The sequence below is a fragment of the Amblyomma americanum genome, unplaced genomic scaffold (assembly GCF_052857255.1).
Source record: "Amblyomma americanum isolate KBUSLIRL-KWMA unplaced genomic scaffold, ASM5285725v1 scaffold_26, whole genome shotgun sequence".
In the NCBI taxonomy this organism is placed as follows: domain Eukaryota; kingdom Metazoa; phylum Arthropoda; class Arachnida; order Ixodida; family Ixodidae; genus Amblyomma; species Amblyomma americanum.
Window position 1 is genome coordinate 569414 of NW_027526498.1, and position 72089 is coordinate 641502.

The following is a 72089-nucleotide window of genomic DNA, read 5'->3' on the forward strand; positions in this document are numbered from 1 at the left end:
CGGATCAATATTGAAGTAAGTTTTGTTTTAAAACCGATAGTGCACTTTTATCACACCAGGAAGACAGAAAAAAGACAACCTGAATGTTGGAAGCAAAGAAAGCCGATGCTTGGCGGCGCCACAGGCGGCCAGGAGAGATTCGACTTGTTATGGCGCTTCGCCTCTATGATCTTTGTGTTCCTCACGGTTTTGGTTTTGAGGCGTCTCAATTTACAAGCGCCGAACAGCAGAGGAACTCCCAAGTGTCGCTTCAAGTGCTAGTTATCCTTTGAAGGAGCGTGTTAAGGCTGGTCAGATTATTGCCGCGGTCGATGAAAAACCATGATGCCACGATGGTCGGTGATCGTACAAGGCAGTGCGCAGTACAAAGAGCACTTGTGTCTTCGCACGCTCGCCCAGCGAAACATTCCTGGCTCTGCCAGTCAACTTCAATCTACTTAACGAAAATTCTTTGTTAGAGACGGGAGACAGGGTACAAGGCAGTTAAGAAAAATATGCTGATGGCCTAGCTCTGTTAGGCCAGCATATATGTAGCGAAAGCGTGGAGACTTCTGCATCGGAAGAGTGCACTCACTAGATGCGTCTTTATCAATGGTTAAATATTGAGCCGTCGTGGCGGAGTGGTAGAGTCCGCCTCAAACTACAATGGCCCTGGTTTGATTCCGAGCCTCGGCACAGGTTTTTTTTATTCAGTGAGTGGGCGGGGGCTTTCAGTGGCGCGCATAGATGCCGCCACCGAATACGTTGGTTAGCGGATAAGCGCAGGCTCTGTTAAAGATGCAGTTAGGAGAACTCTTTCAAATTATTTTTGTTAGCAAAATCTGAGAGTTCGGCATTTCAAGGATTTGTTGCCGCCTGTCCGGGAGTGAAAGATGCATTTATTTCACAGGAATTTGGATTCAAAGTTGAAAAAGTTTTTCTCGCCACTCCGATTCAAACTCGGGTACTTTATGACATCACGGCGCACTCTTATGACGTTACAGGACGCAGTGACGTGAAACGTGACGTAAGCGCAGACGTGATTTCTCGCGGCTAGCGGTGTGGTCTAGCAGCCGAAATGAAAGCTACTGCCGCCGCACGTTGAAGGCATCTATCGGGGGTCACTACCGTCGCTTCGTTGACGTTTGCACCTGCGTCTTGCCTCCGTTATGATCGATCCCGTTCCCGAACCTGACGACGAAGTTCTCGCAAAAACTCCGGCCTGCATTTCAGCGACCTCAGCCCCACAGAGTGTGTGATGCTTTTGAGGGAGCACGGTTAGGTTAGGTGCCGGCGGGTTGTTTCCCCCTTCTGCCATGAGCAGCCGTTGCATATTAAATATCATAACCCCAGTGCGGGGAGTCACAAGGGGCCAGGTCAAGGTCGGTGAGTAGCGCTCATTGGAGGCTGGCCGGGTCTTAGGGGCGAATGGATTGCGATTCCTTGAACAGCGCGGTTGCACGGTGCAGCAGGCGGCATCGAGGTCTCCCACGGTTGCAAGGGCCAGGTTATTTTATTTTTTGCCAAAAAAACGAATGGGTACTCAAGGGCGCTTGCGTTTAAAGTTGGTGGCTTGAAAGTAAAGCCCACGCTTCAACGTCTTCCGCGCGTTTCCAGCGGTACGGGGTCTACTGGATCGGGCTCTCTCGCCCACTTGTATGTACCTTCAGATGTGAACTGTGAATGGATTAAATTAGCCGAGAGCTCGAACAGAACAGCTGCGTCGAACTGCCGAAGCTATTGAATGATGTCACAACACATACCTCGCTGCAGAGCTGAATCGGTCTGGCCGGGCCGGCGGTGGCTGGCTCACCCTTGGCAAAATAGAGACATGCTTAAAGTCTCCGCCAGTGCGGTCAGAGTGCGCCGAAACCGCCGAACGCGTCGGCGGTCAAGCACATTTGGAGCATAGAGGGTCTCGGTTTGGGCGACGTGACGTCGCCATGCAGTGCGCGCGCGCATTACTCCGGAGTGTAAATGCACCTTAATACTCTTGTCACACGGGCATTGTAACCGCGGTTACGCTTAACTGCGGTTAGACGACTTAACCGCGGTTAAAGAAAACCGTCAAACCACCCCTGCCATACAGAAATTAGTCCCACCACTCGACGACTTGACCATGATCACGTGTTTCCCACTTCGACATAACTAAAATTACAACATTTGCAGTATTTGTTTCTGAAAAATTGCTTAATAGCAATTTGCGGCATTTTTATTTGCTTGACTATGCGTGTGTAGCAGCTGCAGGTAACTTCAGTGCGCATGAACATCAATATGACGCCGTTTACTAAGCGCAGTTTTTAACACTGGGTCTAGTCGGCTTTGTAGACATTATAGTAGCCAACTACGGCCGGCTCTCCCGCGTTTCCGCTCACGACCCTCGCAGTAGCTGCGTGGTTTGTACGAGTTCATTTTAGCGTGCATCGTTGCTTGTGCCCACAGGATTCGAGCAGCAGACGCTATTATCCAGACGCAACGGGATCGCAGCGCCTACGATGGCTGCGAGCGAACCGGCTTCCGAAAATCGACAGCGTGAAGATGAATTCTGGCTAATGTTTACGACGCAACAGGCTGCCCTTCAGCGCCAGCGTGTTCAGCTTATAGCGCTCCTAGCCGAAATTGAGCGGACGGAGGAGGAGCGACGATGTGCCGAGATGAGGTGCCGCCAGCTCGAGACTGCTATTGTGCAATTATGTCCACGCGAGCGGAGGTTGTGGGCGTACCCGAGAGGGAACTCTTGGTACGAGACGACGGTGCCTCACCTTCCAGACAGCGAATTCAGGGCGCATTTCCGGGTGAATCGCAGTACATTTAGGTACATTGTGACCGCATGCGAGAGCATGAGAAGACAAGACACAAACATGCGAAAGGCTGTACCGCTGCACAAACGTGTTGCAATCGGCCTTTACCGTCTTGCCACGTCGGGCGAAGACAGAAGCGTCAGCAACGCTTTCGGTGTGGGCAGGTCCACAGTAAACGAAATTTTCTGGGAATTCTGCCATGCTGTAGTGCTGCTATTGGAACCGAAGTTTGTGATGTTCCCGAGAGCTCACGAGTTGGCCGAGCACATGTGCCAGTTTGCTGCAGTGACTGGATTTCCGCAAGGCGTAGGCGCCCTAGATGGATGCCACATCGAGGTGTGCCCACCTAAAAAAAACGCAGTCGACTACTTCAACTACAAAGGATGGTATAGTGTCATTCTTTTGGCAGTGGCCGATCACAAGTACAGATTGCTGTACGTCAATGCTGGTGCGCCAGGTAGGAATCACGACGCTGGTGTATTTCAAGTCTCAAGGCTCCCGCAACTGTTGAGCAGCGAGCTGTTCAGCAGAGAAGTAAAAATTCTTGATGGCGTGCCAGTTGGGCCTGTCCTGCTCGCCGACCAAGCGTTTCCTCTCCAGACACACATGATGAAGCCTTACTTGCAACCGGGTGCACTAGGATCTCCGACACAGTCATTTAACTATCACCTTTCATCTGCAAGGCGCGTTGTGGAAAATGTGTTCGGAAGATTGAAGGCCCGGTTCCGCATGCTGTTGAAGGGACTAGAGTGCGACATACACAACGTGACCACTGCCATTCGTACTGCCTGCGTACTGCACAATATATGTGAGCAGATGTCCGATCGCTGTGATGTGGCTTGGCTCGATGCAGCTCAGGCTGAAGAGCAGCGGCGCCCTCAGCCAGTATGCACCAGCAGCCGATGTGATGCACCAGGGGTGGCAGTTCGGGATGCCTTAGCAAAACACATTGCTGCTTCAAATTGAAATATGCCATTAGTGTTGTGTGTTGCGATAGAAGACTGGATTTTATGCATGAAATTAATGTGGAGTACGCTCAGTGGTGCACTGTTGCACAAAACAAGCATGATACAACATCACAAGATGATGATAATGTGCACATTTGTTTTTATTTCTTTTTTTCAGCCAAGAAGTCCCCCATCATGTCAACCATTTTGTTCTGAATGTTGTTGGACTCCTGCAGGAGCTCCACTACTTTCTTTTGCAGTTTTCTATTTTTCTTGGCTGCCTTTAAAGATCTTTTTGACTCTTCACTATGAAAGTGTAGCAGTTGCTGCACTGCAGATGTCGATTGTCTCTTTCTGGCCTTGTCTGCACCTGTGATGGCGGGCCGGGCACTGGCTGGGGAAATGCTGCTTGGCCCAGGGTCAGCAGAGCTGCTCAGTGCTCTATTGCTAACATCAGCAGCAGTGGTACTCAACCTGCTGGTCGCCTCATTTCCTATGAAAGGCTCACTTGCAGTTACATCATTTTCAGCAAATGCGACTCTTCCCCATGACACGAGCTCCGCATACTCAGGCATTTCAGCCACCACTGGCACCTGCACAAGACAACCACATAACATATAGCATTGTTCCTAGGATGCAATTCTTGCTATGCTGTGCAATACTTACTGGAGGCAAGAATGAACTTTATCGTGCTCTCTTGCACCCATAACTGGTGTTGAGTGTACAAACTCACTGCATTACAAATGAAAAAATATTGACACTGCACGTGAGCACAAAATGCTTATGCAGAATGAGTGTGTTAATAGCCTTCTTAAGTTCCAGCCACATCTAATAAAGAATTGGCACTGAAATCTATTGCCTGCATTTCTGTTATGTTATGCTCAACAATACATATGTTGTACCCTGTAATGGCGTTGGCCGGCCAATGGTGTTGAAAATAATATAAAATTTCTTGGAAACACAGAGGCCGATGCAGCGGCTAGGCAAAGACATTAATACTGTCGCATCTGGCCTTCCATTCTTGAGGTGTGACATAACTTGTCCTTTTTTTTTTCAAGTATACTATGCTTTGTGCCTATCAATCATTGAAAGGCACAAGGGCATTTGCAGGCATGATGTCTTTCCCACAGCAAACATTCTCTCTCCACTATCCATAAGTACATATCTATGCCCATTTTGCTGACAGCTGTAAAATATTGGTTTCAATTCAGTAAAAGCTGCATGCAATGGGCGAATGGAAAGGAATGTCAAGAGTAGCTTGGCCCTCATTAAGCATAAAATGAAAAATAATCCTTCATTTGCACTTTTCACTGCATTTCAATTCTGTTCTGCGGTGAAAACAAGAAATGCATAGCTGGATCAGCAGTGTTTCCTTTATGTTGCTGTACATGTTAAGACAACTAAAATACAGGGACCAAAATGGGTTCCGAGCCTTTCCACCCTCCATATCTATGCAAATGAGTTTCCATATTACCAGGCTCCTAATACATTGAAGACGTTTGGTACCCAATAAAACACTATATCTCAAGTTGTTCATATTAGTGGCTATCATATTAATGGGACACGACAGTGTCTTATATCACAGCTCCGGCTGATCTCTTGCTTTACCAGGCAAAGAACTTTCGTAGTTGGCAAGGCGCGGAAAACACGATTAGGATAATTTTTCTTCCGCATTGTACCTGTTTGCCATCTCGAGCACATCAAGCCATGTGTTTACACATGTCGATTTCAAGAATAAACATAGCTTAAAGTTTACGCTGTGTGTGTGTCCTGTCTGCGTCAGTCTTCCTCACTGTTCAAAGAAGCATAAGCCATCAACTAAACTAGCCCGCACGTCTACCCATGTCAACGACTATGTGTTTACAATAAAAACTCGCTGACATTAGCATGTAAACAGCTCATACAATCTTAAACCCACAATCTAGTTTTGTAATCTGAATTTGTTACAACAGTGTGCGAAATTACCCTTTAGCATGCTATTTGAGGAAATGTAAATCACAGCCTACCTCAACATTTTCTTCGATCAACATCTCATCATTCATTGGGAGCGATCCCAGAAACTGGTGGAGGTGCCAATAGAACGGCCAGTCTTGTCCGCCTGAGCCGGTGGTGGTGCCAGTGCGCTTGATCTTCCTGGAATAAGAATTACCACTACTGCACATATGCAAATAAAAAAAAATCCAAAACTGCCATTTCACTGAAAAAGAAAACCTTCAGTAAATGAATGTATCTGCCGTATAAAATCAAACCAATGCTCAGCTGGCATGTGGAATTTCAGTGATACTGTGAACGTAGCGAAAAGATGCGACGATAGTGGCAATGACAGCGCACTGTTGGTGACGCAACAGCAGCGTAATTACATTAGCACGGCGGGTGTCAAGTTGGAACAGGTACACACCAGTCATGTGTCTTAAACGAAAAGAAACACGGATCGCAATTTTTCGTGCATCAAGCGGAGCCTAGGCCTCACTTTTTTTTTTGTTGTTGTTGTGGTGAACCACACAAAGCTCGCACTAAGCTAGAGCCCCCTCACGGCTGCATGCCGCTACGCAGCGTTCAAACCACAGACCAGCACTCGAAAGCAGCATGCATAGAGATTGCAACTTTACTTACCGATACTTCTTATGCAGGTTATCTATTTTTTGGCGGACCTGCTTGGAGGTATACGGCCCCTCGCCGTGAAGCCCAGCGCTCAGCTCCGCTGAAATCGACGCGTAAATACGCGCGTTTCTCGAGCAAGCACGCAGAGCAGGCAAGTTTTCTTCCCAGAGCCGTATCAATGTCATCGTCGCATGGTGCGACCACGACACTCTCTTCATATCGGCCCGAGACTCTTGACTCGAAACGCATGACACTGGCATGGGCGCCGCCATGTTTACGGTTTGAACAACGAAACCGAGGTTGCCAAGCTCGGTTTGTGCTAACTGCGGTTAGCGGGCTAACCGTGGTCGGTTCTGCCGTGTGAACAGCAGCAACTACAGTTTGCGGTAACCACGGTTTCGATAACCGCGGTTAGGAGTGCCCGTGTGACAAGGGTTTAACAGAGCCTGCGCTTAACCGCTAACCAACGTATTCAGTGGCGGCACCTATGGTAGCCACTGAAACCCCCCGCCCACGCACTGAATAAAAAAAGAAACGTGTTCCGAGGCTCGGAATCGAACCAGGGCTTTTGTAGTTTGAGGCGGAGACTCTACCACTCCGCCACGACGGCGCAAGATTTGGCCATGAATAAAGACGCATCTAGTGAATGCACTCTTCCGATTGCCGGGCACGGCCACTGGCCTCCCCTTTTTTAGACCCGCGCCTCAGGGAACTCATTCCGGATGCACCAATAATTCAGGGTCCACAGGCGTTCCGTATGCCTGTATTCTACGCAACAGCAATGGCATTCCATGGGCACGCTCATTCCGTCCGCCCCGACATAGACGTGGAAGCAAACGGAGTAATGGAGTCCTTTGACGCATTGCTTCTATATCTGGTGCCTCCAGAACGCAGACGGCGGAAGGCGACCTCTTCGTGGCAACGTTCTTAGACAGTTCCAGTTTCGCAGCTCCGTATACTGGCCGCTTACTAGCGTGCCTTTCGCGGACGTCGCTGGAACTAACGGCGCTGCAGTCGCGCTTTTCTACACATCTCGCGCATCGTCGGCTAAACCCACGTAAAGACGGGCGGCGCCGCGCCAATACCTGCAGTTAAATTTTTTCCGGCGGTTATAGCACGGAACACGAATCAAAATCTGCGACAAACCTCTGCCAGTCCGCAAGTATTGATCTGCGTTCTGAACACCCTATCATACACCGTGCGGCCGAATGTGTGCAGCGAAAGAATCTTCTGTTTCATGTGTTTCTTAGGTTCGAATAATTGAACTTCATATGAACACGGAAAGACAAACTTGTTTAAATATTTTATTGTACAATTCATTTACGGCGCTTTGTTGGTTGAGCTGCGCCATTTTTAAAAACAACTAATAAATCAGACTCTTGAGGAGAAATTTATTTTAAACGTCAAACGCTTCCATTGAAAGAGAAAAAAAAACACGTCTTGCTGCAAAATGCGTTCCATTTATGGGCGCTTAAAGCAGTTTTGCTCTCTATCTCTCTTACTGCACTTGAGCAGTTGCCAACATTTCAGAGTTCATTTTCCTGGAAAAAAGAGTGCATCCTCTTGATAACGCAAAACTTGATCACTTTAGCAGTGACTTCTCTGCAGTGAATATTACAACCGACTCCAGGCACAGAGGACTCTTCAAGCATGTCTAGCACCTCCCAGAACAGGTCAACAACTACAACGCGTTTCTCAAGGAATTTGTGAACAATGCTCTCCATCTTCTTTATCACTGTGTATAGTCTTAGCGACAGCTCGCGAAGGCATCCTCTTGAACGACCTCAGGTCAGTCAAGTGCACCTTGGCAACATATAACTTGGACGGGCGTGTTCTGGAGCAGCCGTCAGCGTGACCTGGGAATCCTTACAATGAATTGCCTTAGTTATCTTTTTATGCATATATCCTGCTAATTAATAGACAGCCCTTTCTTCTAGTCCGGATCTTTCATATCCATGGTCGCCCAGGTCATCACTTTCACCCGAAAGATAGCTGATACCAAGAAGCTTCACAGTTTTTCTTCCACAGCGTTCCTAAGCTCCGCAGCAGCCTTTGCCTTTTCTCCGAGCCTGTCATGAAGCGACACGAGGACACTTTCAGCGGCTCCAGAACAGTACGCTTTAACTACATTCTTCACAGGAGCGAACAGGGACAAAAGCCTATAGATCTGGCTGAACTGTATGATCGTGGGATGGTCATCATCGGCGTGAAAAGAGCCAACAATGCCAAATAATTTCTGAAAAAAAAACATGATAGCAAGGCAGGCGAGTTGTTGATACATATTTAAAAATAACAGTGTGAAAAATGGGCACTAGAGGGTAGAAAAACAAAGGACAAGCGCTCTGAATATAGACGAACAGGCAACAAGCAAACAAAAAAAAACACAAAGCATGTGCACTATGTAGGGTCAGGATAGGCAACCTCACTGTCACGCAGAAGCAGGGGTGGTTTGCAGATGCACTATCTTGGTTTCTTTCTCATTTTGTAGGCTGCTACGATTTCCCTGGTTAATTGATCGGGGTATTTATACAATATGTCACTATAGCACAAGGAATGAAAACATGATTGACTCTCTCGGCAATGATCAACCAAATTCGTGGAGCGGTTAGACTCTAAAGAGTTTAGATGTTCTCTAGTCCCCGTTTTCCGCGCTGTTATTTTTAAATATGAAAAAAGAAGAAAGCAGGCGAAAAGTTTGTTAGTAATTGCACCAGCTTACAACTAATTGTTTTTCTTTAGAATACGCTGCCCCTTATACACTGCTACTTCAAGAAAATTGCGCTCTGCAGAACAGGCTGCCGCTTAGGCGGTGAACATTAAAACTCCTATGGACGAATTACCGAGGTTCAGAACGTCCGCAGAATGTCGAAGGGAGTTCCAGTGCCCATTGCGCTATACTGGGCTACTTCAAGAAAATTGAGCTATTTTCACCATTTCATCACTGTGCACTCGTATGTGTTACCTCCAAGGGATCTTGGTTCAGCTTGGCCGTCAGCAAATAAGGCGCACCTGCTTTGTGCAGCTAAACGATTATGTCTAAATCCGACAGCAAGGTTACTTGTAGACAATTCTGTCGTTTGCTTTGAAGCAAATACGAGAATGTTTCCTTATTGGTGGTTGTGCTCTGTTTCATCAAGTAGGTGGAGGAAGCCATTGATGACCTGCCCGAAGAATACAGTGATTATTACTGAGTCAAGCCCTTGTGAAGAAAAAGTGTATATCACGACGAAAAACAACACAGAGCCCTAAGACTAACATCACATTAAGGAAAAGTACCTGAATCTTCGGCGAGTTCACTCGGATCCATTCCGCAGGGTTTTTTGTATTCAGTGCAATTATAAGATCACTCATTCTTCTCGTGAAGGCCTCTGCTTCCTTCGTGTGGACGAGTCCTTCAAAACCCTCTGCAATATAGACCTGCAGGCCAATGGCACTGCTCCGACTGAAGAGCTGCCGGGAAAGTATATGTTTGATGACACCACTCCCAACACTGAACGCGTTGAGATTTATAAATTTTTGTATATGTTTCTCTTGTAGCTAATCTGAACAGCAATCAAAATGGCCGATTGAGCGAGTTGGTGGGACATGATTCGAAATCACCAGCGCCGAAACAGACAAGGACATGAGAAGAAAAAACACTGACGACCGGACGCGCGCTGACTATCCTCTTCTTCAAACAAAAGGAAACCACCCTCTACTGACAGGTGGCCGCAGCCACAATGTTGACCAGTGTGATGGAAGAATTGTGCTAGGGTGGGCGACATAGAAAAGAGACCAATGTAGAAGAAATACGTTCAATCAAAATTGAAAACTGGGCGAGCCGGTGGGACATGATTTGAAATAACCAGTACGGTCGTTACCTTCATCTATTAATTCACATAAACTTTTAAGCAAGCCTGCTCAAGAGTTGGAATCGCAAAACCCAAGCAGCACAGGTGATCGGCCCAGTATTGCAACAGGATGGTCCCATCCTGGTTCTTGTAGGGCCCGCTTTGCCAATAGGGTTCCAATGTTGGGCCATTTACTTCTGCTGCTTGGAAAGCAGCGATTATACCGCAGCTTTTGCATGCCTTACGTGACCTAAAATCATGTGCTTGTAAGGCTGTTGAAACGAAACCGAAACGATCATTTCCAGCACCATATCGCTGACCACCGAAATGACAGTCGCTGCATACTTGTGCAGTTGGATAACTGCACCCAACACAAGTTGCGCACAATGTTTCCAGGTGCAGTTCCTTTCGTGGGATAGGTCGCTATAGACTGCACCGAGCTTTCAGGCACAGGCACAAACATAAGAAACCGTCAATCTTATATGTCGACTTACTGAAGTTGCACGCCTAGCGCTGTTTTATTTCCACTAATATAAGAGTGCTAAATTCCTGGCCGCCCATTCTCCCACCTAACTGATTTTGTATTGCTTCCAAAGAAATGGGCTTGAACCAAAACTTGCAAGGTAGGCATTTAAGGGCTTTAGTTAGATGACTCATAGTGGGCAGAGGCATCATCTGCATATCATAAATAAGCCTGTATAAGCTTGTGGGCTGGCTATCCTCAGCATTAATTAGTTTAACAGCAACTCAGCATTGTTGCGCGAATGCCACATGCTGACTTTGATTTTTATCTGCCTTAATGATCTCATGAACGCCAGGTGCTGCAAAGGTGGGAGATAAACCAATAATCTTTCAATTCCTTTATCTTTAACCTTGGAGAGCGCTGCTTTCAGTGCCACGACCTTGCTGTGTTTTTTCTCCCGCATGGCAGTTGCTCGACAAGCTTTTCTCTTCAAATTCTGCAGCTTTTGGCCATTCTTATAGGTGCTGTCGTTTTCTTCCTAGCGCGCACCTGTCTTCGCAAATGCAAGCAACGCGCACAAATTAGCTGCTTAGAAAAAGCATAACAGTGTTTGTGATGAGCAGCAATGTTTGCATTTACCCCTGCACAGATATTTAAGCCATCTGTTTCCATCATAACGTTTTCAAGGTCAGTGACAGGAGCTGCAACTTTGAACAGCTGCTTGTGCAGCTTGTTGTAGCCGTTTACGAAGCAGCTACCATCTTCTTCGACGACAGCAGCCTTGGGAATCACTAGACGGCTTACTGCAGCTAGCTTTGTGCAGTAGAAAACTGCCCACACCTTCCCAGTTATTTCGTCCTTTACAATTTCATGTTGCCAGTCCGTAGACGGTAGAGTCGCAGTCACCAGATCACCAATCGTCAGTGCAGTCGACGTAGTACTGGTTTCCGCCGAGCGGGAAAGAGGCATATCAGCTCATTCGGGATGACTGCCTCTACGCAAGGCTCGCCTGAGGAGGACGTACTGTCGCTGCAAGGATCTTCACACTTATCTGTCTGCATGACAGCACGTGTTTTTGGTGGGTCCGCATAAGTACACCAGGGTACATTTTCCATCAATGTTATTGCTCGCTTTTGAGCCAGTTGGACTTTGACTTTGGCCTGTATTTCATAATTTTTGGCTTTGAGAGTCGGTCTGAAAGGCCAGGAAAAATTCGAGGGACGGCACCGGGCACTAGAGCCCAGTTCCCACGGGGAATACGGACCTCTCGCCCGTTCACAATATCCGTGTACTCCTTGATAATATCATCATGCTCAGAATGACGCTCCCATACCTTAGACGTGTGAGAACGCCGCCTTTCCTCGCGAAGCAACATCTGCTCCCACCTTTTAAATTCGATTTCATCGCGAGCAGATTTGGAAAAATGATGACCGGCAGCATAGTTTCTTCTGCCACTTTTGCAGCTGAACGCAAAGCAGGATGGTATGTTTACCTCTCGCTTGAAGAAACTAAGTGCACATATTTCCCCACAAACACGTTTTCACAACACTAGCAGGACCACCACACGAAAAGCCACCTTGAAAATCTGACTTACCTGTCGTAACTGCAGTGAGCGAAACTCCCGGGACAGCAGACGATGTAGGAAAGCTCTACTGCAGCGGCACTGGTTCCCGCGACCACCACTTCAGCCACCTCCCGAGCGGAGCTGCGAAACTGAAACTGTTTAAGAACGTTGCTTCCAGATTATCACTAACAGCGGCCTACCTTCCGGATCATTTTCGTGACTTCATATGGCGCTTGTGAAGGAGTTTTGCCCACGCTAGAGTGCGTGCAACGATGGGGTGTTGTACGGACAGCGCAGTGTCCTAACTGCCCTCTTCAAGACAAGAATCTAACCGCCACGTGATACAGGAATGTGTTGTAGCCCGTGCTTCTTTATGGAGGGTGGTACAGCAGTATTTCCAGGTGTGGGAGGGCGGAGATTTTCAGCGAGCATTCGTTATCCTCGCGGCTGCTTTGAGCGTCTGGTGGTAGTTGCTGGTACTTTTGTGCTCTAGCGCAGTTTGTGTGAGGCTGTTACGTCACAGCGCCGTAGCCGTGCTCTTTCGCACGGGCGCCGTAGTGGGGAGCTTTTAAGCTTCCTTACGGAAGAGTTGTTATTCTCTTGGGGATTTAGAGTTCCTTCCCCAGTGGCCCTGCCTTTTGGCGACCGTTTCGGACGGGCTCGTAAGGGTTGTTTTTAGGTCGGCCTCGTTCGTGTAGCAAGGACGTAATTCTCGTGTATTGTCGGTTATTACGATAGCATAATACATGCCAACAGCGCAACCATTCACACACAATATCTATATAAAGAGCGTTTCGTCTGTCTTTACATAATTTTTAAAAATGGGCTCTTCGAATTAGAATAGCGTTTTTTTCGGCATTACACTGTCAGCGGTGAAGTACATCAGAATACGGCTAAGGCACGCTAACTAGCAGGCTGGTTAACTAATAATGAAAAGTTAAATTTTTAACTTACCGTAAGGCTCCTTAATTACTGAGAAGCTTGTATATTCTCTTAATTAATGTACATGCCAGTTTTTAGAAATTCGAAAACGCTGTTACCTTCGGTGCTGTGGTCGTAAAATTTTGGTGTTTTCCACGAGTTACGCACACTGGAGACAATAGCTGCAAGAGCATGTCTATAAGCGCATGCATTTTGCAAACCTTTTATTTTTTTACAATTTAGCATGTGGTTCTTGATGTTATAGAAATTAAAATGATTACACATCTGTTTGTCGAGTTGATCTCTTTGAAAGTACAGGTGCGCCATACAGCTTGACAAAAACTAGCTCGCACACACGTGACTAAACGAATTTGCTGTACAGTACATAAACGCTCAACCCGTTCCATAAACAACACGCAACAATTCACTAGCGGATTTAGATTTCAAGCTACGCATGGAATTCTAGTGCATGTGACAGCCGTTTGTAATACACCGCTATATCATATAGGGCACTTTATAGTATCAAGTTAATTTTATTTTTTATTATTTACAGTGCCGTCCAGCCCTACAAGGGGTATGAAATAAGGAGGGAAAACACAGCACACACAGCACACACTCAAAGAGAACACAGCACACAAAACGTCGGGCCTATACAGATGCCAAAGTAGCACAAAATGCATCAACGTTATTTATAGACGCTACATCTCTTGGCATCTGATTTCAAAGTTTAATGGTTAGAAGCAAAGGCAAAATTTGAACAAGATAATCATAAATGTGGTAAATATATTTTGAATGAGTGCTCGGTGGTTTGAGATATATGCGAAGAAGATCATAGCTATTCTAGTCGGAAAGCGGTAGGGCTGTGATACAGTTTTAAAACGTATACAGAAGCAAAGAATTGCGTCTTCTTTGCTGCAGTGCTTAAAGATTCAAAGAGTTTCGGAGCTGTGTATTACGGTCGCGAATGCAGCTGCTTGTTACAAAACGAATCGCATGGTTCAGTAATGATCCGAGTGACTGTGTTAAATAAGCCTGATGCGGATTCCAAATACTAGAGACATATTGCAGCTCCGGTCGGGGTCAGTTTCAGATGCGGCCATGTAGAGTGTTTTTCGAATCAGTCCAAGAGTTTTACTCGCCTTGCTGATAGTGTATTCAATGTGCTGATCCCATTCTAAGTTAGCTGTCATTATGACTTCGAGGCATTTAAACTGATTTGCCCCCTAAATCGAAGCACTGTTGAAAGCTTAAGAAAATCATAGCGACGTGTAGTGAATGTTATTACCTTGGTTATGTTGAGATTAATCTGCGTTAACCACATGTCACACCATGATGATAATGAATCGAGATATTGGTTTAAAAGAATAGATTCGTTAGCCTCTTTAATCTCACGATAAATGACAGAGCCATCCGCATAATGACGAATTTGAGAAGAGGTATTGTAGTGTATATCATTTGTGTACAACAGGAATACTAGCAGACCTAACACAGATCCCTGACGAACGCCATATTTTCCTGCAGTAAGGGATGAAACAACTTTGCCTACTGTGACAGCCGGCAATCTATCTATTATAAAATTCTATATACATTTAAATTGCTTCATTGAGATTTAATGTCCGAAGTTTAGCCAGTAGGCGGTGATGAGGAACGTGGTCGAATGCTCTCGAAAAATCAATAACCACGGCATCAACCTGACCTAATGAGTGAATATCCCGAGCGAATATTAGTGATGAGTTCAAAAGGCTGCGTTTCACAGGAGTCCCGCCGCTCAAAAGCCGTGCTGACTAGAAAAAAGCAGGCTGTTATATACCAAGCGCTGCATGAAGTGACTGTACAGAACGTCCTAAAGGATCTTACATGAAATAGACGTTAAGTATATTTGTCTGTAATGACAGCAGTCACCACGATTGCCAGATTTGTAAATAGGGATCACGTGTGCGAATGGCCAGTCATACGGTAGAGTGCCCTAATCTATAAATTGCTTAAATAGCTTAGAAAAAAAAACGGAAGAATGTGGGGCAGTAAGTTTTAGTAATTTTGTTGATATACAGCCGGGACCCGGACTTTATTTGTTGTGAAGACGGTGAATTGGGTTTTAAACTCCCTCTGGAGACAGAACCAGATCCTTAATTCCAGCTCACTGAGTATGAGGAGAGATACGTGAATTGGGAATGTTCCCTTCAGTGGTAAATACGCTGGCAAATGACATACTGAGTTGGTTAGCAGTCTCGAGTGGAGAGAGCAGATGGTCTCCGTCCCGTACAATAGGCTTATTTTTACACTTGCAGTGGTTGACGATTTTCCACACATGTTTAGAAATAGTATTTAGAACATCTGGGAATGTGGTGTTGAAGAATGTTTGCTTAGAGGTCTTTATTTCAGCTTCACAAATACGCGCTCTCTTTCTGTACCTTGTCCAGGGATCAGCCTTGTTTGTATGTATTGATGAGCGATAAGCGCGTTTTTTTTCCTATTAAGCTTTTAAGATGTGGGGTAAATCAGGAATTTTCAAGGTGGGGAAAACACTCACATTTAGGATGAACATATCTCTTGCGCGCAAATTATGTCCTTAAATAGTGACCTTTTATACTCGGCAGAACGGGTTCCAAAGTAACCTTTTAGCAGTGAAAAGGAATAATCAAGGAGCCTAGTTATTGGTGAGATATTTGCCTTAGAATGATTGAAAATTTTTTTATGTTGTGTTAATTTCCTGTGAAATCTGGCGCTAAATTGGTGACTAAATTGGATTAACCTGAGGTCACTTATTTCTTCCAAAACATTGAGAGAAATTGCGTCAGGATCTGTAACGCATACAAGATCAATAATGGCAATGTCGTGTACAGGCACTTTTAAGATCTGGTGTAGTGAAAACAAATGCAGAGTATGGAGAAAATTGTGACATTCCTGTCTGGACGGGCCAGAATTTAGAATGGTACTAGTGGTCTAATCAATTCCTGGCTGGTTGAAGTCTCCTGTTAAAATCATAGGGACGCGGGGGAACCTGCTTCCAATGGCTTCCGATTTGGTGGTCAGGAATGAAATGAAGTTAGAATCAGGGACAGGTGGACGATAGCAAACACCGATTAAAACGGCAGAACGTGGTGATATGGAGTGTGCCACGATCCAGCAGGTGTCAATGAAAGAAGGCAGCACAGGCACACTTTCATAGTGAATCGGTTTCCGAACAACCATGATGACACCACCACGACGCGCAAAACTACTGTATTTTTGTGTATATGCTGGATTCAGTATGAATCGTGAAAACACTGTAAGGTACTTTACTTCTGAGTCATCTTTTAGTGCCCATTCAAATATCAGTCGCACATATTGTCATAGAAGAAATCATATCCTCCTGCTTAGAGAAAATACCACTATAGTTAGCTACCACAAATGAAACATGGATAACATTTTCGGCCGTTTTAATGGGTTTTGAAGGCATCACATCGTCATGTCATTGTAAACCACAGGGATGATTAGATTCAGATGGCGTGATTCCTGAGGGGACCACTGTGCCGCAGCCGAATTTACAGAGTTATGTTTGTCTGCGAACTGAACGTTTGTCAAGTGTAGTTGTACTTTTTGGCCCTGGTCATGGAACTGTTTACCAAAATCCCACAATCGCCCTTTTTTCCATGCGCCTTAGACTACAAATCTGCCTCGAACCACATCATCTCATCTTTATGGTGTTTCAATTTGGACGAGCTAGAGAATACTTCCTGTTTGCTCTTGTAGTTCAGAAACCGAATGACGATTTGCATGTTTTAAGCACTTTTCGGACAACCAAGATGACGCGGTGGTTGAATGCTTCCTACTTGGACATCCGGTTTGCTTGAAAGAAATGTCGAACTATTTTCTTTAGTGTCGTTCCAAGTCCCTGTTTCCACCTCTGGAACTCCTTTCACAAGTAGTTTGTTGCGCCTAGATCTGTTCTTTAGGTCGTCCAAGGCTCCTGATAGCTGGTTAATTTTTGTTTGCAGTGTGTTAATGCTCGAAGATGATTCAGTAACAGTGACTTTTAACCTGTCCACATCATTAACGGCACTTTCTAGAGTGGATAGACGTTTAACAAGGTCGTCGGTTTGTTTCGCAGTGCAATTCAGCTGGAGCTTGGTATCCTTTTGGCATTCTAAATTTCTTGCGTCTGAAGCTTCTAGTTTGGCAAGAATAGCATCAAGTATATTGTTACCTTCAGCACCGCGACTGGACTCAACGCCGCCACAATACAAAAGCACACTAAGGGCAAGGAGAGCAGTTAGAATTATACATGCTCAAGGAACAGGGGAATGCAAAAGATGAATGAGTCGCTTAGGATTTGTTGCAGAGCACTGCTAAAGCAAGAACAAGCAAGTTATGCTGCAAAAGGTAAACTTGCTGTGTTTCAAAAAGGCATACACACTAAGCGAGAGTCTGGGAACAGTATCAATATATTGGTCTTGCGGTGCGCTGGTACAGCGCATGAGCAGCAATATACTCGCACTGTCTTACCGATGAAATGTGAAGCTTTTGGTGCCAGTCTTGATAATGATAATCAATTCTGTGCTCTCAACTTTGGAGCAAAACCATGGTGCAGACGAGGAGTCCAACGTTTTAGCCGTTGTTTTATGCCTGTTGTGCAGGTTCACCTTCCTGGGTGATGGAGTGATTCTCTAATAAAAGTGGATCCACCTGCTTGAATAGCCCCAGAAGTGACATCTAAAGCAGTGAAGGGCATCAACAGCCTCTAGAACAAAAGCTCCCTTCAACAAAAGGGGAGCCTTGCATTATTTGAGAAAGGTGCACAGCTGTTGATAAACCCGAAAGCACTTGCAGTGTGTTGTTTTCTTTTATGTAATCTGATTATATTCCCTTTGTCGTTTGCAAAATTCAGCCTTTTTGAGCAGACCATCATATACCATGTATTAAAGGGAAGCCCGCCGCTCATTTTTGCAGGTAGGCTTTTGGACATAATAAAATTGCTATTCCAGCATAGTAATATCAGTGTTGGCACATATCAGCGAATAGACGAATAACGGTAACTAGTTAGCTAGTTAACAAGATTCTAGTAAATAACTAGTTAACTGATAGCAAATAGTGATGTGTACGTCGCTGTAATGCCGACATGAGCGATACCATCAGCACTGTGGCTGAGCAGATTTAAGCAGATGCACATATCGTTAGAAAATTGGGCACCGGCAATGGGCAAACAAAAACACCTGCATATGCCACACGACCACCTCTGCTCTGCATAAGCTGCGGCAGCGAGCAGTGATGAGCTTTGTGGTGCAGGCAGATGCAGGTGTTTGCGTGGCACGTGCAATGTGGAGTGGCGTGCAGGGTGTCGTTGTGTGGAAGTAGTTAGCAGCGGCATGCATCGTGACGTGGTTTGGATGATGAATGTGGCGTGTTCGCCATTTAATGAGATGCATAGATGGGTGTCACTTTGCGCCATCATCGGTGCATAATTTCTGAATTGCACATGAAAGTGGAAAAAACTATTTGAGCCCCAGCTAAGAGGGCAATCACATTTTTGAGTCTTAAAGGCTGATTTGGCGTCTAGTAATGACAAGCTGTAAATTTCGAACTGCTGGCATGTACCCATCTGTCACAGGTAAAAGGAAACTATTAGAATTTAGTTCACCATCTTATTACAGTCATATTCTTTTACAATAGTATTAATAAAGACTATCTAATCATTGATGTCAATCGATTTTGATGATGTGGTTTGTCTGAGATTAATTCTTTGTCACGCAGCCAGAGAGGGATTTAATCATGGCACTTTGATAATATACATGAATTAACCTCAGGGTTGTGGCAATTGGTCGAAACTGTTCGCTGGAGGGCCACCTTCGATGGGGCATCTAGCGCTTCATTCGCGAGTTTTTCAACTATAGTTAGCATGATGCACCTATTTTTGACGTCCACCAACACAGATATTAGAGTGCTGCAAAAGACATCGTCTACCCCGTATAGCCTTCTTTTAGAAATTAGCAGCAGGCCTTCTTGAAACACCTTGTACATGGCTAGGGCAACTTTAAACAGTTGCGAAAGAAAGGAGTAAGTACTCATTATCAATCACCTAAACGCAGCCATGCAACCGCAATATAAATTGATATAAAGGTACTCTTTATGTGGCCTATTACACAGAGCCTCTAAAAATAAATTTCTAACTTTTACATTCCTTCTAAATAGAACAGCAGATGCCACGTGGTGAATTCTGAATAGTAAAATGTTTTGGTGTTCTTATTTAGTTGAGCAGAAATTTAAGGAAACTATTGTAGGAAGAACCAAGAATGACTATTTCATCGTTAAGTTTGTCTAGTAAATGCTGATATTGGATGCACTTTTCACTCAGAATATTAAATTCATTGCAAATGAAGTTATGACTGAGTACTGGTTGATTTCCAGGTGTCTTAGGGCTTCGCACAGGCAGTTATGTCTGTGGTATTTTGAAGAATGGCAGGAAAACATGACGTGGTACTTGGTGGATATTTAAATTGTGTTGAAGAATTCAACAACATTGATATGAAGCGCAGCTCATCAGCATCTTCTGAGTGGCTGGTGTGGGCCTGCGTTTGAAGCTCTTGAGACAGAATAAAAATGTAATTGTGCAAAGCTGTGTTTTCTAGTGCATGGGGATGGGGCTTTACTCGTTCCTTCTGAACAAGGCTGCCAGGAACCCCGGAATAGGGAGCCCCCCAATAATTTTCCAAAGGGGACAGCCCCCCCCCCCCCTTCCCGCCACGCCAGTCTCCAATTGCACTCAATATGCTAATATTGAGTGTTGCCCCGTGTGCTGGCGAGCCGCTAGCAGTGTACCAATATGCCACTGCGTCAGCATGCAGTTTTAACCAGTGTGCTGTGTGCAGTAGTTTCAAGTGTATACCATTATGCACTGGTTTAAAGTGTACCTATATACAGTATTGCACAGTACCAAACCGGCCCGCATATCAGGTATGGCACTGGCATACATTGTCCCAGTGGCACTGTGTTTTCTAATAGGGTAATGCCCATTTATTTCGAAAAACCGCTTTCATTCGAATTACACACAAGAAAAGACCTTTTCAGTTGATGTATGGCACTAACAACGTATCACTATTAGAAGTAACAGAGTATAAATATTTGGGCCTCTGGATAACTAGAGACCTTTCGTGGACAGAACATGTATATACTGTTGTAGTATATTCCTTGCGTAAGCTATTTTTCTTCAAGCGCTCAATAAAGCCATCCACGCCTAGCGTTCGCCATTTAGAGCAGAATTCTCTCGTCCGCCCATTGTTGGAATATGCTGTAATTATCTGGGATCCTTTCACCTTAACCAACAATAAGAAAGTATAACAAACACAGCATAAGGTAGTTAGGTTTCTTTACAAATCATACGGCCGTACATTTGTCAGCGATTTCTTCAGAGTGGATTACCTCCGGTGACTGCACGCCATCGTATCTATTGGTTAAAGTTCCTGTTTCAGCTAGTGAATGGTCATTATAAAGTTAATACTTCTTAATTTTTTACTTACTCATCAGGTTATAACACGAGACTGAAAAACGTTTTCACAATATCCCCTTTAAACGCGCGAAATAAGTGTTTTATATATTCTTCTTTTTTCTGAAAACAATTACAGACTGGAATAACCTAAATAATGAGATTGTTATCAAGAATGCTTTGCTGATGTTTGAAAAATTCCTGCAAATGTTATGAATATCAGTGTTTCTGTACTTGTATATTTTATAAATACCCACGGCCTTGTACCAGAAGGTAGTATGCATAAATAAATAAACAAATAAATAAATAAATACATAAAAGGAATAGTTATGAACGCCGGATGGCATGAATTATTCAAAAGCCACCAACTACAGCGTCTCTCATAGCCCGTGTGCAGCAGCGGAACGTAAAACTTGACACACCATGCCGAGAAGCGATGCGAGCAACACTTCCTCAATTAAAAATTACCTGCGCTCTCGTCCGGCTGGCCTCCCCGTTGAGGAAGGAAACGGTGGCAGGTGCCATCCGGGCAGCATGTTGAGGAACAGCATGCTACCCTCGTCCATTCCCGATAGGAGGCCAGGCCGGCAAGTGGGACTGCTGCTTCTAACGCTGCCAGTTCACTGGTTACCGCCTCAGCCGCGGCTCATGCCGGTGCGAAAGGCGGAACGAGTAACCAGGAAGGCAGAGCAACGCGGGCACCTCGTTTTCGCCAGGAAGATGCTCCTCGTGACTGCGACCGCAGTATAACAGGTAAGAAGTTCATGGGGAACTACAAATTAATATTTGTCAGAATTATATATCCGCGAAGATAACAACGTCTAAGATATATTGGTCCTGAATTCAGGAAAGTTCCTTCAATGTAAAACGCAATAGGTGTAGCACCCTTCTTTTGAGCTGTTGCTGTTTGCGCAGCTGCAAGAATGATGTCATTAATCTGTAGGAACAAATTTTCGTGTAAAGTCGGATGGAAGAGAGAGGAATGTAGGAAAACCACTGTTGCATCAGGACTGTTCAGTTTTCGCCCTGAATATAAAAACGGCGATAAAATGAAGATGGGAAGAAAGGTAGGAGACGGGCCCTGGCTGCCGATGGAATTCTACAATTTCTGGTAAAACGAAGATATACAGTATGCAAAAAGTGCTCTAGACGAAAACAAAAATGCAATAATCATAAATATGAGAGGTTACAAGGCGACAGTGTGAGGGGAACCGGACAAGCGTCACGTATACACACGCAGTTGCATGCCGCCGAGAAGATGAACCTGGCTGATATGAAGCCTGACTTATGGCTGACATTAGTAAGCAGCAGTGGGATACGCCTTCGTTATTTCCCTGGCTCTATAGCGGTTCTCACTTCGATGTAAAAAAAGAAACGCTACTAATATCTGTCCAAGCCTGATAACAGACCGGCCAACATTTGAGCATAACTGAGAGTAAACAGGAATACCAGGAAAAGGTGCTTGTGTTCACCCAGTCTTGCGTTATTATATCGACTTGAAGAAGGCGACGTATTGTCCAGTGCAGATTAAGGAAGATCTGCAAGAGAGATCAGAAGTGAGGGAACAAACCGGCATGTCTGCTCGAGTATTTTCAAAGTCGAATATAGGCGACTAGCTTGCGACGGCGTGAAAAACAAAGCACCTGCAGCATATCTTTTTTTGATACTGAGCTTTTGCCTCACCATTGATCATATTTACCGGTGGTGGCTGGTCAGTTGAGAAAAACCTTTGCTGAAACATTCCTCACTACATTCGAAACCAGTTAAGAATGTCACTGCTGCTATGTTTCCATAATGTCAGCCACGCATAACCCTCTTTTTCGCACGATTGCTCATATGATGCAAGTAAGGTTGCTAGGGTATAACCTTCAGGACTTGCTGTAAGCGCAAGAGTGTTTTCCCGTGAGAAGCTATAAACCCCGACACCACCGAATGAAAATGCAATCTTTTTGGACAGAAGGCAGACATGTACCATACGGCATTGGCTTTCCAAAAAATCGAGTCTTGATATTACAACTCAGATTATCGAAAGAGCAAGGCCAGCAGCCTTTGCCAATTTTGTTCCGGACCAATGTCACCAATCTTGTCTTACCGACGCTCTAACTGTACTTCATTAAATGTTTTCGTCTTGAAGCTTTTGAGCAAACCGCAGTCGGCGGAATTTATGTGTTGAGATAGCTTTTGAGAAAGTAGGTAAACATGTGGTCATTCCGCATTTTCATTGGCTGCCGCGCATGTTAAAGGACTCAGCGAAGAGAGGCAGTTTTGATGCACATTTGTGGCCGCTTCTAAATGGAGCCCCTGTTCCGGCGACTGAAGACGCCAGGAGTAATAAGCCCGGTCGAGTCTCCGTCAGTTTTCAATCAGGCAGACGTCCAAATAAGTTCCATGCAAATGTGCAGTCGTTTGCAGGATCTCCGTTAGCAACGATTCACCGTAGAGATCACAGACAGGGCATTGTGTTGTTTCGAGGACCAAAGAAAACATAAGCCTCTTTTTCATAATTCTGGGTAATATTCTCGACTGCTTTTTAAATGACACTGGAATATTATTTTTATGGCGTAGAAAGAGTCTTAGAAGGATTTTACAAAATTATAACATATTTGAGAGCATACCAGCTTTTGAAATAAAGCCATTGTAACACCTATATTGGTCCGCCGCTGTTTTGGTGAGATTGGTAGCTGCTGAGATTAGGGGCCGCCGCTGAGATTGGTGGCTTTGGTCTTCGTCTGCAGATCTGAAGGTCACGGGTAGCGATACTGGCCGCGAGGCCGTAATTCGAAGGAGACGAAATACAAACCAGTCCGCGTGATGTGAGACGACAGGGCTTGTTATAGGACCCTAGGTGGTTAAAGTCATCCGGAGTTATTCCGGGACCACAATTTTTCATTTTTTTACCAACAATAAAGTTTGTTTTCAGGACAGCACAAACTGGTGCTTTTCCGCCAGTGCGCCCACTGCATCTTGGAAATGTAGTTTCTTTTGCTTCTAATTTTTTACAGTTTTTTTGTCTTCAAGCACCGTTTACATTTTTCGTGAATATGTTTCCTTTTATTCTCAAATTGAAAACACTCCGTTATCAGCATTTCTTTCGAAGATTTCTTCGTTGTTCATTTTTGTGCTCTCTTTTGCTTCAAGGTGAATTGTTATAGACTAGTCCAAACGCCGGTGTTGTACCACATAAGCTTGCATCCACAAACGCTCCAGAATTGTAGCAGCTATATCAAGATAGAAAAGTATCATTGAGGTGCGTTCCTTGGCGCTCATTATAACAACGTCAGATTCATTACTCTGGAATTTACCCGAAGCGCTGTAGCGCTAGCTAGCACAACGTACAATTTTTCCTGGCTAAATTTGTTCCAGGACCGGGAAAGTTTGATCTCTAGCTGCACTGCTGCATGGCTTACAAGCGAATACCTCAATTATTTCGTGAGCAAGAGATGCACAGCGGAAAGGTTTCATGAAGTTGGAGTTCCTTGTCTTACGCTGCTTTTTAAAGCGAAAGCTTTACAACTCCCCTCCGTAGCTTCTTTGCCGTATGCGCGAGTTTAACCTTCAACCGAGGGGAAGCAAAGTGACAACTACGACGTCACTCAATCACCGCCGCTGAAACGGAGCGCTTGCTTCTGCTTCTATGGGCCATTCATTGGCGCTGGCGTTGACAGTGATCAAGACTTCGGTGATATTGAGCAAAGTGAGGGCTCATAACTGGGTCTCTGCATCAGTAGATTCCGCAGTCGCGCTTAGAGGTACGTGGCAGTGGTGAAACATGTAGGCTGCATGCATTAGCGTTGAAAACGTCGTGGAAAACAAGCGGCATTGTAGAAATAAGCCACAGAGTTCGATGGGTGACCAAAATTTGCGATAAACCTTTAATTTAATTGCCACCTGCCAGGGTGGTAGGTTGGGCTCGCTGCCTATCCAGAGTGCGGAATCAGCTCAACGTTGCCGACACCAAGCCGCGTCTACTTGCATGACACATCACAGCTTTGGCTCTCTAACCATGTTCAGCAGTGGTTAGACCGCAGCAAATATTCCTCTTCTCCTTTTTAGATGGCTCTAAGGTCAACTGACCTTACTTTAATATCAAAGCTGCCATTTGATATTTTATAACATTCGCATCAAAAGCTCAAAAACAATGAAAACATTCACGATACCAGTGTGGCGCCGTTATTACGATATAATAACATAGTTCGTCATGAAGCTCAGCGTACGACAAGACGCGACACAAAGATCAAAAAGAGAGGACGAAAATGTGTGCGCCCAAGAACTTATATGACTAGAGCGACAACTAAATGATAGCCGTTACTACATGCCTATTATATTTATGCAGAAGTTCGTTTTATTTCCTATGCTCTTATCTGTCCCATTTTATCGACATGCCCATCACTTCTGGACAAAAGCATTTTTGAGCGGGAAAACGTTTATGAAAGCATTTTTATATAATGTAAGATTTCAATAGAACAATCAATATATCCACAGATCACGCGACGGCAGTCTTGCATTTTATTCTATTAACTTTTTTGCTATCCTCTATGTCGTTCCCAACTGGTTTTCATGGAAACCTTAACTGTTCGATGCGATCAATGGAGATTTTGTTCCTTATGAGAAGTCTGGGCGATTACTTTCACTATTTCCAAAGAAGTATCTTACAATCTTATACTTTTAATATTTTTTGCCCGGAAAGCTTTGACATTTCCAAGTACAAGACATGCTGGTCGGGGCATCTTGACCCACATCCTTTACTTCACTATTCTTCTTGTCTTCACCATCCTGGCTTGTCATGTGTTGATTTGCGCTTTTATTGTTTATGCTATTACATTAAAAACAACTAAAATGATTATTTTCAGAAATCCATTCCATGGCTGTGCGTTTCGCCTGCAAAACAAAATCGCTAGTTCATTTAACAGAATATGAGGCAAAAAAGTGAGTAAAATCAAACAAATACGATTGGGAGCTGCATGGAACGGTAAGCCGACGGCCTCGACTTACAACGCTTTTGAAATCAAGGATAGATCTTGCGATGCCCCACTTCTAACTCGCATAAAGGCGAAATGCTAAGGATGAGAGGGGTCGTTCAGGCTAGTTTGCGATCGTTCATGTTTCCTGCACACCGCAAGGCACAGGAAAACGATAGACTCAAAACGGTAGGGAAAGATGCCTAGCGCCATCCCTGTCACCCGTCCTTGTACTTTTATGCATCTCGTCGCCTATGTTTTGCCCCGTGCCGTCAACGTGCACTAAGAAGTGCTATTGAAAGCAACATTTCATATATACGGCCCATCTAGACATCTGCGAAAGGGATTCTAGGTTATGAAGACATGCCGCTAATGAGATGATTGATTAACTCTAGTTATCTAGCAAAGAACTCAAATGTTCAGCTTAATCCTCTTCGCACACCCAACTGAAACTGCAAAAACGTGGGTTTTAGATACTCCAGCTACGCTATAATATTCACGTTAAAAAGAATCCCTTGAGTTGATCACTCAGCATGACGTTCCAACGCGATTGAACAACACAAAGGACAAGCGCAGAACGACAAAATGGCCGCTGTGTTGTCGTGCTGTAGTCCTTTGTAAACTGTTGGGCTCGAACATCATGCCGAAATTCTGCTGCTGCACGCATACAATGATTTCACTAAGTCATCCACTTTTCGGACGGTGCTCGCCGCCCCGATAACCGCTTCCCCTACGACACGCTTTAGATGCCCATCCTGACTATGGAACTTACTGCGCCATTCTTTTCCTAGTAACGATTTAATATTACTGCTATTTGTGAATCAGGCTCAGCGTCGAGTTTACACAATTTAGTCGCCATCGTTATGTGGCCCACCCCTCATGCAGCCGCTGGCGAGGTGGCAGGTAAGGAAGACGAACGAAGGCCGCATGCTGGCGAAGTAAACGACTTAGCGGAGCCTGAGAGGTGCCGGACTCCGCGCATATTTTCAGCCGTATGCTGGCCAGCCCCTCCGCAGGCAGCAGACTTTTGAACACCACTGTACACGAACACACAAGAATAGAAGCGCTGGTTTGAACGCATGCAGATAATTCGCAGTACTCGACAGAAAGCACGGCCACATAGTAGAGAGAGTAAATATATGTCGTACTGTTCAGCAGCTTTTCAGTATAATTTATTTATTTATTTATTTATTTATTTATTTATTTATTCAAATACCCTAAAGGCCCTCTTGGAAGAGGGTATTACATAGGGGGGGGGGGCGCACACGAAACACACTAATACGCAAACACCAATATTGGTAGTGGATTAAAGTTCGAATGAAGATAAGAATAAAGTGTGAAAATTGAAACACTGGGGGTTCAAGGACAACACAAAAAGAAAAAAAACTGCAATACAATGTCGAGCAAGATGCAAAGGTATTAATATAGCTAACACCAAAAACGCACAGAGACATCAAATTCAGATATGAGTCCACAGCATTTGATGAAATTGACCGGTGTTAACTTCAGTGGCAATATCTGATGGTTGGTTATTCCAGTAAACTATGGTTTTGGGGATGAATGATTGTGCGTAATGGGCCGAGTGACATGCTGGGCGTTTGAATTTGCAGGGGTGATCACGGCGAGGAAATATGACAGGAGGTGACTGAAAGAAGTCGTCGCGCAAACGATCATGATGATAAAGTTTGTGAAAGAGAGATAGGCGGGCGTGTTTCCGTCGTAGTGATAGCGGATGCAGATCAGCACGAATTTTTAAAAATGTAACACTTGATACGGAGAATAATCTGAAAAAATGAAGCGAGCAGCACGGCTTTGCAGGGATTCAATGTTACGTATAATGTAGTTCTGGCTTGGGTCCCAGATGGCACATGCATATTCAATTTTCGGCCTGATTAACGTGGTGTACCCGAGTTTTTTTTAGGTGTGAAGGCGCTTGCTTTAGTCTGTGTTTCATGATTCCGAAAGTACGATTAGCAGATGCAAGAGTAACGTTGATGTGATGATGCCATGTTAGATCCGATTGCAAGTTGATTCCTAAGTATTTGTACGTGGTAGTAAGTTCGACAACATTGTTACGTATAAAGTATGAAATTGGAATACGGGAAGAGGAGTGTGTAAATGACATGCACTTAGTTTTAGTATGATTTAGGGTCATTTGCCAGTCTGAACACCATCTGTTTATGGCATTGAGGTCTGACTGCCATGCTTGATGGTCAGTGTCAGTAGAAATGGTACGGTAAATTACGCAATCATCGGCGAACAGTCTTACTCTGGACGACATGCAGTTAGGCAAGTCATTAATATAAATTAGAAAAAGCCAAGGGCAGAGCACGCTCTCTCGTGGAACGCCGGACGTGACAGGAATAAAATGGGAGTTGTAGTGATTAATATTTGTGAATTGAGTTCGAAATGACAAGAAATCCTTTATCCATGCAATGACTTGTGCGTCAATGTTAAAATATTTTAGTTTCAGTAGTAGCCTGTGGTGAGGAACGCGGTCAAAAGCTTTGGAAAAATCTAAGAATATCGCGTCGACTTGGTTGCCAGCGTCAATACATGAAAGCAAGTCATTAGTAAACCCTGCAAGTTGCCCATCGCATGAAAATCCCTTGCGAAAGCCGTGCTGGTATTTGAAGATTATGTTATGTTCTTCTAAGTATTTAATGATTTGAGAATGTATGACATGTTCCAGTAGTTTGCAAACGGTGCTAGTTAACGAAATAGGCCGGTAGTTAAGCGGTGATGAGCGATCGCCAAATTTAAAAATTGGTATGACCTAGGCTGTACGCCAGTCATTAGGAATTTGGCCGGATGACAATGACTGTGAAAAAGAGCGCACAAGATTCCCGAAATACTTTGCGATGTACTTTTAAGCAACTTGTGGTTGAACCCAACGTGGTCAGATGCAGATGATACCTTACGATTATTAAGTAGTGATATGATACCGGACTCGGTAATATTTATCTGCGGCATGATGATATCGGAAAGTGTACCTATGTTTGGGCATGAAGTGACGTCCGCGCGGGTGAACACAGACGAGAATGCATTGTTTAATATTGGTGCACACTTTGACTCGGGAACAGTGGCACCTGTGGAATCGGTAAGCACAACGTAAGGGTGATTGCTTGGATTTATTACTTGCCAAAATTTACGAGGATTGTTATTCAGCATAGATGACAGGTCGTGGTTGAAAAAGTGACAACGACTGGATTTAAGTAACTCTTGGTATTCTTTATCGCACTGTTTGTATTTAAGCCACGATGGAGCAAGACTGGACTTCTGGGCTTGCGTGTACAATCGCTTTTTTTTTGTTCTTTAGACGCCGAAGTTGCTTGTTGAACCATGGCGTAGAGCTCCTACTCCTATTTGTTATGGACGGTATATACTTGCTAACAACGTCAGTAAACATATTTTTGAACGCGACCAAGTTTTCTTCAACTGTACGGGACAAGAAGTCATTAAGAAACTGGTCTGCAAAAAGAGATAATTGTGCATTCATTCCATCAAAGTTAGCTCTGCTATAGCATTTAATTTTTTTTTCAATGATCTTCCTACTGTTATGCCGACAAACAACGTTCCCAGTAATGACGTCATGATCGGAGAGCCCATCTAGGTGACTAATGTTGGCGCAAATGTCAGGGATATTAGTAAGGATTAGGTCAAGAATACTGGAGCATGCGGCAGTGCGCCGTGTGGGTTGCATGATAAGTTGGGATAATGAAAAATCTAAACATGACTGAAGAAATGCATTCGATTCTCTTTCACTCTCCGTGACAGATAGAGTTGCCCAATTGATGCGTGGATAATTAAAATCCCTAAGTATTAATAACACACAATTTGGAAATCGGTTACACACTTCACTCAAAATGCGATAGAAATCTTCAACAAAAGCACTCCCATATTAGGGGGGCGATAAAAAACACCTATAAGTATGTCAGTACTGCTACCGTTAAACAACACCCATACATTCAAGAAACATAGAAATTATGATGGGTACACAGGCCGCCATTGGAATCTGAACCTGGCAACGTTTAACGCTAGAACTTTAGCTAGTGAGGCTAGCCTAGCAGTGCTGTTCGAGGAACTCGCGGGAATTAAATGGGATGTGATAGGGCTTAGCGAAGTTAGGAGGACAGGTGAGGCGTATACAGTACTAAAGGACGGACACATACTGTGCTATCGCGGGTTAGAGGGTAGACGAGAACTAGGTGTGGGTTTCCTCATTAATAAGGATATAGCTGGCAACGTAGAGGAGCTCTACAGTATTAACGAGAGGGTAGCAGCTATAGTAATTAGGCTGAATAGGTGGTACAAGCTGAAAGTGGTGCAGGCCTACGCACCCACATCCAGCCATGATGACCAGACCGTTGAAAGCTTCTATGAGGACGTTGAATCAGCAATGAATAGAGTAAAATCGCAGTACACTGTACTGATGGGCGACTTCAATGCGAAGGTGGGCAAGAAGCAGGCTGACGACCACGCGGTAGGTGACTATGGGATAGGCTCTAGAAATAGCAGGGGAGAGTTATTAGTCGAATTCGCGGATAGAAATAATTTACGGATCATGAATACCTTCTTCCGCAAACGAGAAAACAGGAAGTGGACCTGGAAGAGCCCCAATGGTGAGATTAAAAATGAAATAGACTTCATACTATGCGCTAAACCTGGCATCATTCAGGATGTGGCCGTCCTCGGAAGGGTGCGTTGCAGCGACCATAGAATGGTAAGGTCTAGAATTAGCCTAGACTTGAAGAGGGAACGGAAGAAGCTAGTGAACAAGAAGACCATTAACGAGTTAGCCGTAAGAGGGAAAGCACAGGAGTTTAGGATAGCGCTGCAAAACAGATACTCGGCTTTAACTGAGGAAGATGATCTTGATGTTCATTCAATGCACGATAACCTGACATCAATAATTACGGAGTGCGCAGTAGAAGTAGGCGGTAGGACAGTTCGAAAAGATACCGGGAAGCTATCTCAGGTGACGAAAGATCTGATTAAGAAGCGCCAAAACATGAAGGCATCTAACACTACCGATAGAATAGAAATAACGGAGATATCAAAGTTAATAAATAAGCGCAAGGTAGCCGACATAAGGAAGTTTAATACGGAGAGAATCGAGCATGCTCTAAAGAACGGAGGTAGCCTAAAAACAGTGAAGAGGAAACTAGGCATAGGTAAAAACCAGATGTATGCATTAAGAGACAAGCAGGGCAATGTCATCAGCAATATGGATAAGATAGTTAACGTAGCCGAAGAGTTCTACACAGACCTGTACAGTAGCCAATGTAATCAGAACGCTAATGAGAAAGACAGCAGTGCACAGCAATGCGTCATCCCGCCAGTAACGAAAGATGAAGTAAAGAAAGCCTTAGAAGCAATGAAAAGGGGAAAAGCAGCTGGGGAGGATCAGGTAACAGCAGATCTGTTGAAGGATGGAGGGGACATCGTGCTAGAAAAACTAGCCACCCTGTATACGCAATGCCTTATGACCTCGACTGTACCAGAAGCTTGGAAGAATGCAAACATTATCTTAATTCATAAGAAGGGAGACGCCAAGGACTTGAAAAATTACAGGCCGATCAGCTTACTATCCGTTGCCTACAAAGTATTTACTAAGGTAATCGCTAATAGAGTCAGGGCAACGTTAGACTTTAATCAACCAAATGATCAGGCAGGCTTTCGTAAAGGATATTCTACAATAGATCATATTCACACCATCAATCAGGTGATAGAGAAATGCGCAGAATATAACCAACCTCTATATATAGCTTTCATTGATTACGAGAAAGCATTCGACTCAGTGGAAACCTCAGCAGTCATACAGGCATTGCGTAATCAGGGGGTAGAAGAGCCTTATGTCAAAATACTGGAAGATATATATAGCAACTGCACAGCTACTATAATCCTCCATAAAATCAGCAATAAAATTCCAATAAGGAAGGGCGTCAGGCAAGGAGACACGATCTCGCCAATGCTGTTCACCGCATGTTTGCAGGAGGTATTTCGAGGCCTGAATTGGGAACAGTTGGGAATAAGAATAAATGGAGAATACCTAAATAATCTGAGATTTGCTGATGACATTGCCTTGCTGAGTCACTCAGGAGGTGAACTGCAAATCATGATCAACGAGTTAGACAGGCAGAGCAGATCGATGGGTCTAAAAATTAACATGCAGAAAACCAAGGTAATGTTCAACAGCCTAGCAAGGGAACAACAGTTCACAATTGGCAACGAAAGCATAGAAAATGTGCCGGAATACGTCTACTTAGGGCAGGTAGTGACAGCTGATCCGGATCATGAGAGGGAGATAACTAGAAGGATAAGAATGGGGTGGAGTGCATATGGCAAATTCTCGCAGATCATGAGTGGCAGTTTACCAATTTCCCTCAAGAGGAAAGTGTACAACAGCATAATCTTACCGGTACTCACCTACGGGGCAGAAACGTGGAGGCTAACGAAAAGAGTTCAGCTTAAGTTAAGGACAACGCAGCGAGCCATGGAAAGAAAAATGATAGGTGTAACGTTAAGAGATCGGAAGCGGGCAGAGTGGGTGAGGGAACAAACACGGGTTAATGACATCCTAGTCGAAATCAAGAGAAAGAAATGGGCTTGGGCAGGGCATGTAATGCGAAGGCAAGATAACCGCTGGTCTTTAAGGGTAACGGAGTGGGTTCCAAGAGAAAGTAAGCGTAGCAGGGGGCGGCAGAAGGTTAGATGGGCGGATGAGATTAAGAAGTTTGCAGGCAAAGGGTGGATGCAGCTGGCAAAGGATAGGGTTAATTGGAGAGACATGGGAGAGGCCTTTGCCCTGCAGTGGGTGTAGTAGGGCTGATGATGATGATGATGATGACACATGATAATTCTTTTTTTATTGCAAATAGAACACCACCGCCTCTCCTATTTGACCTGTCGCAGCGAAATATGTTAAACGTCGCCTCGGTATCAAAAATGCTGTCGTCGGGAACATTGTCCGTAAGCCACGTTTCCGTGAACGCGATTAAAGATGCAGAGCATCAATCGATAAGCGAGGAAATGGGAACAGCTTTAGAGAGGATACTTCTGGTATTTGTATAAAGGAAAGTTAATGCGGTATTATGGCAAGGCTTATGAACTGACGGCAAAGAAGGGTTGATTACTTGAGCTGAGGCAGGAGAATGATTGGGTCATTCGTCAGCACTTCCGTGGGCGCCGTCCTCTACCTCTGGCGCATCATTTCCAGATGTTTGTAAACGGACTGCGCAGTTGGCATCCGTGTCCCAGATGTAAGCGTCATCATTTAGAATGAGCTTGGTGAAAGCAAGGCGGGGACGATCACCCTCCTTTTTTATTGACTTCGAGACTGCCAAAGCTTTCGGCGCTTATCGCGCACGGCAACAGAATAGTCCCGTGCTATCCTGAAATCTGTATCCTTCAGCTTGCTGCCATTGCTGAGCAAAGTCTCGATTTCTTTTTCATTGTAGACTTTAGCTATTATTGGCCGATTTTTCTCGGCTGAGAACCGACCCAGGCGGTGGGCCCTGGCAATAGACTGTACTGAAACCCCGAGTTTATTTTTACAAAATTCTCGAACTATAGCCCCGGTACTGTCCCACGTTTCTGATTGGTCGGTGTCTGCAATGCCAAAAAACAGTGCATTCGATCGTCGTGAACGGTTTTCAAGGTCATCAATTTTCTCTTGGAGATCACCGATCAGTCATCCTTCATTACGCTTTAGATCCGACTGCACACAACATGTTTTTTTCACGTAAAGAAAAGAGGAAACAAAGTTGTGAATTACTGGCAGTTTTAAATGCATGGTTGGGAATATGAAAACTGATACGGGTTGGCAATGCCATTTTTACAGTTCCATGTAGGCTCGCAATTAAGTGCCTCTGTTGTGCTGGCATAAACGACACAGTGACTACACAGGAATTTCTCGGCCGGAGCAGCTGCCTTTCATCACAAGGAAGACGTTCGATCTGATTGCGTTACTACTAGGCTTAAAATAAGCGTTCGACGAATTTCAGTTCGAAGCACCAGTTGGTAACAGGCTAATTATTGTGCACCTATCATGAATAATAATTAACAGCAAACCACCGCATTTGAATATTACCGCCTTAAACCTTCTCTAGCTCACCAACACTTTTTTTTTCTGCCTATTCCGATGCCTATGAAATGTGACACGAAGGCCAGGCTATTCCTGTACATGATTAGCCGGACAGAGCACATAAATAGAACCTTTTTTCTTGAAGCTCAGCAGAGCAGTAAAGGAGAGTAATTATACGGGGGAAGAACGCTAAATGCCATGTCTAGTATAGTACTTTGTGACCGTGTCAAGGACACTGGACGCTGTGGGATTGCAGTGCTGCTAAAAAAAGGCTTTAGTCTACTTTCTGGCGCTCCAAAGCACAGGTAGAGGATAGTGCTACCCTGCAAAAGACCTGAATAGAATCGGATCCTCACCTGCTCACAGCAGATGCCGACGATGAGGACTTTCTTGTGCTGCATAAGCGATGCCCTGAACTGGCGCCAGGTCCGGATCTCTGCGGTGCATGGAAGCCGCTTACCAGTGTCCTGGATCCAAGAATAGTGCCGACTAAGCCGACCTGGTGTGCAAGTCTCGCAAGCGGCCCACGGGGAGTGTCTCAGCCGAGCACAGCCAGCCTGCTACGGGGACGGGTTGTTGTTGTTACCCTCACACAATGACACTCATCCAGGGACGGGTAAATGAAGGTTCTAGATAAGCCTCACTGCACCGCGCGAGCTTCGCTATCGTGGCGCGCGGCTTAATGCGGTCTTTTTCGTGTTTCATTCAAGCTAACTTGAGCAAAATTAAAGCAACAGGGCCAGACAGCAGTTTTTCAAGCGTTCTCTGATCGCCTAAAAAAAATGTCGATTCTCGTTCTGTGCCTACACCCAACAAACTTTAATAGGCGATGACCAAAGTTTCAGTTCAGCTGTTTATTTGCCGAGACCACTGAGAGCACGTTTCAGCCAGCCTTCTTTTACACATATTTATAAAAAAAAGTATGAGAATTTTATGCGGTATGCCGACGCTTTGGATTCATACTGCTCAACAACAATGGATGTTTACCATAACCACTTTGCAGATTACTGTAACAAGTCCCCTGCTGTTAGTGTTTACACCAGAGAATATTACCGGCTGATGAGCACGAGGCGCTTCGATTAACAGCGCTGTTTTTCTATCGACAGCGTGTAATGTGGGCTGTTCGCAACGTTTTCCACTCAAAATAATCGAAGCAAGGTAAATGAGAAGTGATTCCGTCAATCTATATCATTTTTAGGTTCTGCGAGTAGTTCAAGTACCCTAAATTAGGCTCCTGAAAGCTTATAATATATTGGGTAGAGGCTAATCTTGAACCAGTGCGGACTTCATGCGAACAAATGCCATAAAATGCAAGCAAAATGAAGGAGTTTCTGCCTTTTACGGTGCTCTTTTGGCGACTACACGGCAACAGCCTCAATTCCAGAGCCACACTTAGCACAGAAGAAAGACAAAAGCCTGAGCCACAAATTCGACATATCAACCTTCGAAGGCTGCATCGAAACGTGACTGCTAGGAGTCCTCGTGACACCCAGTGTGCCACGCCGCTCTTTGTGCTGCATTTCACATACAGGATATTCATCGTATTCCAAAGGCTGACTTTTCGCACTACGCTTTGCGTCGAATAGCTCCGACAGTTGCCCCACATCCCCCTCCATAAGAGAAATGTCCTGCTATGTAATCTGTCGACAAAGGTAGGATTTGGTCCAGTTGGTACGACATACTTGTGGGCAAAAAAAAAACGCGACTTCAAACTGAACGAAGACAGGAACTGCACAGGAGGAGCGGTCCACTCGTCCTGAGCAGTTCTTGTGTTCGTCCTGTTAGAGGTCGTGTTTTTTCCTCCTAAGTAGATATGCTATATGCGCCAGGTGAGCCATCCAGCTTTCAAACTGCTAGCCGGCTAAGTCCGACAGAATTTTTCGCTTTCATTAGTTGAAGCAAGCCATACAGTATAAATGTAACTGCTTAAAGGGGCCCAGAAAGGGGCTCTCAAAAAGGTTGCGATATGTCTGGAATGTTAAAAGACGTCGCTTCATAATTATCCACCGGCGGGAATTATTTTAATGCGTTTTGTGTAAGCTGAGTTTCATGGAGACAAAACTTGGACTTCCGCGTCCCCCCCCCACTCTTCGCGCGTTTCCATCTCTTCTCGCACGCCAAAACGGCGGCGCTCCTCCGCCGGCCCAACCTAATCGGCGGCTCCCCTACCTTCGCCGGCTACGGCGCGCGCGGAGTGGTGCGGTAGCGCATGACGTCTGAAAGAGCTTGGCGCTGTGAACCAATGATAACCCCCGGCTGCTGACGTAGCTTGCACGATGTGACGTCGTATACCGGGTTTTCGCGAGAAAGCCCGGCAACGCGCGTCACCGCGAGGTGCAAAAGCGGCAATTTTCAAACTGTATTGTACATTTCCCGCTCACCTTTGAGGTCTCGTACCATGCATGGACGCTCGCTGGCCTGTACTCTATATACCACAAGCATTTTAAAGCCAAGCTCAAACACCCCTCTCTGTGATCCTTTAAGGGGTATTTCCAGCCAACGCGAAACATCGCGACTGGAATCGGCCTGGGTTGTGCTGACACATTCAGTAGCAAATATATGGTTACATATTTATGCAGTTTAATTAAGAGAGCTTCTTGAGTTCAATCTTCCAGTATTAAATAGAATGCTTGCCTGAAAATTTCTGTGATGCCATCGCACCACCGGATGGAACATTATGATGGTATCACAGAGCATACACTCTCCGCTCCAATTCTTTTCTGGTGCTATGCTGGTAAGCAGCGGCTAAAATACGCTTCTTCAATGTAGATAGCGGGAACTAGCACAGATCACGCCAGTAGGCCTTGCGGCCTTTTCAACTGCTAGCCGAAAAAGAGGTCTCTTTCCTTGATAATTCCTAATCTTGTCTTTTATTTCAAGGCAGGGGTGGGTATCTGTTCGGTAAGGTTAAGTCCAGTGATAACGGTTTTTTGGTTCCCTCTTGCAGTGCGTCTGCGCAAGTGCTCTCGACTTGTTATCACATGAGAGAGTTGTATTATATGATCATTTTTTCTAACAAAAATTTTTTCCGAGTCAGCGCTCGTCTGAGTTCCCTTTCTGTTTCATTGTGCGTCTCTGTTTGCGCTGTACCTTCCAGTATGAACCGATACCAACTTGCCCAACTGTCCATCCTTCTTCAGTGCATTTCTATTGCATGGAACACTTTTCATTGTTTTAACTTCGACCTTGCTAATCCAGCTAGCATAGCAACGCTTTACGTGGTGTCCGTGTGCTGAGCATGAGTGCTTGCATGACACATTAAGGGGGGCCGATGGTCACGGATCTTCAAGCCTTCTGCGAGCCTTTGCAGCCTACAGCAGAGCATTCCCGTAGGTTCTGTCACATTCTGCGGTCTAAGCTGTGGAGACAAGCTTGGTACTTCATTGTGTGCTTGTGGGTGGCATGTAAACGGTTTGGCAGCGAGCGTCAGCAAAACAAGTTGTACAAGGAATGGTTCAGCACCTCGGAGAAAAGGACAGAGTTCTTGTGAAAATCCTCTCTTCCGCACCTTCCCAGGAAGAAGTCGGTGGTGGCGGCCGGGAGAGTGCAGCTTTTGGGAGACGCTCAACTACCCCTCCCCCAACATCGCAAGCCACTTGAGAAGGTACCTAAGTACTCTCTAGAGCCTGTACTATCGGTGGTTGAAAGGTTGGCCTCGTCGAAAAACATCTGCTGGGAAGTCAACAAGGCAGTACGCCAAGCGTGAATGGTCTTGAGGCGCCTCCGAAAGTACCAAGTGGAAGTAAAGAATAACGATCCCTAGTAGATTTTTTCGAGTCCAACAATTAAATGTTTGTCTTTCTTGGGGTAGGGCATGGCGTATACTGTTTTGTTTATCAGAAAAGCATGAACCATTAAGCAGAGATCTTTCGCTTTGACTCTCTGTCGCTTGTTAGCTATTCGCCTTATGAGCATGGTTGTCATGTTAATTGTCGACTTAAATCGGTTTATTGTGTCTGTGTTCTTTCTATTGTGGTGTATTATAAGTTCCAGGGCCCTGATTTTATCAACCCTGGCTACCGGTCTCGCATTTACTTGTACGAGAATGTCTTCTGCGTTGGTATCGCGCTTGCTCGCCCCACGGACAACCAGAAGTTCGGACTTGCTTGGCGAGCATTTTAAGCATGCCCATTCGCGCATTCCTGGACAATATCGATCGCCTGTTGAAGATTTTGTTCTATTTTCCCATCGTTGTCTGTGTGCGTCCATAGGGGGGGAAATCCGACTGTGCGGCCTGCCCGTGGCCCCCCCTGCCACCGGATACGGGCCGGTGTAGTTTCGGCTACTAGGCTTTGTTCCGGTGCAACGCACAGCGGTGGGGATGGGCTGGCCGGGGCCCGTCCTCTGGGGATGCAAAACCCCATGGGAGTGGCAGCGACTCCCAAGCGACTGAGTGGGCCAGTCGCGCACGTGAGGTCCGATGCCTGAGCGGAGGCAGGCCTGGTTTCATTATCAGGTTGGACTCACGGAATTGGACTCAAAAACTGCTCGAAAATCAAAAAGCCTCTGCACGCGGGGGCGTGCGTGGCTACCGGCTGGCGCGTCGGTTTCTGGCCACGGAGAGGCCAGGTCCGCGCGGGGGTTTCCAGCAGAAGGGCTCCTAGGAAGCGCGGGGGACCTTAGTAGGACCGATGCAAAAACCGTCGATGTTGCGGAGTACCGGTGGAGTAGGCCCGGGTTATCTCACCCTCGGCCAGGCTCTTGGTTTGTGGCCCGGCCAGCCCGGCCCTGAACACTCCCTCCTCAGTAGGTGTGGAGCAAGCCAGGGGAGGAAATAAGTGCATGGTTGGTTGGTTGGAAGCACAGGTGGGTCCCCACGGAGGGGTGGGTCATGGCGCCGAGGGCTGCGTGCCGATAGGCTGACGGCCCAAGTCTCTATTGGCCGGATCACACCACACATACTTCCGGTGTCTGAAAAGCCGCGAAAAACACTCGACGGTAAGTAGCTGGGAGCGCAATGCAAGTCCGAACCGGACCCCTGAAAGTCGTGGAGGAGCCTGAGGCAGCTGCCCCGGGTTAGGATTCCCAGTCTCCGAGTCGGAGCTGTTGCGTCGTTGGGTGGTCGGGCATCCCGTGAGTGGAGCCGCACCATTGGAGAACATCGACGCTCTCCCTGTCCTGGCCAGACAGGAGTCGAGCGATGATAAAATGAGGGTCAACATCTCGCTGTCCCCATTCCCATCACATTACCCATAACCCTTCCCTCAGTCCCATTCCCACAACCTATGTCCTACCCCCTCCGCTACGTCCTAGGGGAGATCAGGGGAGTCTCCCCGGGCCCGCTCCCCCGGCTGTGGGTCGCTTAGTAGCATTACCCCATTTTTTTTTTTATTTTCCCACCTTCGGGTGGCAAAAGCCCAACATTGCCTTCGGGCCTTTTCATTTATATTACGATTGGGTTAAAGCCTGTGATACTTTAGTGGTACAGGCAGGAGCTCATTGCTTTACGTTTTTTTTTTTGGCAGCTCCACCATACTCTTTGTGTGCGTCCATATTGTTATGTCGTCCGCATATAGCGCATGGTTTATCCCTCCGACGCACATCAATAGTGGCGGTAGGTTCTTCAAAGCCAGGTTGAATAAGAAAGGAGACAGAACTGAGCCCTGCGTTGTGCGCTTGTCTCCCAGCATAGAAGTTTCGGACTTGATGTCTCCTAGATTTATTTCTGATGTTCTTTTGGTTAGAAAGTCCCCAGCGTAATCGTAGGTCAGCTTTTAAGGGGAAGTTGCCGCCAAATTAGTATTTCCTCATGTTTGACGTTATCAAAGGCTTTATGTAGGTGGACGCTCTGTATAGTGTTAGCACCCCCTTAGTTGGTCGGGTCTATGATGTCTGCTTTCAGCTGGAGCATGACGTCCTGCGTGTAGAATTTGCTCCTAAAGCCTAGCATCGTTTCATAAAATACCTCCTTTCCTCTGCGTGTTCCTGGAGTCTGTTCATTATTACATGCTCCATCAGCTTCCCCAGGCAATACCTTAGTAATATCGGCCTGAGATTGCCCAATTCGAGTTTATTCTCGGGCTTTGGAATAAAGATCACTGTGGCATGCTTCCATTTCAAAGGTAGGCTCCCTCGTTTCCATATTTCATTTAAGACGTCTGTGACTGCCTTGACCGAGATTAGATCTAGTTTCCTTAGCATTTTGTTGGTTACCCCATCTGCCTCCGCCGCCGACGTGGTTCTTAGTTTACTCATTGCTCTCCATACGTCCGCTATCGAGATGTCCTCATCTAGCCCTGCGCTCTCTGCTCCTCAGTTAGCTGGAGGTGAACCCATTTTGTCTGTGTTTGTTTTGTTTAGGTATCTCCTCTTCAGTTCCCCTATTAGGTCCGCGGCCGCTCCCTGGTATTTGTGAACCAATCGTTTCAGCTGCCCTTGCCCCACCGAATTAGTTTGTTCTGGGTCTAGCAAGAGGCGAAGAAGATGCGGCGTGTTCTTCTACCCCCGCTTCCAATTCATTTCATCGATTGGATTGGATTGCAAAACAATTATTGCGTCGAGAGCAGGTTGCATGAGACGCACACTAGATGGCCGCTAGCCCATGGCTGGCGGCGACCTTATTGGCCCGCTCAATTGCCCGCACTTGAATCTTAGTGTCCGTGCTGACCAGCACTGCCTCCCAACGCTCGGGAGAAGGGAGCTGTATCAACTCCGCCAGAGGCGGATCATTTGCACAGTTCCACAGAATGTGGTCGTATATGCGGCCCTTTCAACACATTTATGGTAGTTTGTGTCGTACTGACCAGTGCATGTGAGGGCACGCACTGCCGGATTCAGAAGCGAGCGTGTTTACATCGGCGCCAGGGAACTTCCGGCGCTTTTCCTAACGATTTGTGGGGAGGGGGATATGCTGGGTTAACAAGCTGGGAAACGAGGTGCGCCTCACACAGCTCCGAGAGTGTGGTGCGAAACCCAAGGACCAGCAACCTTTCCGTGGACGTACTATGCGGCAACCAAAGGGCCGCCTTGTAGGCCTGCCAGATTTCAGCTTCAACCATGCTCCTTTCCGCGAGCTGTAGCTGCAGGTGGAAGGGAGTAGACAACCCTGCTTAGCTCGAAAGCCTGCCCAAGTCGAAATAAATCTTTCTCTTTCATGCCTCGACTTTTCCTGGAGATTCGCATGCGTAACCGCATAGTCTGATTGAACGTGGCCTTATTGCCTCTTGATTGTTTCGGTGTGTTTGCGATTGTTCTGTATGTACATGCCCAGTGTGCCTATGGTTTGGATCTCCTTGACCGGAAGTCCTTGCACAAATACAATCAGAGGGGTCGGCGGGGTTAGGTTTGCGTTTCTACTGCGTGGGTTGGCCCTAAGAACCAGCAGTTTAGATTTCATGTGCGAGAATTCTAGTCCCGCTCCGGACGCGTAAGTTTCAATTATATCAACGGCCTGCTGCAGGGTATCCTCTGTTTGGCCGTCATTCGCAGTGGTTACCCACATGGTGATGTCGTCCGCGTGTAAGGTGTGCTGCAGCCCCGACAAGGCGGCGAGTTTGGGGGGTAGAGTAATGGTTGCAAGTTAAACATTAAGGGCGAGAGCCCCAAACCTTGTGGCGTGCCTCGGTTTCGCAGATTCCCAGAGGACTGGGCTCAGATTTGAGGCCACCTAACTCAAGCTCTGCGGTCTGCTCGAATAGGAATGATTGGACGTAACTGAATGTTCGTTCTCCCGGGTCTATTTTAGAGAGGTTCGTGAGGATGGCCTCATGCGATGCGTTGTCGAAGGCCTTGTAAAGGTCTAGGCCGAACACTGCGTTCGTCTCGGTCCCGCGTGGAGGGTCCAGAACGTCCTTCGTAACTGGAACAATGCGTCCTGCGTGGACAGGCTAGCTTTCAAGCCAATCATTGCGGGAGGAAGTAGGTTGCAGTCTTCCGCGTAATTTTGTACTCGTCTAAAGATGATGTGCTCCATGTGTTCCCGATGCAAGACATGAGGAAGATGGTCCACAGATTCTCGATCGAGAGTTTTTTTCCCGGTTTGGGAATGAAGGTCACCCGTGCATTCTTCCATTCCTGGGAGATCTCGCCTTCCCTCTAGTAGGGGTTCATTAGGTCTGTCAGAGTCGCGTCAGACTTGGGGTCTAGGTTTCTGAGCGTCTTGTTCGACACTCCGTCCGGTCCCGCCACGGAGGTAGTACGGAGCTGACCCAGAGCAAACAACAACTCGGCATCAACTATGTCTGCGTACAGGGTCTCATTGATGAGGCCCTCATAGGAGGGCAAGGGGGTCTGTATGTACGTGCTCAGATAGCGTTTTTGCTGTTCAGCGAGTAGCTCGGCGTGTGTACCCTGATACTGGTGAATAAGTCTCGTGAGTTGGTCGCGTTGTGTGGATTTTGTGTGTGGGTTGGGTCGAGCAGGTGGCGGAGCAAGAGACATAGCTTTTTGCATCCCATTTTCCCGTTCATATTATGAAAAATTTGACTCATTTTATAGAATATTTTGTCAATGAATTCTTCATTTATCTAAGCGCAGAAAATGTGAGGAAGGAAAAAAGCTAAAGTTGCGGAGGAGGGTGAATACACAGCCTACTATATGTGCCTCGCGCTACCTTCGCCATCTTCGCGCGGAGAGCGCGCTCGCCTTCACAAACCCACTCTTTGCGAGACAATTTCTGCGCCTTTCCTCATCTTCTTCCTCCTTTCTTGAAATGGAAACAACTTTCCATGTTTCCTCAGCGGGCGCTTGAAGCGAGCGGACGTGTTTTTTAGCTCTCCTTTCCTTCGGGCGCTCGGCTATGGCTTCGCGGCGCTGTGGGGCCTCCCCATGGAGGCCACAGGCATCGAGATCAAGCTACAGCCTGCGTTCGGCGGTGACGATGAGCAACGCAGAGCAGGCCGCTCACGCTCACGGAGACAAGCGCCATCCAGGGCAATGTCGTCCAGCACCAATCGGCGGATGAAGGCTGAGATCATTGATCTGTGTGTGAGGTGCCTGACGGCGGCGCTCATCACCACCTCGGAGAACCTCGAGTCTGTCATTGGGGCCTTGGACGTGTCGCCGACGCACCCACGCGTTCTAGCCTTGAGGGACGCCATGGCGCTTGCTCACCAGACGCAGGACACCATGGCGGCTCCCTCCCCGCCATTTCGAGCCACCCCTGCGCCTCCCGCCGCCATGGCTACTCCTGGAACCAGCTGTGATGCCCTCTCCCCCTGATTATGCTCCTGCGGGCTCAACGCAGACACCTGCAACCGAGGAGAACTGTTGCATCGCGATGGACGAGTCTGCCCTCTGGAAACGGCGCCGCTCAATGGGTTCCGAGGAGGAGAGGGACACGGAAACCATCAGGAACATCGCGGTGGCCAAGAGGGAAGCTCCAACCCCCCCCCCCCCCCCCCTCACTGTCGCCGTTCCCTCTTCCTCCACGCTCGAAAGAGAAGGGCCTGCCCAGCACGAACCCCATGGAGACCACCTCCAGCCTGCTGCTGATGCTGCTGCTGTTGCTGCTGAGGCGACGGCACCCGGAAGAAAACCAGGCGCGACCTCGCCAAATCTCGCCGCACGAGACCAGGCTGCGGCTGGGGCGTCGTCTGCTAGCAGCGAGCGCGCCCAACTCCGCGGCGCCGCAGCAATATGCCACAGACAGCGGCGATGCTGAAGCTGGGGCCAGCCTGGTCCCGTGGAAGCACCATCACTACCAAAACGCAGCGGCGTTAGAAAGCTGCCTTGGAGCGAGCCGCGGCTGCCGTGGAGATCCCGTCTACCCTGGTGTGGACGTTGCTGTTTCGACCGTCGAACCGGGGCACCGCCTTCACCAGGGAACAGGGCTGGGAGCTGGCCGAGGAGATCGGGCCCCGTCCGGGCGTCCTCGCCGTCCGGGCAAACACGCGGCGGAATGTGATGGCAGTGGACGCGGGGAGCAGCGATGCTCACCAGGCCCTGCTAGCCAGAGCGGTCATCCGCGGCATGCCGATCTGCACTAAGGAGCCCCTTCCTCGGAAACAAAGCTCTGGCCTGGTCTTCGATGTGGACGGGTGCAGGACGGCAGAGGACGGCGGCGTCAACGGTGCCGATGGTCTCCGCGTCGCTGTTGAGCAGCACACTCGCTCTCCACTTTGCGGCGCCGACACCACCGGCGTTCATCACCATATTCAAGCGCAGGCTCGCCGTCCGCCCCTGCCGTCCCCGGCCCCTGCAGTGGACCAAGTGCGCCAGCCTGGCGCATGCCACTGAGGTGCGCCGAGCTCCTGCCTGATGCGCGCGTTGCGGCGGGCCGCAGGAGCCAGGTGCCTGCGCAAGCAATCCCCGCTGCATTAACTGCGGAGGATGGCACGCGGCCATGGACCCAGCGTGCCCGCACTGGCAGCGATAGCGTCACGTAGTCAATTTAATGGCCACATCCATGGCACCGGTGTCCAGGAGGGTTGTCCGAGCCTTCGTCCAGGCTGAAACTCTTCCTGCCCAGCCACATCAGCAGGCGCCGCGCGCGCTTTTCTATGCGCAGGTCGTCAGGGCAGCACCCCAGCAGCAGCAGCAACCGAAGCAACGGCCGCGCCGGCAGAGGCAGCGGCGATCCGGTCGCCCGGCGTCCCGTGCAGCGCGGCCTGAGTCTGCGGCTGCTTCTCATGGCAAGCCGCCTGACGCTCGGGATGCAGAGGTCGCGCGCCTAAAGCTGGCGTTGCGTGGCATCAGCGCGCTTTTCCCGCAGGGCACCGATGGATACCGGGCTTGCTTAGAAGCAGCAGGTGCTCGCGCACAGCCATCATGATGGCTAGCTGCCGGGATCCCTCCCGCATAGCATCCATCCTGCAGTGGAACGTGCGCTTTTTTGGGGAGCGGTACTCCGAAATGCGACTTCGCATCCAACAGGATTCGCGGAAGTTATCGCGCTGCAGGAGATGTACGTACGTTAACATGACGGGAAGCCCCAGACGCGGCTACCTAGCTACATTGGCTACAACTCAGCCACCAAGTGCGAGGAACCCACCTGTGCCGCAGTGCCCTGTTGTGTCACATCTTATCGCCGCGGGAAATCAAGGTGCGCTATATATGTGCGACATGACGTCCAGCACACCCTCGTCGGATCGGCGGCGGCGACATCCGATGCCCAGGAGTGCGTGGTGGTGACAGTGCGTGTCGGTGGTGTTGACACGTCGGTGTCCAGTGTTTATGTGCGCTCAGCTGTCGCGTGCAACGCGCTGTGTTTTCGTGCTGTGTCTTCGTGCTATGCTCCGCGCCAAATCATCTGTGGTGATTTTAACGCCTGCCTTTGTGCGTGGGGCAATACGCTCCACTCCACGCGTGGAGACGACCTGCACGACGCAGCAACGCAGCTGGCACTCACCCTCTTGAATACCGGCGAGCCCACCTTTCGGCGACGCGGAACACCCGGCTCCTGCATCGACGTTGCCTTCGCATCCAGAGGGATCGAGACAACATGGCGCCGATCACCATCTGTCTGGGGCTCGGATCATTAATTCATCTTAATCGAACGCACTGCATTGGAGGCGCGCGCCAAACGCACTTACTTCATCCTCATGGTGGGTGGAACAACGCGAACAGACGACAGACGAGAAGAGAAGACAGACAAGCGCTGACTCGCAACTAATGTTTTTATTAAGAAGAACATACATTTTATATTAACAAAACACGCGATATATCAGGCACATAGCAATTGCATTGGCACTTTTCAAAGGTTACCTCGCTGAATTCAATGGTTACATCATGAATTATCTAAAAAAGAAACCTCCTTATCAACAAGAATCAAGGAAGGCTGGCTAACACACTCCGCTTGTCTTTTCCGAATGAAATATGCCTCCATTACTTCCCTGGTTGTTTTTTCTTTATGGCGAAACAAAATCTTTGTTTTGGTGACCAGGGGGCGGCATTTTTTCTTTTTCTCCTGTTTTCCGCACTCTCGGCAGTCATCTTTCAGATGGGAATAACTTGAATCCGAGAGCGAATTCAATTGTTCCCGCAACCGAATATTAATGCAACGACCGGTTTGGCCTATGTAAACTTTGTTGCAAGAGAGTGGAAGCTCATAAACGAGTGACCATGCGCAATCGACCAACCGTGACCTGTGCGCCACTTGGCAATGGAACGGGCTAGCTCTTTTTATATGTTCGTGGCGATTGCTAATCGCTCGGCATAGCCCACTCAACTTATATGGCGCCGAAAAAACAACGTCTACTTCGAAACGACTAGCCACATTTTTCAAATTGTGCGCTATATTGTGTGCATATGGAATAACAGCTAGATTTTTATGTGACCTTTCATTTTTTGGTTTTGCAAAGTCTGCCCTTACCAATGCAATTGCTATATGCCTGATATATCACGTGTTTTTTAAGTATAAAATCTATGTCCTTAATAAAAACATTACTTGCGAGTCAACACTTGTCTGTGTCTTCTCTTCCCGTCTATCGTCTGTTCGGGCTGTTCCACCTAAAAATGGTAAGGGCAGAATTTGTGAAACCAAAAAATGAAAGGTCACATAAGAATCTAGCTGTTATTCCATATGCACACAAGATAGCGCACAATTTGAAAAATGTGGCTGGTCGTTTCGAAGCAGACGTTGTTTTTTCGGCGCCGTATAAGTTCAGTGCGCTATGCCCAGCCATTAGCAATCGCCACGAACATATAAATAGAGCTAGCCCGTTCCATTGCCAAGTGGCGCACAGGTCACGGTTGGTCGATTGCGCATGTTATGTCGTTTATGAGCTTCCACTCTCTTGCAAGAAAGTTTACATAGGCCAAACCGGCCGTTGCATTAATATTCGGTTGCGGGAACACTTGAATTCGCTCTCGGATTCAAGTTATTCCCATCTGAAAGATCACTGCCGAGAGTGCGGAAAACAGGAGAAAAAGAAAAAATGCCGCCCCCTATTCACCAAAACAAAGATTTTGTTTCGCCATACAGAAAAAACAACCAGGGAAATAATGGAGGCATATTTCATTCGGAAAAGACAAGCGGAGTGTGTGAGCCAGCCTTCATTGATTCTTGTTGATAAGGAGGTTTCTTTTTTAGATATTTCATGATGTAACCATTGAATTCAGCGAGATAATCATTGAAAAGTGCCAATGCAATTGCTATGTGCCTGATATATCACGTGTTTTTTTAATATAAAATGTATGTTCTTCTTAATAAAGTCATTAGTTGCGATTCAGCGCTTGCCTGTGTCTTCTCTTCTCGTCTATCGTCTGTTCGCGCTGTTCCACCCACCATGAACTGTTACCAACTAGCCCAACTTTCCATCCTTCTTCAGTGCACTTACTCCATTACCAACTGGAGTGAGTTCAGGCGTGCGGTCGAAGAGGCGCCTGCCACTGGCGCCGATTTCTTTTCAAGTCTAGTCCGAAGTACCCTCGCAGCCATCCAATGACCAGAGGTAAGAATAAGACAGCCCACACCTGATTTGAAGCTGCTCGATCTGCGTGTGAAGAGAGATCGCGCAGAGCGACGGGCGCGACGGTCTGACAGAGCCGCCGACTGGACTGTCTACAACCTCCTGGGCGCGCCAGCGCACCGACACGCAAAGCTATACCACAGCCGTGGGCTTAACTATGCCAAAGGATCTAGGAAGACGTCAGCTCGCGGACGCTGTTTGACACCCTGCGGCGCATCGCCGAACCACAGGCAAACCGTCAACCGCTGGCCTCCCGCGCAATCTCCAGCGAGCTCAGCTTTAGCAGACCGGTTTGCCGACCAGTTCGCGCCACCCAGCCCCACAAAAGCACCTAACATATCTGCTCCTGAGAGCCCCAGAAACGACGCCAGTCCCTCTCCCGTCGCCTTGGAAGGTCCATGTGATGCCACGTTCACCGCAGAGGAACTGAACAATGCGCTGCAGCGCTGCCGCCGCCACTCGGCGCCCGGACCGGACGAGGTGACATACCAGTTGCTGCGATACCTGGATGCCCAGCAACGACAGATCCTCCTGCAGCAGATCAACCTGCTGTGGGAAAGCGGGTAGCTACCGGAGGACTGGCGAACCGCGGTCGTTTGTCTCATCCGAAAGGTAGGGCGCCCACCTACGGAGCTGAGCGGATACCGTCCAGTGGCATTAATATCGTCGGCACGTAAGCTCATGGAGCATATGGGGTGGCAGCGTCTGAACCAGCGGGTTGCGGAGGCTGATGTGACGAGCGGCAGACGGGTTTCCGTTGGATGCGGTGCACGGCTGACTCTATATCGCACCTTGTTGCAGCACTGGATAATGTCAGGGCGGCAGGCTAGGTAGCGCTGGTGCTGCTGCAGCACGTCTCGGGAGCTTTTGACAAGGTTCACCGCGCTACAATTCTCGCGCTACTTGAGGGGGCCGGTGTGAGCGGGCGCCTTTTGTGATACGTTCACTGCTTCCTGTGCTGGCGCACCTTGGGTGTACGAATAGAGGGTGAGCTCTCCGAGCCTCAGCCGGTGGACTTGGGTGTGCCGCAGGGCTCTGTCTTATCCCCAATTCTGTTTAATGTGGGCGTGTCGGTGGTGCCGCCCTCCCTCCCCACGAGCGGCCGACACCATGTGTTCATGTTCATATATATGCAGACGACATAGCTCTGTGGTGCCGGGGACCACCGGGCGAGGCACTCCGCGTGCGTGTCTTCAAAAAGCTATGACCGCAGTCGATGCCAGCTTCCGCGGCCTTGGTCTGTCGCTGAGCGCGGACAAATCGGTGGCCATGGCCTGCGTTCTGCGCTCGTAAGCGCACCTTGCACCACTGTCACTGGACGGGACTCCGATTCCTTGGCGTAAATCGGTGTGGTATCTTGGCCTGGACACCGACTGGCGCCTTTTCTTCCGCCCCGCGGCGACCAAGGCCTGTCTGCAGATGAAAAGCATCACCGCCGCCGTGCACAAGCACACCGCTCGAGGCCAGGGCATCTTCCAGCAAGCCGCGCTGCGGCTGTCAAATGCCGCAGCTTTGGGGGCGGTGCTCTATGCGCTGCCGCCCGTCACGGTGCGCAAGCCGTGCTGGAAGAACCTCGAGCTCCAGCTCCGCAAGTCCCTGCGCGCGTGCCTAGGCTTGCCCAAGAACTCGCAGTGCACAGCAACGTTGGCCGAGGCAGGAGCGTGGCCATTTGAGCTGCAAGCAGCGCGCAGGGCACTGAATCACATCGCCCGGCTTCACCGCGCACCGGACGGCTGCTCGCTGCTGCAGAGTATACGCTCGCACCCGTGCTCAAGAATGGGTGCGGCGCTCCTCGAGTATGAGCAATTTACTCAAGGCCCACCCCTCTAGGGCTCCTGTGCGGTCTGGCCTGCCGTCTCGGAGGTACAGCGATAGATCGTCGGCATCGCAGGAAAGCAGAGCACACCACTCTGCGCTGTGCAGCACCTGGCCAGAGCCGTCATACACGAGGAGCTCCAGGTCCATCTCCTCGTGTACACCGACGGCTCAGTGACCCGCGACAGCTCCTCTCTCTTGCGGCGGCTAGCATCCCCGCCCTGCACCTTCACATCCAGCAACACGCAACCTGCCTGCGCTCCTCCACAACGGCGGAATCGATGAGGATCCAGTTCGGGTTGGAGCTACTGCTCTCCCTCTGTCCTCCGCCGCCCAGGAGCGCTCTGCTGTGCGACTCCCACACCGCCCTTACCCGCCTGCAATCCAACGGCCGTGATACCCCACTTGTGCGGGAAATTCGCTCGCGCATCGAGCGCCTCGCGCAGAGAGCATGCGCCGTGCGTGCACAGTGGGTGCCCGGTCACTGCGGCATCGCTGGCAACGAAGAAGCTGACGACCTCGCGACCGCCGCACATCAACTACCTGCCTGCAATCTGCCCCTTGCGCTGGAGTACGTGCGTGCGGTCATCCACGACCATCTCCGAAAGCAGCACCCCGACCCACGCATCGTAGGAGCTGAGCACATCGACAGCATCCCCGCCTGTCGCGCACTTACGCGGTCGCAACGTGTTATGATCCTCCAAGCACGCATTGGCTGCGTGTGGCCCGGGGAACGACGGGAGCATAAGGAAATCGCGACGAGCAGTGCGTTGAAACATTATAGCACCTGCCCCTTCACTGTGGCGCGTTCGCCGAGGCTCGTCGCGATATGCTTGCGGCCTATAGGGCGCTGGGCAGTGCGCGCACCAGTGAGCAAACCTTGGTGGGCCACTGTGCATCAGAGGAACCGACGTGCTTCACGTCCCGTCTGCTCTCCGCCAGGTGACCGCAGTGACCGAACGCTCCGTGAGTTCTACCTTGGACGATTAAAAACTGGACGCCCCCTTCGATTGTAGTCAACCTAGTGCTGCGCGCGTGCTTTTATTGCTCTTTCATGAACTAATAACGCGCACGACCTAGACACATTTCTTATTGTGTGAATAGAGCTTGTATATTGTTACGAGGTGGCAAGCCAAGGAAAGCACAACATGATGACAGAATGAAGATATGATTTAATGGCTCAAGGCCTAGCGCAAGCACTCCGGCCCGCGCCACTGTCCTCTCTTCGTCTTCATAACATGACCCCGGTCCTCCGAGCGATCGTCCCGATCGATTGCTTGAATTACGAATGATGAGGTGACAATGAGCATGGCCAGCAAGGAAAGAAGAAGATGAAAGGCTTGCCACCAAGATGAACGAGATGATCTGGTGGACGGTTGCCCCCGGAGCTTCGAGTTCAGCGGTCCGTCGCCCACAGCCGAAGGTCAAGGGTTGAGGGGTCGCCGCACAGCCTGGGCGGCGGTGCCGTCTTGGTTCGGGTCGTAGTCGGGTCATCGTACGTCAGGTCCTGGTTGTCGTGTCTTGTGGTTGGGGCTGGGGACGGGGCGGGGGAAAGCGGCTGGTCAGTTCTGGCCAGTTCGAGGTAATAGATGGGACGGGCGGCGGAGCCCAGGTCTCCTCGGCCGACGACGAAGGCGAGCAGAATGCGGCGATGCTCCAGGGACTAGGATGACGATGAGTACCCAGCACCTCCCACCATATGTTACGAGGTGGCAAGCCAAGGAAAGCACGACATGATGACATAATGAAGATATGATTTAATGGCTCACGGCTTAGCGCGAGCACTCCGTCTCGCGCCACTGCCCTCTCCTTCGTCTTCATAACAATATTACCTCACTCCTATCCTCTCTTCTAGTCCCCTCAACTCTTTCATTTCATTCCTCCATTCTGTCTGCTATCCTTTATTTCCGCTGCCCCAGCTCAGGTGTTTCAGTATCGATGGCAGATGCCGGGGCTAGCAAAAATCTTTTCCTTCCTTTTTATTATTATTTTCATAAAAACCACTTACTACTACTACTGCAAATCACACCTAGCGTCTCGTGCAATTTAACTGTGCCTTTTCTTCTCATTTCGCCGTCTCATTCTCCTCAAGCTACGAAGTTTTCCTTTCCTTGCTCACCTTTTCCATCTCCTGTTTCGGCAACTGAGAATTGACTCCGAAAAAGCCTGTTCAAGGATGCTGAACCATTAGTTCACGGGTTGTATGGATGGGATTACATAACCCTTTAGTTGGCCAATCAGGACAGTCTGATACGGGGTTTTCGGCTCTTGCGATGATTTTTCGACACATGGCTTGAAGACCTTTTGCGGTCAAACTGTTGAATATTTCGCGTATTTTCACTGACCCAGTTTTAAGTTAGAAACTTGAAACAACGCAGCATAAATCGAATTGCTGTTGCGTGTATCATTTTTCAGAGTGAAAACTGAAGGCGAAGGTTCCGCGCCTATCGGCATGGGACCCCGGCTATTCTCATATTAGTTGTGCGTGCTGCCACCAAGAGCAGTAAGCACATTGGAATTTGAGGAAAGAAATTTTCAATACCTGTCTCACTTCTTGTGGACACCTGAACCGCCATTTGAGGGAAGTGTGATGGAGGGCGTGAGAGTGGGAAGTGAGAAATTGGCCCCGTAGCGATAGTGCAGCCGGGGTGAGTTCCACCCTCAAAGTACAGAATTACCTTTCCTAACCCGTAGGGTTAGGGAACGTTGTCCCCTCTCACCATAACTGTTTGCGCTAACCGTCGAGCCTTGTCTTAGAGCCATGATAAGACATAATGTCGTTCAAAGCCTCCCTCTCCAGAGCACTGGGGCCGGTAAGCTGACGGCTTTTGCTGATGACATAACTCTGTACTTGAGCAATGAGGACAGCCTTACCGAGTCTCTTCGGCTTTTTGGGCGATAACAGCAAGGTGTCTAAGGCTGCCCTCAACTTTGGCAAGACCAAGTCTCTTGTGATAAGCCGGCCAGATGTGCGCCCCAGCAGTCATATGCCCATCACGCACAGAGTGAACATTCACATTCTTCGTGTCAAGTAAAATTTTTATGGCATGGGAAATTTAGTATGGGACACGATTCTGGGCGCACGATCGTGATGGCCTCCGAATTTGATCTGTCGTTCCTGCAACGACAATGCCTCGCCCAAACGGTCTTTAGTGGCCGAGTATTGTATGTGGGGCGGATGACAGCCTTCTCATCGTGTTTGTTGCGCATTTAGGTTTCTACTAGGTTCCCTTTTCTGAGGAGGCCAAACGGATCTGGTGTGACCCGAGGCGCTCTGGCAGCGACGTTCGAGGGTTGGGTTCGCCTTTCCTTCGGTGTGCGTCGGTTGCCGACTTTTTGCTCTCCGCTACCTTCTGAATTTCTTGCGGGGGCATGATTGCCGGGCACGGCCACTGGCCTCCTCTTTTTTAGACCCGCGCCTCAGGGAACTCATTCCGGATGCACCAATAATTCAGGGTCCGCAGGCTTTCCGTATGCCTGTATTCTACGCAACAGCAATGGCATTCCATGGGCACGCTCGTTCCGTCCGCCCCGACATAGACGTTGAAGCAAACAGAGTAATGGAGTCCTTTCGCGCGTTGCTTCTATATCTGGTGCCTCCAGAACGCAGACGGCGGAAGGCGACCTCTTCGTGGCAAAGTTCTTAGACCGTTTCAGTTTCGCAGCTCCGTATACTGGCCGCTTACTAGCGTGCCTATCGCGGACGTCGCTTGAGCTAACGGGGCTGCAGTCGCGCTTTTATACACATCTCGCGCGTCGTCCGCTAAGCCCACGTAAAGACGGGCGGCGCCGCGCCCATACCTGCAATTAAATTAATTTTTTCCGGCGTGAGCAATCAAGAATATGGCATAACTGGTGTTGATACGTGCGAAAACCTGTTCCGCTTGGAGGGCACAAGGGTACAACCACTGGGGTTGGGGCAAACGTTATTTGAACGAGGCACTACACGAGGCACGCTTCGCCTTTTAGATGTCTATCGTCCCAACCTTCTCGTGTGTGTTACTGTATATATATATATATATATATATATATATATATATATATATATATATATATATATATATATATATATATATATATATATATATATATATTGCCGCGAATATTTCCAGTGTTTGTTCGTTTTTCAAATCTGCCGCGACACCACCTTATCGCTTTGTTTGCGACGCAAGACGCGACTAGATTTATCTCGATTGATCGCAGCCAGGCAAAGCTGATTCTACGTTGTTCCGGAATGTTCTAGTAACTTTGCGCCCTTTATCTCGAATGTTCGCTATCACCTTTAAATTGAGCACGGCCGACAGCGGCGGGCATTCTGTTCGACGACCGCCGAGCACGCTTGTCGCTTCGCCGCCGCCGAATGATTCAGTCCATTTTGGGTGCAAGTCAGCCCAATAAACAGTTCTTTTAGAAGACCCTTTCGTCCGTCTTCATCGCTGCTTCGACTGCCGTCACCACTACGTGACATCTGGTGGAGGTGCGGGGTAGCCTTCCATGTTCCGGACGCCCCCTTCAAGTCGTGAAGCCAGCCCTGAGCGCTTCGCACCCGAGGACGAGCCAGCAGCTCAGCGAGCCAGCCGACGTCTCCAGGGAGAGGAGCCTGAGTTCGGGAAACTGCCGGACCGCACCAGACAGCGAAAAGACGCGGCTACGAGCACCGCAACCTCACCGAAGATGTCGACACCGATCATACTGCAGCAGCCGCGGGTGCCGCCAACTTTCAATGGATCCCTAGGCGAAGACCCTGAAGAATGGTTGGACCAATTTGAGCGCGTGGCGTCATTCAACAAGTGGGATGATGCGGCAAAGATTGGACACGTTTTTTTCTCATTGGATGGCTAAGCACGCACGTGGTACGAAAACTACGAGTCGTCCCTTACGACATGGGAGCTATTCAAGAGAGAACTATTGAAGGTATTCACCAGTGTCGTGAGGAAAGAAAGAGCCGAACGACTCCTCGAGTCCAGGATCCAGCTTTCGAATGAGCCCGTCCGCAGTTACGTCGAGGAGATGAAGCGCCTATTTCGCCGCGCCGATCCCGGGATGACCGAGGAAAAGAAAATTCAGTTTTTAATGCGCGGCGTAAAAGAACAACTCCTTGCAAGCCTCGTCCGCCAGCCGCCAAAAACAGTCGAGGAGTTTATGCAAGAAGCACGCACGATTGAGAATACCCTCGACGTTCGAGCTCGGCAGTACAATCGCCCTTCCTCTGCCTGTGCAATCCGTTCGGACACGCCGGCCACCACCAGCGACAGCTTGCGGGAAGTTATCCGCGAAATCGTCCGAGAGGAGCTACGCCGATTACTGCTATCTTCCCCACAGCCACAAGCAGCGACTCTGATGGATGTGGTACGGGAAGAAGTGCAACAGGCACTTGGCACCCCGATGGCCACAGAACCCCAGGCCATGACCTACGCCGCTGCAGTAAGTACTGCTCAGCCCCAGCGACAACCCCCACGTCCTCCCCGAGATGAGCCAATCGTTCCACAACGCCGCCTCCCAGCCCCCGCCCGCCCAGCCTATGACCGACGCTCAAGCCCCAGGAAATGCGACGCCTGGAGGACTTCCGACAACCGGCCGTTGTGCTTCCATTGCGGTGAGGCCGGCCATATTCTTCGTCACTGCCCGTACCGACGTATCGGTCTTCGAGGATTTGCCGTTAACGCCCCACGACCACGCTTCGGACAACGTCCGCACGAAATCGACGAGTACCTGCGTCGAGAAGAGTACACGCCGAACCGCTTTTCGCGCTCACCATCGCCGTCAACCTCGCGCTTTGCGTCGCCACGCCGCAGCTACGCAGCCGCGGTACGAGGAAGGTCGCCCAGCCCCCCTAGGGGAAACTAAAGGCAGCAACCTCTGGAGGTGAGGTTGCTCACGAGCTAAACGCCGAAGATCCTCCACCGACCACGCCCCATGAAGACGCTGCACCCGCGACGCCGCATGAAGAACCGACACTCGCTGCACCGACGCCGCACACAATGAGAACCTCGAACACGACGCGAGCTACCTTGAAATCGACGCCGCCACCCAGAGGAGCTTCGACCACACGCCCAACCCGTGACTCGCATACGCGACGAAGCCGTGACCCGACGCCGAGAGCGACATGCAATGCAAGAGCCAGGACCTCCAACCTAGAAGTGACTATCGACGGCCGGAAAGTTACCGCTCTAGTCGACACAGGAGCCGATTACTCGGTGATGAATGGAACATTCGCTGCGCAGCTCAGAAAAGTCACAACGGCTTGGGACGGCCCACAAATTCGCACCGCTGGGGGCCACCTCATTACGCCATCAGGACGATGCACAGCGCGAGTGACTGTCAAATTACATACCTATCCTGCGACCTTTGTTGTGCTACCGCAATGCTCCCGCGAAGTGATCTTGGGTATGGATTTCCTTAATGAGCATGAGGCGATCATCGACCTGCGATCCAAGCTGATCACGCTTTCGACGGACGAAGCCATCGCTTCGATGAAAACTCGGGAAAATCACGTTGCCCTAAGTGTCCTGGAGGAAGAAGTGAGCGTCCCACTCCGTTCAAGCGTTATCGTGACCGTAGGCGCCACGAAAGCCATAAACACTGAAGCCATCACCGAGGGGAACATGCAGTTGCTACTAGACCGAGGAATCAGCATCGCAAGAGGCATCGCACATTTCCGCAATGGCCAGGCCGAAGTACTGCTGACTAACTTCAGCGAAGAATACCGGCATATTAACAGAGGAACGACGATTGCTTTCTACGACGAAATATCTGACGTACGAGATTCCTTCGCCCTCTCCGACCCCTCCGCAGAAGATCCGCCTGACCAAGAGAACTCGCCCACTTTCGACATCAACCCAGCCCTGCACCGGAACAGACAAGACCAGATCCGCAATCTGCTTCAAAACTACAGTGAGTGCTTTTCGACATCGCCGAAGGTGCGACAGACGCCAATTGCCAAGCATCGCATTATAACGGATCAACACGTCCGACCTCTCCGTCAAAGCCCCTACCGTGTGTCTCCGCGAGAACGACAAGCCATCCGGGACCAAGTCGAAGAAATGCTTCGCGACGACGTCATCCAGCCTTCAAACAGCCCATGGGCGGCACTGGTTGTTCTAGTGAGAAAGAAAGACGGCGCACTTCGATTCTGCGTGGATTACCGCCGCTTGAACAACATAACAAAGAAGGACGTCTACCCCCTCCCCCGCATCGACGACACACTGGACCGCCTCTGCAACGCCAAATATTTCTCATCGATGGACCTCAAGAGCGGCTACTGGCAAATTGAGGTCGACGAAAGAGATCGCGAGAAGACAGCATTCATAACTCCGGATGGGCTGTTTGAGTTCAAGGTGATGCCATTTGGTCTCTGTTCCGCACCAGCGACGTTTCAGCGAGTAATGGATACAGTGCTGGCAGGCCTGAAATGGCAGATTTGTCTGGTATATTTAGATGACGTCGTTGTCTTCGCCTCTAACTTTGAAGAGCACCTCAAAAGACTTCGAACAGTACTAGACGCAATCAAGTCGTCTGGCCTAACCTTGAAAGCAGAGAAATGCCACTTTGCCTACGAAGAGCTGCTGTTTCTAGGCCACATCGTTAGCAAGGAAGGAGTACGCCCAGACCCGCAGAAAACAGCTGCTATTGAACAGTTTCAACCGCCGGCCGATAAGAAAGCAGTGCGCAGATTTCTCGGACTATGCGCATATTACCGACGATTTGTGAAAAACTTTTCGCGCATCGCCGTGCCCCTGACCCAACTGACGAAGGCAGACGTGCCGTTTAAATGGGAAGCGCCGCAAGCAGAAGCCTTCAAGGAACTTCAGCGTCGTTTACAGTCCCCACCGATCCTTGCGCATTTTGATGAAAACGCCGATACTGAAGTTCATACCGACGCAAGCAGCGTGGGACTAGGCGCCGTTCTCGTTCAAAAAAGTGACGGGCTGGAGAAGGTCATCGCATACGCTAGCCGTTCCCTTTCCAAGGCCGAGGCTAACTATTCGACCACTGAGAAGGAGTGCCTTGCCATCATCTGGGCTACGTCGAAATTCCGCCCCTACCTCTACGGACGGCCGTTCAAGGTGGTCAGCGACCACCACGCGCTCTGCTGGCTTGCCAATTTGAAGGATCCCTCTGGCCGACTCGCTCGATGGAGTCTGCGTCTCCAGGAGTTTGACATCACCGTCGTTTACAAGTCCGGACGCAAGCACACTGACGCCGATTGCCTCTCACGAGCCCCTGTAGATGCACCGCCGCTGGACGACGATGAGGACGCCTTCTTGGGACCCATCAGCGCAAGCTCTTTTGCTCAGCAGCAACGCTCGGACCCCAACCTAAAAGGCCTCATCGAGTACCTGGAAGGCAAGGTTTCTTCACCCCCCGCTTCATTCAAGCGAGGACTATCTTCTTTCTGTGTGCAGAATGAGGTCCTTGTGAAGAAGAACTTTACAGCGAACAAAACAGCCTACCTCCTTGTTGTACCTACTTGTCTCCGCGAAGAAGTTCTACAGGCTTCACACGACGAGCCGACAGCTGGACATCTCGGGATTACTCGCACCCACCGCCGCATTCAAGACAAGTATTACTGGCCCCGACTGTCTGCCGATGTCGCACACTATGTGAAAACATGCCGAGATTGTCAGCGACGAAAGACTCCTCCCACACGACCAGCAGGATTTCTGAACCCCATTGAACCTCCCGCAAGACCCTTTCAGCAGATTGGCATGGACTTGCTTGGCCCTTTTCCAACATCAACTTCTGGAAATAAGTGGATCATCATAGCGACCGACTACCTGACCCGCTACGCCGAGGCGAAAGCCCTACCGAACGGAACAGCAGCAGAAGTGGCCAAATTTTTCGTGGAGTGCATTCTTCTTCGACACGGCGCCCCCGATGTGCTCATCACGGACAGAGGAACAGCATTTACGGCGGAACTCACGCAAGCCATCCTGCGCTACAGCCAAACCAGCCACCGGAGGACAACTGCATACCATCCGCAGACCGACGGACTGACCGAGCGCCTGAACAAAACCATCGCCGATATGCTCGCTATGTATGTCGATGCCGAACATAAAACCTGGGATGTCATCCTGCCTTACGTCGTCTTCGCCTACAACACCGCAGTGCAGGAGGCCACCCAGATGACGCCTTTTAGGCTCGTCCATGGCAGGGATGCCACGACCACGCTAGACGCCATGCTGCCCAACGTTACAGAAGAAGAGAGCGTCGACGTTGCCGCCTACCTTCAACGCGCAGAAGAGGCTCGAAGGCTTGCCCGATTACGGATCAAAGATCAGCAGCGGTCCGACGCCAGACGCTACAACCTACGAAGACGCAACGCGGAATACAAACCAGGAGACCAAGTCTGGGTGTGGACACCCATTCGCCGCCGTGGATTGAGTGAAAAGCTTTTGCGCCGCTATTTCGGTCCGTACAAGGTTCTTCGTCGGCTGGGTGAACTGGATCATGAAGTCATCCCTGACGCAATGACTGCATCCCAGCGAAGCCGCGTACGACCAGAAGTTGTCCATGTAGTCCGTCTGAAGCCGTATTATGCGCGCTAAAGGCCGCTGCATTTCCATGCTCTATTTTCGCAAGATCCGTTTTTTTCCCTTACTAGTCGCATTATTTGTTTTAATGCATCGGGTCGATGCTTCTTTGAGAGGGGAGTAATGCCGCGAATATTTCCAGTGTTTGTTCGTTTTTCAAATCTGCCGCGACACCACCTTATCGCTTTGTTTGCGACGCAAGACGCGACTAGATTTATCTCGATTGATCGCAGCCAGGCAAAGCTGATTCTACGTTGTTCCGGAATGTTCTAGTAACTTTGCGCCCTTTATCTCGAATGTTCGCTATCAGCTTTAAATTGAGCACGGCCGACAGCGGCGGGCATTCTGTTCGACGACCGCCGAGCACGCTTGTCGCTTCGCCGCCGCCGAGTGATTCAGTCCATTTTGGGTGCAAGTCAGCCCAATAAACAGTTCTTTTAGAAGACCCTTTCGTCCGTCTTCATCGCTGCTTCGACTGCCGTCACCACTACGTGACAATATATATAAACTTATGAAGGGAGCCGACCGTCACCGAAACCAATGTGCATAAGGGAGATTTTTTATTTTTTTTAGTGTAGCGCTAATCAGTGGCATAATAATACTTCTATTAATCTATCGCTTAAAGATAACCTATAAAGCAGCAGAAAAAACAACCATGCCGCCGGTGGGATCCGAACCCACGACCTCCAAATATGGCGTCCGGTGCTCTTACCAACTGAGCTACGGCGACGGCTGTCCAATCTGCTGCTCTCGTGGGTATTTATATTTAATGTGTGTAAGCGAACATTGAGAGTATTCACCAGCGCCACCCTCGTCCATTGCGGCGGACGTAGCACGTCCTGCATTACCGCGAGTGTGACGGGGAACGTCATCTAACGGCGAGGGCGGAAACTGCGAGAGCCCTCTTATTCCACCTATGGTATCAAGACTGCCGGAACCGAGACCCTCGTTAAGCAATTAGCAGACAAGGTTAAGGAAATGAGGGACTCGTTTTTGACAAACATATGAAGGGAGCCAACAGACACCGAAACCAAGGTGCATAGGGAATTTTTTTAATTTTTTTATGTGTAGCGCTAATCAGTGGCATAATAATACTTTAATCTATCGCTTAAAGAAGATTACCTATAAATCAGCAGAAAGAACAACCATGCCGCCGGTGGGATCCGAACCCACGACCTCCGAATATCGCGTCTGGTGCTCATACCAACTGAGCTACGGCGACGGCTGTCCAATCTGCTGCTCTCGTGGGTACTTATGTTTATTGTGTGTAAACGAACATTGAGAGTATTCACCAGCGCCACCCTCGTCCATAGCGGCTGACGTAGCACGTCCTGTATTACCGCGAGTGTGACGGGGAACGTCATCTAACGGCGAGGGCGGAAACTGCCGTAGCTCAGTTGGTAAGAGCACCGGACGCGATATTCGGAGGTCGTGGGTTGTGATCACATCGGCGGCATGGTTGTTTTTCTGCTGCATTATAGGTAATCTTCTTTGAGCGATAGATTAATTATTATGCCACTGATTAGCGCTACACATAAAAAAAAATTAAAAAATTCCCCTATGCACCTTGGTTTCGGTGACTGTTGGCTCTCTTCATATGTTTGTCAAAAACGAGTCCCTTATTTTCTTAACCTTGTCTGCTATATATATATATATATATATATATATATATATATATATATATATATATATATATATGTGTGTGTGTGTGTGTGTGTGTGTGTGTGTGTGTGTGTGTGTGTGTGTGTGTGTGTGTGTGTGTGTGTGTGTTTGTGTGTGTGTGTGTGTGTGTGTGTGTGTGTGTGTGTGTGTGTGTGTGTGTGTGTGTGTGTGTGTGTGTGTGTGTGTGTGTGTGTGTGTGTGTGTGTGTGTGTGTGTGTGTGTGTGTGTGTGTGTGTGTGTGTGTGTGTGTGTGTGTGTGTGTGTGTGTGTGTGTGTGTGTGTGTGTGTGTGTGTGTGTGTGTGTGTGTGTGTGTTTTGCGGTTATAGCACGGCACATGAATCAGAATCTGCGACAAACCTCTGTCAGTCCGCAAGAATTGATCTGCGTTCTGAACACCCTATCATACACCGTGCGGCCGAATCTGTGCAACGAAAGAATCTTGTTTCATGTGTTCCTTAGGTTCGAATATTTGAACTTCATATGAACACGGAAAGACAAACTTGTTTATATATTTTATTGTACAGTTCATTTACGGCGATTTGTTGGTTGAACTGCGCCATTTTTAAAAACAACTAATATATCGGACTCTTGACGAGAAATTTATTTTAAACGTCAAACGCTTCCATTGAAACAGAAAAAAACATGTCTTGCTGCAAAAAGCGTTCCATTTATGGGTGCTTAAAGCAGTTTTGCTCTCTATCTCTCTGACTGCACTTGAGCAGTTGCCAACATTTCAGAGTTCATTTTCCTGGAAAAAAGAGTGCATCCTCTTGAAAACGCAAAACTTGATCACTTTAGCAGTTACTTCTCTGCAGTGAACATTACAACCGACTGCAGGCACAGAAGACTCTTCAAGCATGTCTAGTACCTCCCAGAACAGGTCAACAACTACAACGCGTTTCTCAAGGGATTTGTGAACAATGCTCTCCATCTTCTTTATCACTGTGTATAGTCTTAGCGACAGCTCGCGAAGGCGTCCGCTTGAACGACCTCAGGTCAGTCAAGTGCCCCTTGGCAACATATAACTTGGACTAGCGTGTTATGGAGCAGCCGTGAGCGTGACCTGGGAATCCTTAGAATGAATTGCCTTAGTTATCTTCTTATGCATATATCCTGCTAATTAATAGACAACCCTTTCTTCTAGTCCGGCTCTTTCATATCTATGGTCGCCCAGGTCATCACTTTCACCCGAAAGATAGCTGATACCACGAAGCTTCACAGTTTTTCTTCCACAGCGTTCCTGCGCTCCGCTGCAGCCTTTGCCTTTTCTACGAGGCTGTCATGCAGCGACACGAGGGCACTTTGAGCGGCTCCAGAACAGTACCCTTTCACTACATTCTTCACAGGAGCGAACAGGGACAAAAGCCTATAAATCTGGCTGAACTGTATGATCGTGGGATGGTCATCATCGGCGTGAAAAGAACCAACAATGCCAAATAATCTCTGAAAAAAACATGATAGCAAGGCGGGCGAATTGGTGATACATATTTAAAAATAACAGCGCGAAAAACGGGCACTAGAGGGTAGAAAACAAAGGGCAAGCGCTCTGAATATAGGCGAGCAGGCAACAAGCAAACAAAAAAACCACAAGGCATGTGCACTATGTAGGGTCAGGATAGGCAACCTCACTGTCACGCAGGAGCAGGGGTGGTTTGCAGATGCACTATCTTGGTTTCTTTCTCATTTTGTAGGCTGCTACGATTTCCCTGGTTAATTGATCGGAGTATTTATACAATATGTCACTATAGCACAAGGAACGAAAACATGATTGACTCTCTCGGCAATGATCAACCAAATTCGTGGAGCGGTTAGACTCTAATGAGTTTAGATGTTCTCTAGTCCCCGTTTTCTGCGCTGTTATTCTTTAAATCTGAAAAAAAAGAAGAAAGCAGGCGAAAAGTTTGTTAGTAATTGCCCCAGCTTAACTCTAATTGTTTTTCTTTAGAACACGCTGCCGCTTATACAATGCTACTTCAAGAAAATTGCGCTCTTCAGAACAGGCTGCCGCTTAGGCGGTGAACATTAAAACTCCTATGGACGAATTACGGAGGTTCAGAACGTCCGCCGAATGTCGAAGGAAGTTCCAGTGCCCATTGCGCTATACTGTGCTACTTCAAGAAAATTCAGCTATTTTCACCGTTTCATCACTGTGCACTCGTATGTGTTACCTCCAAGGGATCTTGGTTCAGCTTGGCCGTCAGCGAATAAGGCGCACCTGCTTTGTGCAGCTAATCGATTATGTCTTAATCCGATAGCAAGGTTGCTCGTACACAATTCTGTCGTTTGATTTGAAGCAAATACGAGCATGTTTCCTTGTTGGTGGTTGTGATCTGTTTCATCAAGTAGATGGAGGAAGCCATTGATGACCTGCCCGAAGAATACAATGATTATTACTGAGTCAAACCCTTGTGAAGAAAAAGTGTATATCACGACGAAAAACAACACAGAGCCCTAAGACTAAAATCACATTAAGGAAAAGTACCTGAATCTTCGGCGAGTTCACTCGGATCCATTCCGCAGGGTTTTTTGTATTCAGTGCACCGATAAGATCACTCATTCTTCTCTTAAAGGCCTCTGCTTCCTTCGTGTGGACGAGTCCTTCAAAACCCTCTGCAATGTAGACCTGCAGGCCAATGGCACTGCTCCGACTGAAGAGCTGCAGGGAAAGTATATGTTTGATGACACCACTCCCAACACTGAACGCGTTGAGATTTATTAAATTTTGTGTATTTTTCCATTGTAGCTAATCTGCACAGCAATTAAAATTACCGATTGGGCGAGTTGGTGGGACATGATTTGAAATTAATACCGCGGAATCAGACGAGGACATGAGAAGAAAAACACTGACGTCCGGACGCGCGCTGACCATCATCTTCTTCAAACAAAAGGAAACCACCCTCTACTGACGGGTGGCCGCAGCCACAATGTTGACCAGTGTGATGGAAGAATTGTGCTAGGGTGGGCGACATAGAAAAGAGACCAATGTAGAGGAAATACGTTCAATCAAAATTGCCAATTGGGCCAGTCGGTGGGACATGATTTGAAATAACCAGTATGGTCGTAACCTTCATCTATTAATTCACATAAACTTTTAAGCAAGCCTGCTCAATAGTTGGAATCGCAAAACCCAAGCAGCCCAGGTGATCGGCCCAGTATTGCAACAGGATGGTCCCATCCTGGTTCTTGTTGGGCCCGCTTTGCCAATAGGGTTCCAATGTTGGGCCATTTACTTGTGCTGCTTGGAAAGCAGCGATTATACCGCAGCTTTTGCATGCCTTACGTGACCTAAAATCATGTGCTTGTAAGGCTGTTGAAACGAAACCGAAACGATCATTTCCAGCACCATATCACTGACCACCGAAATGACAGTCGCTGCATACTTGTGCGGTTGGATAACTGCACCCAACACAAGTTGCGCACAATGTTTCCAGGTTCAGTTCCTTTCGTGGGATAGGTCGCTATAGATTGCACCTTTTCAAGCATAGGCACAAACATAAGAAACCGTCAATCTTATATGTCGACTTACTGAAGTTGCACGCCTAGCGCTGTTTTATTTCAACTATTATAAGAGTGCCAAATTCCTAGCCACCCATTCTCCCACCTAACTGATTTTGTATTGCTTCCAAAGAAATGGGGTTGAAGCAAAACATGCAAGGTAGGCATTTAAGGGCTTTAGATAGACGACTCATAGTGGGCGGAGGCACCATCTTCATGTCATAAATAAGCGTGTATAAGCTCGTGGGCTGGCTATCCTCAGCAATAAATAGTTTAACAACAACTCAGCATTGTAGCGCGAATGCCACATGCTGACTGATTTTCAGCTGTCTTAATGATCTCATGAACGCCAGGTGCTGCATAGGTGGGAGATCAACCATTACTCTTTCAATTCCTTTATCTTTAACCTTTGAGAGCGCTGCTTTCAGTGGCACGACCTTGCCGTGTTTTTTCTCCCGCATGGCAGTTGCTCGACCAGCTTTTCACTTCAAATTCTGCAGCTTTTGGCCATTCTTATAGGTGCTGTCGTTTTCTTCCTAGCGCGCACCTGTCTTCGCTAACGCAAGCAACGCGCACAGATTAGCTCCTTAGAAAAAGCATAAGAGTGTTTGTGATGAACAGCAATGTTTGTATTTACCCCTGCACAGATATTTAAGCCATCTGTTTCCATCATAACGTTTTCAAGGTCAGTGACAGGAGCTACAACTTTGAACAGCTGCTTGTGCAGCTTGTTGTAGCCGTTTACGAAGCAGCTACCATCTTCTTCGACGACAGCAGCCTTGGGAATCACTAGACGGCTTACTGCAGCTAGCTTTGCGCAGTAGAAAACTGCCCACACCTTCCCAGTTATTTCGTCCTTTATAATTTCATGTTGCCACTCCGTAGACGGTAGAATCGCAGTCACCAGATCACCAATCGTCAGTGCAGTCGACGTAGTACTGGTTTCCGCCAAGCGGGAAAGAGGCATATCAGCTCATTCGGGATGACTGCCTCTACGCAAAGCACGCCTGTGGAGGACGTACTGTCGCTGCAAGGATCTTCACACTTATCAGTCTGCATGACAGAACGTGTTTTTGGTGACTTTGGCCTGTATTTCATAATTTTTGGCTTTGAGAATCGGTCTGAAAGGCCAGGAAAAAGTGGAGGGGACGGCCCCGGGCACTAGCGCTCAGTTCCCACGGGGAATGCGGACCTCTCGCCCGTTCACAATATGCGTGTACTCCTTGATAATATCTTCATGCTCAAAATGACGCTCCCATACCTTAGACGAGTGAGAGGGCCGCCTGTCCTCGCTATGCAACATCTGTGCCACCTTTTAAATTCGCTTTCATCGCGAGGCGATTTGAAAAAAAACTAATGACTGGTAGCATAGTTTCTCCTGCCACTTTTGCAGCTGAACGCAAAGCAGGATGGTATGTTTGCCTCTCGCTTGAAGTCACTAAGTGCACATATTTCCACACAAAAACGTTTTCACAACACTAGCAAGACCACCACACGAAAAAATAGCTTGAAAATCTGACTTACCTGTCGTAACTGCAGTGAGCGAAACTCCCGGGACAGCAGACGATGTAGGAAAGCTCTACTGCAGCGGCACTGGTTCCCGCGACCACCACTTCAGCCACCTCCCGAGCGGAGCTGTGAAACTGAAACTGTTTAAGAACGTTGCTTCCTGATTATCACTAACTGCGGCCTACCTTCCGGATCATTTGCGTGACTTCATATGGCGCTTGTGAAGGAGTTTTGCCTACGCGAGAGCGCGTGCTACGATGGGGTGTTGTACGGACAGCGCAGTGGCCTAACTGCCCTCTTCAAGACAAGAGTCTAACCGCCACGTGATACAGGAATGTGTTGTAGCCCGTGCTTCTTTATGGAGGGTGGTACAGCAGTATTTCCAGGTGTGGGAGGGCGGAGATTTTAAGCGAGCATTCGTTATCCTCACGGCTGCTTTGAGCGTCTGGTGGTAGTTGCTGGTACTTTTGTGCTCTAGCGCAGTTTGTGTGAGGCTGTTACGTCACAGCGCCGTAGCCGTGCTCTTTCGCACGGGCGCCGTAGTGGGGAGCTTTTAAGCTTCCTTACGGAAGTGTTGTTATTCTCTTGGGGATGTAGAGTTCCTTCCCCAGTGGCCCTGCCTTTTGGTGACCGTTTCAGACGGGCTCGTAAGGGTTGTTTTTAGGTCGGCCTCGTTCGTGTAGCCAGGTCGTAATTCTCGTGTATTGTCGGTTATTACGATAGCATAATGCATGCCAACAGCGCAACCATTCACACACAATATCTATATAAAGAGCGTTTCATCTAAGTCTTTACATAATTTTAAAAAATGGGCTCTTCGAATTGGAATAGCGTTTTTTTCGGCATTACACTGTCAGCGGTGAAGTACATCAGAATACGGCTAAGGCGCGCTAACTAGCAGGCTGGTTAACTAATAATGAAAAGTTAAATTTTTAACTGACCGTAAGGCTTCTTAATTACTGAGAACCTTGTATATTCCCCTAATTAATGTACATACCAGTTTTTAGAAATTCGAAAACGCTGTTACCTTCGGTGCTGGGGTCGAAAAATTTTGGTGTTTTCCACGAGTTACTCAGACTGGAGAGAATAGCTGCAAAAGCATGCCTATAAGCGCATGCATTTTGCAAACCTTTTCTTTTTTTCAATTTAGCATGTGGTTCTTGATGTTATAGAAATTAAAATGATTCCACATCTGTTTGTCGAGTTGATCTCTATGAAAGTACAGGTGCGCCATACAGCTTGACAAAAACTAGCTCGCACACACGTGACTAAACGAATTTGCTGTACAGTACATAAACGCTCAACCCGTTTCATAAACAACACGCATTAATTCACTAGCGGATTTAGTTTTCAAGCTACGCATGGAATTTTAGTGCATGTGACAGCCGTTTGTAATACACCGCTATAGACTATAAGGCACTTTATAGAATCAAGTTAATTTTATTTTTTATTATTTATAGTGCCGTCAAAGACCCACAAGGGGTATGAAATAAGGAGGGAAAACCTCATTATACACTCAGAGAGAACACAGCACACAAAACGTGGGGGATATACTGATGCCAAAGTAGCACAAAAAGCATCAACACTATTAGTAGACGCTACATCTCTTGGCAGCTCATTTCAAAGTTTAATGGCTAGAAAAAAAGGCCAAAAATTGAACAAGATAATCCTAAAATGCGGTAAATATATTTTGAATGAGTGCTCGGTGGTTTGAGATATATGCGAAGAAGATCATAGCTATTCTAGTCGGAAAGTGGTAGGGCTGTGAAACAGTTTTAAAACGTATACAGAAGCAAAGAATTGCGTCTTCTTTGCTGCAGTGCTTAAAGATTCAAAGAGTTTCGGAGCTGTTTATTACGGTCGCGAATGCAGCTGCTTGTTACAAAACGAATCGCACGGTTCAGTAATGATCCGAGGGATTGTGTTAAATAGGCCTGATGCGGATTCCAAATACTAGAGACATATTGCAGCTCCGGTCGGGGTCAGTTTCAGATGCGGCCATGTAGAGTGTTTTTCGAATCAGTCCAAGAGTTTTACTCGTTTTGCTGATAGTGTATTCAATATGCTGATCCCATTTTAAGTTAGCTGTCATAATGACTTCGAGGCATTTAAACTGATTTACCCCCTAAATCGAAGCACTGTTGATACCTTAAGAAAATGATAGCGACGTGTAGTGAATGTTATTACCTTGGCTATGTTGAGATTAATCTGCGTTAACCACATGTCACACCATGATGATAATGAATCGAGATATTCGTTTAAAAGAATAGAATCGTTAGCCTCTTTAATCTCACGATAAATGATAGAGCCATCTGCATAACGACGAATTTGAGAAGAGGTATTGTAGTGTATATCATTTGTGAACCGATATCATTTGTGAACCCAGGATGTGAACAAAGCGTTTTCCAGACTCAAGAAGAAAGCAGGGGGCTGCGACCAAACTGTTCAAAATCAAGGTCTTTTTTGCAGCAGAAAAATACAATGATCTAGAAGTGAGAGCGGAAGAATTAGCGATGCAGTGCTATGTTCGCAGATTCCGATACAGGCAGTGAAGGACGGTATTTTATCACAGACATGTTGAGAGGACTAGAGTCGAATGAAGCGCCGCCACGATGACGAAGGCACCACCACGATGACGCAACACGTGCCGGTTCGGTGCACGCGAGCTTGTGTCGGCGCAAGAATATGTAGCCGCGATATTGTCCTGTAGAAGAGCAGACAGAAGCGTGCACATCGTAGAATCGTAAAGTACGTAGTGCCTTAGTAGACCTATAGTTAAGAGTTGTTGGGTGAGCTGCAGGGAATCTAGCCGCGACCGGGTAGGAATTGTGACATTATTACGTCAATGTAACAAAATGTGTACTTAGAAAACAATACATTCACCGATACTTCGCTGAAAAGGAGTCTTATGTTCGCCTGGTGAACATTTTCGGCCGTTGTGTTCTCAAAACATACCGTTTGGGCAACAGAGCAGGCGCTTATTAAAGCACTGAAGAAAAAATACATAACGCAAAAAGACTAGCGAGAGGGACACCGCGCCAGCATGACAATTCATATATGCAGTGAAGAAGCTCATTGGGTCCACTACAATGTCGCTCTCACGCGACTCCTTTATATTCCCCCGTTCGCAATATGTTCAGGTTTTCTCATTGGCCAGGGATAGTTATTAAACATAGAAAAGTGTGTAGCGCCGACCAAAGTTCACCGTTCGGTGAAATGCCACAACCTGTTCATATTGAAGAGTGAAGAGAAAGATAGGATGCAGAACTGGCAGATCGGGGACATCCGTAAGCATAAGTATCCGTACCTTTCGAAATGAGGAAACACTTGAAAATGCAAAGCGGTCCGCGGCCCAAGAGTCCAGAACCATAAGAAAGCATACTGATTGTTGCAGCACCTGTCGTGCACCCTTTTCTGAATGCGGAAGAAATCCGCGACGAGTTGTCGCTTGATATTTCTACTTTGACAGTACGCCGCGCTTGAAAGCAGCTGGGATTCTAAGTTAGGCCGCTGCAGAAAAGCCTCTCCTCACTGAGCGACAGCGCCACCAATGCCTGCACTTCGCACAGGACCACAAGCAGTGGTGCACATAAGAATGGCACTAAGTAATTTCTTCTGATGAGTGCACTTTTTGCACCCGGTGGGATCAACAGCGCCGGGTGTGCCGGCCCTTGAATTCCAGGTAAACTTCTGAATGTCATAGAGAAATTTGGGACTTTGCATACGCCGAAAGATTGTGTCGACCTAATTATCGAAATTATTCCCGCAAATAGACTTGATTAATATTCTCTATTAAAAAATAAAGCACTGCCAGCCACAACAATGTGAAGAAGCAACTTCTCATTATCATCAATACGAACATGCGTGTTTTTATGCTGTTTGCGATATGGTATGATTTAAAGGCATAGAATTACTGCTGTAAATTCTTATTTACCTTTCTATAAAACAGTTTTACAAATCTTTTGCCGGTATATTCAGTTTCCTTTAAAATTGCAGACACCAAACTGGCTATACTCAGAGCGTACTTTCATGTGGCCGGTGCGCAGTCTTCGTGTGGGCTGCCGTGAGGAAGGGTGGGCTCGGACCTCTTGTCCGCATTTATGGGAAGTTCACAGACTCCTCTAATAGTTCTCTGCTGCAAGACACCATTCTTCCACTTGTGCCAGATGGACCCTTCACCGATGGCTGCTCCTCTTCCAGCAGAGCAAAGGGGCTTTTGCACATCGCACGTTACGTGACCATCTTTCTTGAAGGTCTTGGCTAGCGCACGCTGCAGTGGCCCCCGAATGCAGCGGACACAAATCCCGGAAATGCAGGGGCACGCAAGAAATCGTACCTGTCTGTACGAAATTTGTCCAGGGCAAAAGCGCACGCGCTGTGTAGCGCCATTCGTGAAGAGTGGGAAGTCCTTCAAGCTAACCGCGAGCATATCATCTCTCTTAAAAGTTCTATGCCAAAAACGCAGCCGGAGACCACTTCCCCGGGCAGTCAATTCACCCTAAATTTACAGGGACCACAGAGGGCACATTGCGTCAATGCTGTTTTCTTTGTGACTCTGAAGAATGCACAAATTTTTGCTCTTTCGTGTCGAACCTATGAGAACGCAGATATCTGCTCGCATTGTTTTTTTCCCCATCTAATGTCTTGTTTTATTTAATGTGCAAAGTGACCTGTTTACCTAGTCTGCTGTAATGTAACTAAAGTAAACCATTTATCGGCGGAATGCCTTTAAGTTTGCAGTGCTCGTTGCTATTTGAACATCACACGGTATGTTCAAACTAAAAAGAAAATGCAGAGACAAAATCCTTTATGCGGCGCCAGTTTGTCGCCAAGACACGTGTCATATCTGATCGGCACAAAGCGAGCAGAGCATGCTGACCCCGCGCCCTGCCCCCCCCCCCCCCCCCCTGCCCCAACTACATTCCTGACATACTGTATAAAGAAAGCGACCCCTAGCGTCAACCGCTGCATATAATCAGCTTGTACCTTACAAGCCAGGAAAAAAAACCACCTGCAAGCATCACTTACGAGCACTGCGATATCTCGACACCGGTAGTACAACGTCAGGCGGCTCGGCGCTGCAGATTTATCTCATTTTAGCCTCATCTCGCATGTTCTGATATATTTTGGCAATCGCCCAGGCCGAACTACGAGGTCACGGTGAATAAAGGTTTGATATCGATTTAAGTTCACATCGTCTAAGTCATAATTTCGAGGGTCGCTTGGATCAAATTTTTGGAAATGACCCGGGCCAGCTTTCAAGGTTTCCATTGTGCCAGGCACGGTCAGTTATCGTTGAAACTTTATTCTGGCCCAAATCGGCGAAGGTCAAATTTCGAAGGTGGCCAGGCCAAATTTTTGGAAATAACTCGGGCTAAATTTGAAGGTCGGCATTGTTACGGGCATACTGAATTACGGTTTGACATTGATTTTGGTCCAAATCGTCCGAGGTCATAATTTCAGGCGGCGCCCGGGCTAAATTTTTTAAAATGGCGCGGGTCAAATTTGCTGGTTGCCATCGTGCCGGGCATCGTCAGTGATGGAAAAATCAAAAATTGGTTTTTGGGAAAAGAAATGGCGCTGTATCTTCCTCACATCTCGGCGGACAGCTGAACCGTGCCATAAGGGAAGGGATGAAGGAGGGAGATGAAAGAAGGAAGGAAGAAAGAGGTGCCGTAGTGGAGGGCTCCGGAATAATTTCGACCACCTAGGAATCTGACGTCGCACAGCAGACGGGCGCCTTTGCGTTTCGCCTCCATCGAAACGCGCCCGCCGCGGGCGGGCTCGAACCCGGGAACATGGGTCCCGGGGGCCACCCGGGTCATATTTTTGGAAATGGCTGGGGTCAAATTTCAAGGTTGGCATCCTGTCAGGCGCGCTCAATAACGGTTTGACATCAATTTTGGCCCAAATCCTCCAAGGCTATAATTTTGGTGGGCGCGGGCCAAATTTTCGGAAACGACCCGACACAAATTTGAAGGTCACCATCATGTCGGGCGCGGTAAATTATGGTCGGCCATCGATTTTAGTCCAAATCGGCCAAAGTCAAATCTCAGGGGTTCCCCGAGTAAAATTCTTGCTGCATGGTGTCGCAGTTGCTTGGCAACGAGCGATACACAAACGCGTGCCCACTAGTTCCGATCGTCTACAGCTCGAGACAGCGTGCTGCCTTCCTTGGTTGGGTGGGTGGCGATTCTGCAGAGAGCACACATTTTTTGGTAACTCTACCAGACATATCTAGTTTTCTAGTGCACTCGGCTGTGCTTGCGGGTTTTTTGCATTAAAGAAACGTGACTTTTGATGCGATTAGTGACGCGTTGCTTTTTTGAGAATTTTCTCACGAATTACCTTGGAAAACTTTCAGTAGAGGCTCCCAACATTTAGTGCATATTGCCTGTTTTTCTTCCTAGACTTGGCAGGCCGAGCCTTTTGACTCCCGGCTTCCTTTATACTTCTTCAAGCGTATGAATGGCTTTTAAGTATCTTTTTTAGACCGATGGTGACGAGAGCAGCTTTTCGTCCTCATCTTGTTCAATCAACCTCGTCATTGACGAGACTGTCATAGTGCCTGGGCAGGAGCCGAGGCCGCCATCGGCATCTCCTTCGTCATCGAGGTTTAGTGTCGGCACAAATGTTTCGCCTAGGCAGGAGCCAAGGCCATCTCCTGACATGGAAACTGCAGTCGCGGTCCTCTTCTACATCGAGAAGTAGCGCCAGCACTTCTAGTACCCTGTCTTCGGATGCTGAGATGGTCGCTTTGAGTTCGAGCTTAAAGAGTCCACATACGTCGACTACGAACTCTGACTTTTCTGCTGGTCGGCCAAGGAGGCCTCGTGCCTCCTCTGGTCCGACCCTACGGAAAAAGTAATGTGGTTTCGCGCAGCTCGCGGCTCGCATTGTATTGCCAAGACACCACAGCACCTAGTTTTATTTTTCACTTCCAAAATGACTACTGTTAACATCATTACTCATAAGTGCAGGGGTTCCGCAATGTTATGAAGCAGGCCGAGGTGGACGCTTTTCCTCGTTCATCGGGCTGCGATATCATCTGCGTGAAAGAAACCAATTTTTCTCGCCTCAGTGATGTGTAGGAATTTGAGCGTAGGTTTGGTATTG

General features: G+C 47.9%; 1 non-coding gene and 2 pseudogenes across 1 annotated transcript; all 3 read right to left on the bottom strand.

Moving 5' to 3' along the window:
• Positions 1–8336: 8336 nt before the first annotated feature.
• Positions 8337–21131, bottom strand: LOC144112005 (uncharacterized; annotated as a pseudogene).
• Positions 21132–58962: 37831 nt separating this feature from the next.
• TRNAW-CCA (transfer RNA tryptophan (anticodon CCA)) lies at positions 58963–59036 on the bottom strand. The gene has a single exon. It is a non-coding gene; the product is annotated as a tRNA-Trp (tRNA).
• A 2148-nt stretch (positions 59037–61184) lies between these two features.
• On the bottom strand, positions 61185–69362 carry LOC144112006 (uncharacterized; annotated as a pseudogene).
• Positions 69363–72089: the final 2727 nt, after the last annotated feature.